This window comes from Vanellus vanellus, assembly GCF_965231255.1.
Source record: "Vanellus vanellus genome assembly, chromosome: 21".
In the NCBI taxonomy this organism is placed as follows: Eukaryota; Metazoa; Chordata; class Aves; order Charadriiformes; family Charadriidae; genus Vanellus; species Vanellus vanellus.
The window spans coordinates 6,856,241-6,927,708 of NC_138926.1; the positions used below are offsets into that span (position 1 = coordinate 6,856,241).

General features: G+C 40.9%; 3 protein-coding genes and 2 long non-coding RNA genes across 5 annotated transcripts in view; 4 read left to right on the forward strand and 1 right to left on the reverse strand.

Annotated features, from left to right (window-relative positions):
* Positions 1-16,331: 16,331 nt before the first annotated feature.
* LOC309680243 lies at positions 16,332-17,785 on the forward strand. Its single transcript, XR_014269913.1, has 3 exons — positions 16,332-16,348; positions 16,846-16,994; positions 17,699-17,785. It is a non-coding gene; the product is annotated as an uncharacterized lncRNA (long non-coding RNA).
* Positions 17,786-21,462: 3,677 nt separating this feature from the next.
* LOC309680277 lies at positions 21,463-22,404 on the forward strand. Its single transcript, XR_014269915.1, has 3 exons — positions 21,463-21,571; positions 21,724-21,824; positions 21,942-22,404. It is a non-coding gene; the product is annotated as an uncharacterized lncRNA (long non-coding RNA).
* A 2,405-nt stretch (positions 22,405-24,809) lies between these two features.
* BTG4 (BTG anti-proliferation factor 4) lies at positions 24,810-26,640 on the reverse strand. Its single transcript, XM_082493838.1, has 4 exons — positions 26,441-26,640; positions 25,723-25,860; positions 25,340-25,535; positions 24,810-25,187 (listed from the first exon to the last, which is right to left on the reverse strand). The coding sequence occupies exons 1-4, from the start codon at positions 26,611-26,613 to the stop codon at positions 25,011-25,013; spliced, it is 684 nt and encodes a 227-aa protein (XP_082349964.1). The 5' UTR covers positions 26,614-26,640; the 3' UTR covers positions 24,810-25,010.
* Positions 26,641-52,402: 25,762 nt separating this feature from the next.
* Positions 52,403-59,196, forward strand: LAYN (layilin). The gene is made up of 6 exons (XM_082493952.1): positions 52,403-53,104; positions 55,368-55,525; positions 55,905-55,943; positions 56,313-56,396; positions 57,174-57,276; positions 57,992-59,196. The coding sequence occupies exons 1-6, from the start codon at positions 52,728-52,730 to the stop codon at positions 58,347-58,349; spliced, it is 1,119 nt and encodes a 372-aa protein (XP_082350078.1). The 5' UTR covers positions 52,403-52,727; the 3' UTR covers positions 58,350-59,196.
* A 6,825-nt stretch (positions 59,197-66,021) lies between these two features.
* SIK2 (salt inducible kinase 2) overlaps positions 66,022-71,468 on the forward strand; it is a gene marked incomplete at its 5' end in the record, with an annotated part of 58,966 nt that continues 53,519 nt past the window's right edge. Inside the window, one exon of the mRNA XM_082493839.1 lies at positions 66,022-66,171. Coding sequence (XP_082349965.1) covers positions 66,022-66,171 — 150 coding nt within the window. The remainder of the gene's footprint in view (positions 66,172-71,468) is intronic.

Sequence of the window (71,468 nt, forward strand, 5' to 3'; positions counted from 1 at the left end):
AAACAATTGATCCAAATGCCTATTTGTGGAGTACAGTTCTAGTGGAGGTACTGGTTGAAACAACAAACCAAAAACCAAGCCAGCCCCCCCCACACCCCAGCTTGCTATACTCACATGTACTTTTCCCATAACAAAACCTAAAGAAAACGTGAGAAAGTTTCTCATTAGCTTGGCACTAGAATAAAGTGGTGTTCAGCTAGATATCAGACTTACTGTGAATAACATGTACTAGATGTTACAACCCTTTTATACAAGGAAGTGTTGAGGTGTTCCTCATTTCTGAAAGATTTCAGCCCCTGTGTTTATTAAACTATAAGAAACATTGAGTGCTGAGAAACTTACAACTTTAAGGGAATGGCCAAAGCGAAAATTAAAACTAAAAAAAACCCTATACAATTCTCAGAAAGGGCTTACGTTCATTCATTTAATTCTGGACCTAAAGACAACAAACCTTTACTATCAGCATCCTCTGAAAGCTCCATAGTTTCTATTCTGCGCTCTAATGATGTTAGCATTTGTTCACATAACCATGTTAAATTTCTGGTTCTACACGTAGGTAAGCGTCATAAGCCTGAAGTGCCCATATTTCCCTACATTCCTTACCCACTTTGTCCCAACACTGGCCTACCCGTGAAGACAAAACTTCCAGTCCTGTGTCCTGAAAAAATGTTTGGTATGGGAGGACTCATGCTAGATCCAGTGACAGAAATAGAGGTTCCGGTGCTCGGGATTACGATCCATCCTCACACTGGGCAAAAGCTGACTGTTGGTGGGACATACGTTAACCCCCTTACTGGCATGCTGACGCCTCTGGAGATAGGGGGTCCTATGACTGAGCCAGAAGGCGGCAAGATTGTTCCAATACTTGGAGTCGGTTTGGATAGTAACACTGGTAGGTGAATGTTCTTTATGATTCAGTAAGTGTGGTATGCAGTGTTCATTTAACCTGCCCCCAACAGATTGATTCAAGGCACAGACCGGAATGAGCCTAAAAAAAGTCTTTATGTTCACCTCACAACTTTGCCTTCTCCTGTCGAGCCAACTGTGGAACAGTTGTGCCACTTAGCTTGTACAGATAGTAATCCTTCTCTGTTCTATAGTTTTATTTTACAATTTATCACTTTAAATGTCAATAGAACTATGTAGCAAAACTGTAAGAGACCTCTGAGGTCATCATTCATTAAATATGACACAAAACACTAAAATTGATTTGACTCTTAAAAATGGTCCAATTGCTCTATTAAAATATTAAAAGCAGCATGAAATGCATTACTTAGGGGCTTGGGGAGGTCGAAGTTCTAGATTTTTTTAAAGTATTTTCACATACCTATATTCCACCTACACATACCTATTCTACCTATGACACAGGTTAGAAGATACACTAGACCCAAAAAAAGGAGGGGGACCTTAATCTTCTTCTAAAGGAGACCCATTTAAAACATTTTGTGAGCCAAATTGTTTTATAAACAACCTCAAACTTCCCCACCCCTGTGTCCCATTAGACCTGTTTCTTCTTCCATTGAAGTAAATCATCATTGTGCCTTTTTCTGAATGGGAAGGACTGGACCATAATGACGAGTTGCCAGTTGATGTTCTGACTCTCATTTCCCATTCCTCGATTGCAGGAGAAGTTATACCTCTAGGCGGGCTGGTGGGTGCTTCTGGAAACCTAATGCTTCTTGGAGATTCCTTCACCGAACCTCTGAGTGGGAAAATCACCCGAGTACGTGGAGCTCACCTCTGGCAAGATGAGGCGCTGCCACACAGTGGAAGTTACCAAGCAGTGTTGGAAGCTGACTGGCTGGTATCACAAACCCACGTAGTGAATGCTCTAAAGCAGTTTAGGGCATCAGTTTTGGAAGATGCCCGTCTAGCAGCAAACAGACTAGCAGCACTAAAGGCTTCAGTAAAAGATATGAAGAAGTCTTTCACCACCGGGTTTTATTATGCAATACATTGCTTGCAAAGCCTGGAGAGAAAGCATGAAATAGCTTCAAGTCTCAAGAGTAATGGCGGTGAACTGGGTAAGTATAAAACAACCAGCCTGTTTTGAGGAGTAAACAGGTGTCATTACATTGAAGACTACAGCAAGGCACCCATTTCGATCACAGGATTTGGCCAAGACATCAGCATTTCAAGCTTCTAGGAAGTTTTTTGTCAAAATAGCCACTCTAGTAAATCTTATGATAAACTCAGCCAGGTATTATTTGGAAGCTGTGGCAAAAATAACAGCATTGTAAGCCTCTGAAAGAGAAAGCAGTGCTTTTCATCAGAAGACTACTGAATGGTTCATATTTCTCATCTTTTTTGAACAAACTAGGTATGATCAAATATCCTGGCACAGAGATGTGGATCCCTGCAGTGTTTGGAATGAAAATCCCAGATCCCAGTGGGTCCGGTTTGATGGTGCCAATTCTGGGAATAGACTGGGACTGGAATACGAGGCAGCCTTGCCCACTCGCAGGAACTATGGAAGAGAGAAACGGAAAAGGTAGAGCAGGAAATTGACTTGGATGATGTAAACAATAAGAGACAAGGAGGTGTTATTTTCAGAGCGAGGAAATCACCCTGCCAAAACACATCAGTTTCTACCTCAACACTAAATGGAAAATACCAATTTTCATAGTGTGTAGAGTCAAAACAAACACCACCAGAATAACAGTGAAGGAGAGCTAGAACTGAGAGTAAATCACGCTGTGGCTTTCAGCCTTTCAAAAAACTACCGTACTCTTTAGGAGAACTATTCTGATGTTCTGTGATAGGGCCGCAAATAGATGCTATCTGAAGGTGATGGTCTGCAGTGCCTTGGTCCAACACTTGGTACATAGCATTTACAGCTCAGGAAAATTCAGTTTGTTTTTCATTAAGCGATTTGAAATCATTGTGAGTTCCTTTTGAACTTTACTAAAAGCTGCTCACCAGGGCTGCAGCTGGAATTTGTGATCCATATTCTAAGCATTATACTTAGTTTTTCTTTATCCACAGGCCTTGTCCCCATCACTATTGGTGCCAGAACTATAAGTCCAATTACGGGTGAAATTGGGCCTGTTATAGGTGCTCATATGGACCCCTGGACGCACAACATCATTCCTACTGTTCAGTCTCTTGGAGCTTTACCAAGAAGAGCTTCAGATCCAGATCTGGTAATTACAGCTCCAGCAAACTCTCTTTACTTACAGGTTTGGTATCTGCGGAAAATTCTTTGCTGATGCTTTTCCACTACTGAGTGGAAATTTCACTTCTTTCTATGCCCCACAAGTAGTATTTTCTTATAGTACAAGGTGAACTGAAATATATGTATGTGTCATTTTACTTACCTCTCCTCTTGTCACTATCTGCTTTTTCTCTCCCTTCTATCTGTATCTTCTGCTGATCTTTGTATCTTCTAACATGTATCCTTCTCCTACCCCGAAATACACATTGCATTCAGACATGAATTATAACATGCACGGACTTTGGACTGCAAAGCATTCATCCCCTGTGGCAGCAAAGTTGGATATATGCTGTCAAAGGCATTGAATGGAGATTTCATCACTAGCTCCAATTAAGTTTATAATCTTCCTTCAGCTTCCTGCAAATCCAAGCTATTATGTCTGTCATTGCTTTACAGCTGGACTTTCTAAACAAGGAAATAAATTCAAGGCATATATATTGGCATTGCAGAAGAAAACAGGAAGAAGGGCTTCTTCAAAAGCTGAACTCTCTATTTCTTCATGTCCTTGATGTTGCAAAAGAGGGAAAGGCACAGAAGGTATGGTGCATTGTTTTTGCAGCTGGCTTCAGGAAAGTTCTTTAAAAATTCTTTAAGGAAGTCTTGTTCACATGTATCAAATTCAAATTTCACTGATGCTGCACCCAGGATGGTGGTGTTCTGAATCCAATCCCCAGTACAGTGCAAACCAAAAATACAAATGGAGATGTTGTTACTCCAGTGCAACCGTTCTCAGCATAAGGGAATGGTGTCAGGTGTCCTAACAGAATAACAAACAGTTCAAATTCAGGATGTGTCTATACACAGCAAGGACAACACAATTTGTAGTGATATCAGAAACAGGGGATTTGCAATCAGTTTCTACCAATCAGAATAATTAAAAGGCTAGGAAAAAGCAATATGCAAAGTAGGCAACCTCTTGCTCTCATCTGTCAGAGGAAAGAGTATCACAACAGGGTGGTATTTCTCAAGTTTGCAACATTATCTAAAACTTCCTCTCCTCTCCCATTTCTTACAGATAAAATGCAAGGAGACAGTGAAAGACATTGAGGAAGTATGTGATTTTCTTAAAGGGTCCTCTCTGCAGGAAGCTGAGAGACGAACCTCAAAATATTTTAGTAGCCGGCTGGCCACCGAACTATCCTTGCTATTCAAAGGTACAATGAGAAAAGAGAGTGGCAGGGTCGTACGTCATTTTGTGTGATGTTTGCTCCCTCTGACAGGTTAGCTCAAGCTTTACAAACTACTTACATCCTCCTGGAGCAAGACAATACAAAGGTAGGATCTGAAAATTGGGATGTTTTAAAGATAAAGAATGTAGGTATGGTGTAGCACATTGAGAAGGCATATTACTTCAGATTTGCTCTGTGAATTTACAGTAGATTAGTTGGATGGGTACTACTGCTAATATTTGCTGTTTATAGCTGACAGAGATGAAAAAGAACAGGAAATACAGGTTCTGTCGGAGATCAGAAAGGCACTGAAGAAGCTGATGGAGTTCATTAAAAAGATGCAACTAGAAGAAGAACGAATATACATGCAACTGATAGAGAGAGAAAAGCACAGGCGGAGCCACGTCTCAAGTACTGAGACAGTAACAAACCTGAAGCTCAGAAAGGTGAGGTCACTGCTGGGTTGGGCTGAACATCTCCAGTCTCGGTTCACAGAACACTCAGGTCTACCTTTGAGAGGCACCCTAAAATGAGAGCTCTGAAGCCAGTATACTGGGATATTTCCAGTTCCATTAACTGCTATTTATAAAGAGTTTCTCCTTTCCCACCTGGCCTTCTCTCAATCCCAATCAGAAAAAAAGAAACAAAAGAAAAAAAAAAAAAAAACAACAACAACCAAAAAAACCCGAAAAGACAGACATCAACAACAACAAAAATAAATGGTGAAAAGCCCAGTCACCTGTCCTGGTTTGAGGACACCCGTCACTCAGATATTTAATAATAGACTTTTGGCAACAGCAATGTCTAATTGAACTGTGTAATTGAAGCTGGATTTCATTAAGGAAATAAATCCATCAGAACTGTAGAACAGTGGTGGCTGAGCTAGGAGTGGACACAGGCTGGACTTCGGAGTTAGAAGACCTGACAAAAATGCTATGCTTTCCTTTAGTTTCCTGCGTGGAGAAGGTTCTCCTTATGTCAGGAGCCGAGCAGTCTCTGAGAGAATAAATGTAACCTACCATATAAAATCACAGCCGCTAAAGCTGGAACAGATCTAGGAGATCAGGAAGTACCACTCTGCCAAAAAGCAGTGCATGCTCCCCGTAGGGCTGAATCCAGGTGCAAATCAGATAGAGAATTTGCATAGCTGATCTCCTCTTCCTACACTCTTCTTTCTTGCAGGGAATGCCAAGAAATGTCTATAGACTTATAAGACTTCCACACAGGCAAATCCATATTCAGCCCTTGAAAACATCATCAGTGATTCTCCAAATAAGCATTACCTAGTACTACAGAGAATTAATCTATTTCTCTCCAAGCAGTAACAGCTGAAGTAAACACAAAGCCTTTTACTGATTGAACAGATATCAAAAAGACTTTATTGAAATATATTGTCAGGAAGCTTTTTTGGGCCCTTCTTTGCATCATCTTCAGTTTCTGTGACAGTTCCTCAAAGGCTACCCAGTTGCTTCTGCTCTAGAGTTGTTACAGTTACACCAGCTTTGTAGCTAGTGACTTGCCAGATTACATGTAAATGAAAGCCAGGATTTGCAGCCCACTTGAAGCAGGCTTATATTATGTATCATTTCTTCCAGGTCATACTTGCCCTAGCCTCTGAGTCTCAGGAACGTATACGGAAACAACAAGCTAGTGTGGAGACTGCATACACCAAACTGGAATATTTGAGGGACTTGTCAAATATCCAAATGCAGCAAGCAAAGGTACTGACTTCAACTTAAGGCAAATAAAAAGCACTCGTGTTACTTTCTAACAAAAGCACAAGCAGTTGCCCTGTTCTGAGAATATCCATCAAAGAATACTGCTGCAAGAAATCAAAGCCCTGTAAAATAACAAAAATCTTAAATGAGAATTGCAAAAGTTGATTTCTAAAGTACACATCAAAGACTTTGGCACTTGGAAATTCAATCAAATTTCACTTCGAAAGGCAGGTTTTAAACAGCAGGTTTAGAAAAAAGTTAGAATAGAATAGAACAGAACAGAACAGAATAGAATAGAATAGTTCACTTGGAAAGGACCTACAATGATCATCTAGTCCAACTGCCAAGTCATCATTTTGTCTGTTTGCAGAGATATTTTAAACAGCTGGACACCTGAAGTTCTGTACTTCCTTGGGAAAAAGCAAGATATTAGACATTTCACAACTTCTGTGAACGTTTTTTCTGGATGCAAAGTGATTTTCAAAAATGCTTGAGTACAGAGGATCACAAGTTCCCCTCTCTTAAAGGGACCTTTCAAATCCCATAACCTATAATGTCTCGAGAACCATAGACCCAAATCCTTTTGACAAGAGAGTCAGTGAATCCTTCCATTAATTCAACAGTCTCAGGATCTGATACTTACTCTTTGTATTAACAGGTTTCCACGTGCCCATTTTGGACTACTTACAATAAGAAGATTAAAATTAATGCACTCCCCTAATCCTCTTCCCCTCTTTTCAGAGTCCTTTCTTTAAAGTTCCCTGGGAGGTTTCTCTGTCCTCTTCTGCTCTTCCATTCGCATGAAAGCATCACTCTTAACTAAATTTCAGTTTATTAGTCCAAATGAGACAGGATTATTAGACCACAATGTTGAACAGAAAGCATTTTATCACGCGTATGCAACTTACAAATGGATTCCAGAGAAACTGAGGGCATTATATAAAAGTAATGCAGTTCAGATCGTATCTTACAACTTTTACATCAGCTTTAAGGAAGTGGAAAAATCTGAGAGTTGGTAGCTGTGGGACCATAAGCATTGCAAAAGGCTTTTAAGCTGCCAAGGCAAAGTGCTGTAGCATCTTAGTGAATAGTCACTGGACAATTTGCATAGGATGGCTATGAACTGACAATATAAGGTTTCCATGAGAAGGCAAAGAATGACAGGATACTTTTTTTCAATGATATTTTTGACAGGCATGAAATGGCCTTTGTCTACTTTGTGCTATTTCAGGCACTTTTCTCTGGGTCACAACAGTGTTTTGAAAACTATCAGACAACCAGATTTTATGGCATTAGTGCGATCTCACAGAGTACGTACGAGGGCATCCAACAAAACCTGATCCCACTGCTCAAGTCTACCGTTCAGATGCTGGAGAAAAATAGCAAAAGTACTGGATCACCTGAGACATCAGGTAAAAGAGAAGATAAAGGTACTGTCAAGTTACCTTATTTTATTCTGGCCTTGAAAACAATATTGTTAGAACCTTTCAACTATTTAAACATCAGAACTGCATTACAATATTTGATAGACAGAATTAAATAGCCTGGGGCTTTTTGAGGCAGTATTGATTTTCATTTCAGTAACAGTATTTCAGCTCATGCAAAGACTATTTCCAGCATAACTAAGGGTGGGATTATCATTATAATATTTCCAGTAGAAGAAGATGGAGGAAATAATCAGTTTTATTTTAACTCCAGTAGACTAGCATTGGTGGTTACTAACAAAAATTAAATGAACCAGAGTAAAGAGATGATCACTTCCAACCTCTTTTCCTCTAGAATAATCCCCTGTAGAATTCCTACATCAACTGCAGGCACCTCTTAGTTTATCTGTCTGTGGTCAAACATTAATTGATGGGTACGCCCTTCATTTTTTCTCCATCTACTCATTTATGCTTGGGACAGATTCTACACTCGAAATGTTTGTCTGGATAAGGAGCAAGAAGATTCTACTGAGTTAAAATTTAACTGCCGTTGAGGTTTATTTGCAGTTAGAAAGGAACAAGTGGTATAAACCAGGTTTCCTTTCTCAATAAGCAATATAAACAGACTGGGTTTTCATATCCAGATCAAGACAACTCTCAAGGAATTATTCATAAAACATGCTTTTTTGTTGAAAATATAAATCTGTTCTGGTAAAACACTCTTTTGTAACAAGAATGGACAGATAAATGACTTTTTGAAAGGAAACTTGGTTTCCTTCCAGCCAGGAACACTGCTACTTTAACTATCAAATACTGTAGAGTTAAAGGAACAAAAATAAAATCCTAAGAAGTATGCTATAGGTTTTGACTGTAACCAAAATATTCGTTCAGCAGCAAATATATTGTCCCACGTGTCTTCTACAGGCTACTCATCAAGGAGCACTTTAAAAGCATCTGCTGCTCATTCAGAGGCATTAAGGGCTGAAGCAAGTCAGGAAACTGCTTTGGCTTCCATAGTATCACCTGCTCTGCCCACTTCCCATTCTGAAAGGATCAGCCGTGTACAACAAGAAATCCAGACTAGGTAAGAAATATTTGTTCTGCCTTGTTTAATTGCCTCTATATTTTCAGTTACAAAAATGCAAATTTGGAAGGTTGTCTCCCCAGAAAGCTTATATTTGGGTGTTGTGTGTGGCTTAACAGAAGATATCTCTTACAGTATACTGCTTGTTCTCCGGGCAATGTATGTACGAATGACACAAGTGCCTCATAGCAATGACTGTATAAGAAGTAATTATCTAGGGTCAGTGCTGTCTCATGCATATCTGGTTGTAGGTTTTTCTTTGAGAAGCACGCTTGTGAACTGGCACATCTGGAACTGTCCTTATTGATGGAAGAAATGAGGACTATCTTTTCCTTTTATGAATCATCCAAGGCTAAGGAAAAGGAACACCATAAAGGAAATTGGGTAAGGTTGCCAGTGTGTCAGCTTAGAGTTCTCAGCTGATGCACAGGAGAGTTTTGCATTTCCTTTTTGAATTCCTTTCAGTTTTCCCACACCACTTCAGAAAAGGAAATTGAAGCAAAAAGGAACTTATTAAAGAAGAAAGAAATCTTCTGTTCTGACTACTGCAAAGCAAAACAGAAACTAAATTAGTTTTCCTTTCTTAATATTAAGGCACAAGAAGCAGTGGCATTATTTTCAGTAACCTGGGTGCTTAATCTCACAGTAAATCAGGCTACTATGTTACTTAAATGAACATGGGCATCTAGTTTCTAGCTGTGTTTTTTAGATCTCGAGGTCAGGAGGACTCAATTCTTGTTCCTTTGATGCTCCTGATCACGAAGATGTTTCAGCTGGGATGTCTATAGTTTCAGGGGATGAAGACCAATAAAGGAACAGAGGCAACTGACCCAAAGGATTCACTTCTGAAAGAACTGTCAGAACATCACCAACACACTGAACAAGCCCTCCGTCAGAAACAATTGGAAGAAACCAAGCATTCAGGTCTCAGCCAAGACTTAACAGTGCCCAAACTGACCCTACATTTTCTGGAAGAAATTCAACATCAGTTGTCAATTTGTCATCTTGACTTAAAAATCCCGGATGCTAACTTCACTGAGCAGCAAGTGAGTTTAAGACACTTTCTTTATGCTACTTCTGCTATTGTCACCTCACAGCTTTGCAAGAATGAATGTAATCTTCATTGTATGATGCAAAGTTACATGCTAGCTTTAGGCAGTACATGGGTGGCTGTATTATCAGAGCAGCTACAGGCATACCTTAAATGTTCCAGGTCTCCCTCTACCGGACTATATGTTTTACTGCCTCAGTACAGGTGGCAAAGCACTTTCTTTATCAGAGGAAAAACAACACTTAAGTTTTAAACTATTATTACACAAGAAAAAATAGTAAGTGAAATTACTACTGTGAATCTTTTTTATTATTATTTATTTTTAAAAGCCTGTTTGCTGCCCATGTTTATTTCTTTTGCTCACGTGCTTAAATGTAGTTTTTCTTTTTTCTTCTCAACCTGTCTTTTGGATTTTGGTGCTTTAATGATCCTCATTCTATCCTCCAGTATCTTAGGATTTTGTTACATAGGATGGATCTACAACTATAATGTGCTGTTTTTCCTCTAGCATATCCTGGATTTTGCTAACCAGTAGTGGTACTGACTCACACTCCCCACCACAGTCATGTAGGAAATAGGACTTTGCTAGTTCTGGTGACCACAGTGCTATCTGTTGGTGTAGAAAATCCCTACCCTTTATTCTCTTTTGCTGAATAGAAACTACATTCTTGGGAAGTCAAGCATTCACCAGACTCTCTAACTCAAATCCTAGAAGTCTCAGCAGTGAAGATAGTAAAGCTGGAAGCTCTGAGCCACGTCTGTCTGTACAGAGTCCTGGATCTCTACTGCAACCTTCAGGTAGAGACATTTAATGCTTTTCATGCCTCACCCTTCCCTGCATGAGCCTCACAGTAATTCACAAAACCTGCAAGAGCACAGACATCCATCCTGACTGACACCCTCAGGATGTGCAGGGCACACAGGCTGGGGCATATGTGCAGGCACATGGCAAAGTGCAGTTACGGTAACCTCCTACACAAGTCAACCTGGCAGATCCCTGCTATTAAGAGCCCTGTTAATTATGGCCACTGCAAACCCAATGCTGGAAGCAAGTTCATTTCTATAAACAAAATTCGTTTGCTCATATGCTTACCTTTTTCAGATTCTGACTTGCCCAGAAGGTGTGACAAGGATCCTAGACAGTTTTGACTACAAAAGCAATGGTGAAAAAGTAGCTCAAGAGGTCGCTCAGACTAGAGAGAAACAGCAAGTAGCAAGGGCAGTGGCTTTTCTCCAGAAGCACCATCAGGAAGGGGATTTGCTTAAAGGTTTAAAGGAAGAGTCAGAAGCTGAGCTGAGAAACATGCAGGCACGATTCAGACTGGAACTTCAAACACAGACAGAAGAAAAGGTACATCAGCTAAAGCATTGGTATTGTCATTTGCTAGCAGATCTCCAGAGGGATGAGACTTTAGTAAAATCTCTGGCCATGTTATATTAGGTTTGGCAATGTTTTATATGGTTCACAACTGTTTGACTTGTGCTGTCAAGGAAAACATTCAGAAGTTCCTTGTTAAATTGGTGGATTCCATTGTTTTCCAGGGTAGTTCATTTTTTCCCCTCTGAATTCCTGTTTTCAGTCCTGCAGCGAGAATTAGAACATTTCCACGCTTTAAGTCTGCTAGTAATCTGTAAGACTTTGTAATGTTTTCTTCCCAGATGCAAGCCAAAGAAATGCAAGTGATCCAGGAGACTGAAGGAGAGAAGTTAGTGAATCTTGTGGCATATTTCATTCTATCTCAGAGACACCTGCGGCAAACAGTCATTATGCTACAAGATTGCTACAAGCTCAAGAAGATTGCCTTGAGGTCCCAAAAGGAGGGCACAGGCCTGGAACAGCTTGTTGTAGAAGTAAAATTCTCTGGCTAGTGTGGTTTGGAATCTTGAACTCCTCCAGTGTGTTATTACAAAACTTTAAAGTTTACAAACTTCTCAGGAATTGTGTCTGTCTATAGCAGTGGGATGGCTACTTTCCGATTACACTATATTATACTGTATATTCTTTTATGCCAAAAAGAACTGAAAATATTTCCGGCTTAGACACTAAAGATCAGACACTTCAGATCAATTTCATAACATAGATTTACTTAAGGCTCCTTTGACAATCTTGAATTTATTTTTGATAGTTGTGTTTTTGTTATTTGGGTATTTATTAATAACAACAACAAAGGATGTACCATTACTTAACTTCCACTACCTTTGATGGCATTTTCAAAAACTCTGACTCTTAAATCCATTCTCAAAGTATTGCATGGAAAGTAAGATAACATGGAATGCATGAACCTTCTTTGGTTATGTTTCACGTGACCATCTTATCTTTCAGGAGTTATCGACTGATGACGACACCAGGGACATTTCACATCTCCTGAAGGACAGCACAGAGTACACATTTTTAGTGCTGGAATTCATACAAAGTGTAAAATTATTACAACTGAGGGAGGTACAGTTTAAGGAAGTAGTCAGAAGCCTAAAAGGTCACCTCCAGGAGAAGGTAAAACTAAAAATATATTACCTAGTAATTTTATTCAGAAAATGGTAAATAATTTGCATTGCTATTGTTACTGTGCAAAGGATTTTGTTCTCCAAGTACAACTCTTTCCAGAGCAGTAGCAGGATCATGTGGTTTGTTGTTTTGTGTTGTTTTTTTTCTTATATACAATTTGCAGTTTATGGATGAAGCTAACATCATAGCCGATGAACTGAAAAAATTCAGAGAGCAGAAAATGAGAAGGCTGGAGGAACAGCTGAAACTCTTCCTGGAAAATAAAAGAACAAAGAAGAATATTTCAAGTAATTTTGATCCATTACAGGTTAGAAAACAGCAAGTCCCAAATGTTTTCTAATTGAACAGGCTGCATCATACACACAATACATAAGATTAATGGTATCATGCTAATGAGACTATAACTGCAGCTATGTTGCGTGGATTATGTCCTGTACTATGAGATTCACAACAGATACATGAAGAAAATGGTTGAATGTAGCAATTAAGAATGCAATCATTTAAGAAGCTGGAAAGGGACAGGAGAAGCACAGCTTTCAAAATTAGGCTATCCCACAAGTGAAAGTACAAGGGAACAAAGAATAGGAGCTTGAGTTTTCTTCTTTACAGAACAATAACACCACCTTGAAAACAGAAGAAACAACAGGAAAAAAAAAAGACCTAATGCAGTCTTTTCAAGAGAATCATCTGGACACCAAAGAATCTTACATATGGCAAATATCAGATGAAAGAGTAAAGCTGGAGGATCATCTGCTCTGTGGAGAACAAGAGAGCACCATTAAGACCGCAGGGTTTGGTTCTACAGCATACACTGAGCAGCATGACAGGGTACTGTGTGACCATAGTTCACACAACCCCCCTGCCATTTTTTGGGTTTGTTGGTGTTTTTTTTTTCCTATTTTGCAATTTTCAGAATTACTGAAAGATTTTGAGGACTGGTACTCCAGAAGTGCCATATCTAGTACAGAGTGCTAATCATTATAGAGTTTGAGAAATTTAACAGCAGAAAGCACGCTAAGCAGCTAGTGTCTGCCCTGAACAAAGGGAAAAAAAATTTCACTCCACAAGGTGACAGTCTGCTGGAGTTCTCTGTATTTGTTGCTTAATATTTTTTCTGACAATTGAGTAACGCAAGGAAGCAGAAGTTTCTCAAATACAGACTCCAAGTTTATGCAAGGGGAGGAGGAAAGAAAAGGTGACATAGAACCAAATATGAAATTTTCATTGTGCTTTTTATAGGTACTTACTTTTACATGTCCTTACTTTTCCTTGTAGAATTCGATGAAAGAATGTAGTGAAACAAAAGCTTTCTTAGGAAAGGATTTTCATCCAGAATTACAGAAGTTGATAATGAGATCAGAAGAAGAAAAAAGAGAAAAAGAGATGCAGCAAAACAACAGTCCTCTATCATCCATCACCAAGTCCTTCTGTGTTCCAGGGATACATTACAAGGCAGATGACCAGCTCCTGCTGTTCTTGACTAAGAGTAGGTCTGGTTTGTCATAGGAAACTCAAGGGACCTATGGTTCCTTTTTGGTACTGATGTCCTGTCTGGGGGCATTAATGCTTCAGAAATGTAATGAACTGGGAAAAGGTGGGATGGAACTCAGACCACAGTTAGAGTACAAGATGAGGAAGAATGATGTGATTCTGAAGAGAAAAAAAAGAGTCAGTCACATTCTCCCAACTAGTCATCAGCAGAACAATTAAACACTCCTAGAAACTGAGCAAACAAGCAGGAAGATGAGCCAGCCATGTGCCCTTGTTGAGAGAACGGCCAACGGAATCCTGGGCTGCATAGGGAAGAGGGTGGCCAGTAGGTCGAGGGAGGTCATTCTCCCCCTCTACTCTGCACTGGGGAGACCACAACTGCAATAGTGTGTCCAGTTCTGGGCTTCCCAGTTCAAAAGAGACAAGGAACTGCTGGAGAGAGTCCAGCATAGGGCAACTAAGATGACTGAGGGATTGGAGCATCTGCCTTATGAGGGAAGGCTGAGAGAGCTGGGACTCTTTAGCCTGGAGAAGAGAAGGCTGAGGGGAGACCTTATTATTGCTTATAAGCATCTAAAGGGTGGGTTGAAGGAGGATGGAGCCAGGCTCTTTTCAATGGTTCCCAGTGACAGGACGAGGGGTAATGGGCACAAGTTAGAACACAGGAAGTTCTGTTCAAATACACGGAAACACTTCTTTACGGTTCGGGTGACAGAGCACTGGCACAGGCTGCCCAGGGAGGTTGGGGGGTCCCCTTCTCTGGAGATTTAAGACCCGCCTGGATGCAGTCCTGAGTAACATGCTCTAGGCAATCCTGCTTTGGCAGGGCAGTTGGACTAGATGATCTCTAGAGGTCCCTTCCAACTCTGAAGATTCCGTGATTCCATGATTTTAGGTTAAAAGTGCATTTTTCAGCTCAGAAAGTAGCAGTTTTCTACCCTTCCAATTAAAGGATATTACAAAAATTCAGATGTAAAACTGGAAACTTACATGGGTGCTTGCCATTTCTAGGACACAAATCAAATTAAATGTCTTACCTAGATGACATTTAGTGCATCTGCAGAGCTGAGCTTATTCCATCCTTAGGGTTAGCAGGTCTGTAAGAGTATTCTTGAAACATCAGCAGCTACTTGATAAGTAGCTGGATTTCCTCTTCTTCGGACTGACAAGATTTTATAGGGATCAGGTGAACGATCACATGTGGTCAATTGCTTAACATTCTGGAGTCTTTTTCAACACCTTCTCGACAAAGTAAACAGCTGTTTATTTACTCATTAGCTTGATGAAGTGGGATAGCACAATCCTGGAATTCAACTAAACACAAGGAAATAATGCAAAAGAAAACTTAATTTGAAACAGTGCTATCTGAAACAGATGAAAAAGAATTCCTTCATGCAACAAAATAGGAATTAAAGAGAGCACACGCCAAGTTCATCAAGCAGTCCAGTTGGCCTTGTTGCTCTTTTATGACGCTGTAAGCAATTCCCAGAGCTTCCTGAACAGCGAACAGTGCAAGACATGCAATTATTAGCATGCAGGAGAAAGATTTCCTTATCTAGCCCCTTGGAGAGATTCCAATACACTTCTGCATTTTTAAACCTCCTCCAAAAATGAGACATTTAGTCAGAAGTACAACTTCTGTTGTACTAACAGTTGATTTTTAAACTGATGTCTTAGGCCCAAATACTACGTAGAAAAGTCAAGGTTAGCTTATGGAACGAGAGGAATGGACACAAACCTCTCTGGAACTGTTTGTAGTCATTAACTAGTATATACTATTCTCACAGATATCAAGGTGCTGAAGCAGGCGGAACACCTGATGGTATCCAGAATCATTCTTCTGAATCCACAGTTCACAACACCTTCTCTGTATGGTAAAAACCTTAAGTCATTTTATTGACTACTGCCCCACCGACAGATCTGCACAAAATGATCTCAGAAGAGGCTTCTTTTTATGCCAACTACCTCCTTTTTGTCTGCTTAACAAAAAAGTACATAAGCCACATGATACCTGCACAAGTAACTTGCCTACAGCTGTGAATTAGCAGTGATGTAGTCCTTATAATAAAGCAAATTCTGGGCTTAGAGCACTTAAACAGGTAAATGTTGTATTCATTAGCTGGAAAACAAAATCCTGTCAATTCTGATGATATATGGAATTTGACGCTTTGATCGGAAGTCACTATTTATAGAGTTAAGGGCAGATAGAATTTTTTTTCTCATCAATAAAAATGCAGCGGTGACAAAGACAACTTTGTCAGGAAAAATTGAGAGGAGTATTCTGTAAACAGTCCAGTCTGTTCTAAGAGACTTCCATGTAATATTTGAGATATATGAAAAAGGAGAAAACTAGTGAATTGAATAATGTAAAGAGTTTTGGAAAGAATGATATTTTCTCTGCAACATTGACATCTTTGCCCAGAATTCAATGTTATGCTCCAAACAGCAGAATTATTCACCTGTTTCATCTTACTTGCCTACATAATTCCAACGTGTTAAATGTTTGCTCCAAAAAATAGGGTAAGAGATGGATTGTTTAGGAAAGTAATATTTCCATATTTGTTTACACAGGTGGTGACAAAACTAAGTGTATAAAGACCTCTTTTCTTCTTGGTCTTCTGAAAGATGTGAACGATGGGCTCCGAAGTCATGCAATGGCAGCTGGCCTACTAGAAACGCAAAGGCTGGACAAAAGTAAATCTCACCTCTGTTCTTTCTTATATGAATGTTAGAATTTCAGCGTAATGTGAAGATTTCTGTTTCAACATTCAGTTAGCTGTTGGTTGTGTTTATTGTAATAAGATTTTGCTGACAAATGTCATAAAGTTACTCTCCTCTTTGGAGGAAGTGCTCTACCAGTGAAGGAGAAAGACTCAGAACACAGAATCACCCCCGACTTCGCTGCTGATGTGCTCTGAGGCACACATAAGTAACATCACTTTTCTAGGCCTTAGTTATTGGAAATTTCAGTAGGAAGAGTGAAGTTTTGGGCATTGCTTAAGGGTATCGAGCGCTTCACAACTTTTAAAAGAATTCATAATCAGAAGGGCTTCATTTTATATTGAACAATAATATTATATCATGAGGTGAGAAATGCAGTGTATTATACACTTCTATTGCAGTGTTACTTCTTGGATGACCAAAAGAAACTAGAGACCAATTAGTCTAATGAAACGCTACTGTTCTTGCAGAAACAGCAAATACTTCTCAGGATATACAGGATGCCTTGATGACTCAAGAAGAAATAACAGTAGTTGATCCTGCAACCCTGTCTACAAGAGAGTTTGTCATATATCAGTATGGCATCTCCATCCTACAGTTTCTCAGATTTCACATTGATGTAAGTTTTTAAGATACTGATACTTAATAATCAGTGCTTCCAAAAGAAGCTAGTTAACAAAAAATTCTTCAGCCAACAGGCTGCAAAGCGTCTACCAATTATAAGGTAAGATCAGGTAGAGGATGACCAGTGTGCAAACATCAGGAATTCTATTTATGTTCTCTCCACAATGGTGTAGGACTGTCTTGAAGTCAAACCTCTGTCCCACAAGATCCACAGTCAGGTCTTATATTTGTTGTGGCAACTTTCTTGAGCACATCACTTAATTCTTGCATTACCTAATCCCTACATACTGCATAATATTGTGATAAAACATATTTCCTTTCTAATATGGAGCAAGGGCTCTCTCATTTTCTTTGTACCGTTCTTAACACACTACGGCTTTAGTATAGGTAAACTCTCCAGGGTCTTTCATAACAGTATCAAATAAATAATAATAAAAATCATGGTGACTAAAGCCAGAGCTCCAGGGCTGGAGTACACTTTCATTTACTTCATTAGAAAACTGGCAAGATGAACTACTATGATTTGTTAGGGTTTTTTTCAAACAGGCTCCATTTTCAAGGGGTATTTGTTAGCTCTGTGTACCCTCTGCAAATCAAAGCTGACATTTAAATGAACTTATATTCCATTAATCCCTCTTATTTTGCAGATCTGATGTGCATACGCACTTTTTACAGAAGCATTTTTCCTTCTCTTTGCAGGGTCCAGAAATTAACCTGTGTGTTGCCTCCAGCATACCTTTTAGTAATGCCACAGGCAATGCCTTCAGAAACTCTTTCTTTTATCAGGTTTGTCAACTTCACATCTAACCAACCTATGCAATACTTTCATATCCATTAAGTTCCAAGACTAGGAAGTAAAATGCAAAAATGTTTCATACTTTTCAAGTCATAGTATGCTTGACGCTTTCTAGGAAAAAATATTGATATAAGAAATCCTCAAATGGTAATGGCATGCTCCAGATATATCAGAACACAAACTTAACAGAGCACTCTAGGATACTGAGTTTAAATACATGTCTAATGTGAGGGTCCTACCCAAAGTATGTCTATTAAATCAGCTCTGATTACTGTTTCTCACGTCCAACTTCTACCACTTCCATTTCTACCAAATTCTCTGTAGGTCAGCTTTATAGAAGCCAGCAGCGTATCAGCATTTTACTTGATGTAATTAAATTACAGAATCTGGATATTTAGTATTATTTATTTCTAAAACTCTGATGTTGAGAGAGAAGTTTTCTAAGATTCGTGTTATATAGATCTAAAACTGACTCAAAACAGAGAATGCAAGAGAGCTTTAGATTCACATCATAGAGTATTAGGTGAAGTCTTATGACAATGGTGCTGTCTTGTGTATCTCAATATTACCCAGCACTCTAATGTGAATCTTTTAATTTCCCTAACATTGAGGCAAATCATCAGAAGAGTTGCATCAGCTGAGCTGACTACTGCTGTGCCCTTGTCTCAGCTCTAGATATTCTTTCTTTCTTTCTCAGAATTCAAAGAACAAACTATTCGTTCTAAGGGATTGCCTGAGTTCTGTAGGAAGTTTCCTTCTCCTCCTCGTGCACTGCTTAGCTCATATCACTGCTGCTGACTTCAACCACGATGCCAATCCACTCTTTCTGAAGCTTTTTTATCAGGTAGATCAATAAGTTCCAACTGTAATTACATTATAGCAATGATCGTAAAAAAAAAAAATAATCCATTTTAAGAGGGGAGGGTTTAACACCTTTGTACAACTTCCTATAATAAAAATCAAAAGAAGAGATGAAATAAGATAGTTAACCATTACCCAAACTGCCACAGTGGCTTTTCACAGAAAGATTAATATTCAACATTCAAAGACCACTGCTTCACCTCGGGTGAAGGCAGCGAGACAGCAGAAAAATCCACTGTATCATGTCTTAACATCCTGCCTGCATACAAACAACACTAACTCAGAAATACCTGTTTGTTATACTGACAGCTAAGGAGAGAAAACCAGACAACTACATTGTAAGCATCAGCTGGCCAGTATATGAGAGAATCAAGCAGAGAATGCTCTTTCATAATTGTAGTCCTGACTCAAAGAACATAGTTATACCAGACGTGGATTTATTGAGAACAAAAAATGGAACTGCAGTGTTCTTCCCATAACACCCTGAAACGATGCGATCCTTTCCATTCAACCTTCAATAAAGTGCACTTTTGTATTGCAGGAGATGCCCATTATCATCCCATTTTCCCCAAAGGTATTCCTAATGTACACACAGTGATTTTAGTCCTCTACTGAAATCTACCCCTTATGAACGATACGGGCTGCCAGCATTGTCTAGAAACCAACGTAACACAGATATACCAAACAGGATTCCCCTCTGCATGGCACCATGTTCTCACCCTAATCCTGTTTTTAACAGCTGCATACTAACCACATTATGCAGTATATTTGTAGTCTGTGTCAAATCCCCATGAAACAAATGAAGGTTTTTTCAGATGAAAGAGGTTTCCAGAAGGGAAAATCTGTTTTGATACCCTACTGTTGTTTGATCCAACTTCCCCCCCTCCCCAGCCCTTATTAATATCTCTATTCAGCGGTTAGCTGTAGGGAATTGTGTCCAACTGCTTCCAGGTTTTCAAAACATTTTTTTTTTCTAGGCTCTAAAGGCTTGTCTTAGTGAAACATTCTCTCTCAGACTCCAGCTGTCAGCAGTTCTTCAGGGTGATAAATCTTATGGGATAAGCCAGATGTTACTAAAGGAAGAACCATTCTTCAAGGAAGAAATAAACCTCATCTCCCAACTTTTTGAGGTGAAAGTGAAAAGCCTCACAGATATGGAAGCCTTTGAGAAGGTAATAAAGATCCTGAGACCCGGTCTGGTTGAAAGCTCACCATCCCTATTTTCTTACAAAATGGCAATTTAAACTGGCATATAGATACCTGCCTCTCAAAATCGTTGCTTGGTAAGGTCAGGCTCCTGTGGGATGTCAGTAGAAGCTCTATACATCATTTAAACTCTTGAGCTTACAGGAACTCCTACTGTACTGGAAAGGCACAACGCTGGCTTTCTGCAAAGAGATGTTCATAAGCCATGTAGCCAAAAACCTGTTCAGCCATTCCTTGAGTACTCAGATCTAGGATTAACCATACCATCTGCACAATGATGGTAAAACTATTGTGACTGAAACTAGAGCTGGTGAAGAGAAGGGCCGTTTGTACCATCAGAAACATGTGTATGCTTAAATATCCTCAGGGATTTGGATAAGCACAATCAGTTTGAGCTATTTGCATATAAGCCACCCCAGGTGGGATCCAGAAGGGAGACTGCTGCTATCTAAGGGGACCTCAACAAGGTGGAGAAATGGGCTGACAGCAGTCTCAAAGTTCAACAAGGGGAAGTACGAAGTCCTGCACCTGAGAAGGAACAACCCCGTGTATCAATAAATGCCAGAGGCCAGCCAGCTGGAAAGCAGATTTGCAGGAAAGGATCTGAGGGTCTGGTGGACGCAAAGTTGAGTGTGAGCCAACAATGGGCCCTTGCTGAAAACGTGACTAGTGGTATCCTGGGCTGCATTAGGCAAACTACCCCCAGTGAGGTGATCCTTCTTTTTTTGACTTTACTCAGCACTGGTGAAGTCGCACCTAGAGTACTGTGTCCAGCGCTGGGCTCCCTAGTACAAAAGAAAAATGGACATACTGGAGGGAGTCCAACAAAGTGCCACAAAGATCATTAAGGGACTAGAGCATCTTCCCTATGAGGAAAGGCTGAGAGAGCTGGGATTGTTTAAACTCGAGAAAACTCAGGGGGAATCCTATCAATGTATACAAAAATCTGCAGGGCGAGTGTAAAGAAGATGGAGCTATGCTCTTTTCAGTAGTCCCCACTGACAGGACAAGAGGCAATGGACACAAACTGAAACACAGGACATTCAGTCTGAATGCTCTTTTTTTACTGTGTGGGTGAGTACACACTGGACCAGGTTGCCGAGCCGCACTCCACAGAGACATTCAAAAGCCATCTGGACATGGTCCTGGGCAACAGACTTTAGGCAGGTCTGCTTAAGCAGGAGGGTTGGACAAAATAACCTCCAGAAGTGTCTCCACCCTCAACCGTTCTGTGGGAGAGCGTAGCCCATTTTAACTGCAGTGCTAAGAAACATTTTGCTTGCTTTAGTATTTTAAGAGCACACGTCCTGAAGAGACAAGTGTGCAAGGGTTGAAGTGAGGTCCCATATCTTCAGCTGTAGATATCCAAATTAACTGAGTTCAAATGTAAGAGCTACACAAGCAGCTGTCATTTTCATCTGAAAAAAAAACTCATATCAGGAAAAACTATTTTGTTTCATGCAAATAATTAAGCATAAAAGAGCAGTACCACAAAAAATATAGTTAAAGAGTCCATAAAAAGGCTTTTAAAATTCATGCTTATCTGCTTTCTCCACTTCGGTGCTTATTGCATAACACATGAAGAACAATCTCTTGCTCCAGATGAAATTTGAGGAACCACTAAATGACAAGTTGCTTTTGAAGAAAAAAAAACGTTTCCTTCATGCCTCGAGCAGCCATGAAAAGGGCAGCTTTGGATGGAGGACATGGTAAGAATGATTTCACAAGAGGTATTATTAACTGTTCTATCAGACAGCAACAACTGAACAATTGGGTGGGGGGGGGTGTGATACAAAGCAAGTCATGAATTATGACCTCACTTTATACTACAAAGCCAATGTCCGTAACCTTCTCTATCTAGGCATGTTGTATAAAGGACAGATCAGACTTGATGCCAGGTTACGTCACAGAAAGACTGATTCCTTCTCTGTACGCTACCATCACTTTCTCAGTAACAAAGAAGTTAAGTTCCAGTGAATTTTATCTTTCTGGTTTGCTCTGGTGAAAAGTTTACAGATATAACTTTTAACAGTGGCATTTCTACTGTCTGATTTTAAGCATTCCTTTCCATTTTCTTAGCTTTGAAGAAGAAACCTGCGCTTGCCTGTCCCCTTCAGAACTTGAGGATAGAGTGGATGTATTAACTGAAGAGCTAGTGGATATCATTGAGGATGAACACCAGTTTGTAAACAGTAAAGGCAATGAAGACCTGCTTTTTCACTACCTTGAAATAATTAGTTTGGAGAAAGACTGTTTGGTAAAACAAATAGATGCATTAGAAGATAAAATAGCCCTAGGCAGAAAATTGTAAATGGTACTCAGAAGAAGACTTGGTGGTTTGGTTCTAACTTGGTCCTCTGCATTTGCCCTGAGGCTTTAAGGCAAAGCAAATCTTGTACTTTTGTTTTTATTGTAGTGTATTTTTCCCATTCATACTAAAGGCTCATTAAATTAGGAGTGAAAGCAATGCAGTAATTTAAGTCACAAGACTTTAGCCTAAGTGACTGACATTTCTGGCTATATCCAAGTGGTGAAGAGACAAACATTGTTGCAAAAGCTCAGGCTCAGAGTTTCCAGGAACAGAAGCAAAATAGATTATTTTTTTTTTTTTTTAAACTAACGTATCACTCCATTACATGTTCGGAAGCCTCTGCAGACATCAGCTGATAGTTATGCTTTTCTCCTGACTTTGAGACAGTGAAAGCCGTAGATATAGTGAACCCAAGTAACTGTATCTACACAATTACACATTAAGAACAAGAGGTATTATCTCCACCACTGAAAGCAACTTGCCCAGCCCAGACAACCTTTATTTGTTCTGAAGTCACCATATTTCAGCTGCTCTGTAGTACCGCCTACACAGTTATGCAGGTCCTGCACTGGCAAAGACTTGCCCTGCTCTTAAGCCAAGATAGACAATCTTTCCTCCTCCCAAAATCAAGAGCCAAACACTGAAACACACAAAACATTATTCACTCGTCAATGAAATCTCACATCTTCTCTGCGCACCACAACCTCTGGTTTAGGTAAAAAGCAAATAGGAAAAGAGCAGAGTCACTTAAGAACCTTCCTTCCCTGCCAGTACAAGAATTCACTGAGGCACAGGACAACATTCAGATTATTTCATGAGTTGCTGAATACCCTCAACGCTCATGTTGCTACCTCATTATATATGAAACATTCAACACTGAGAAGTGGTTGGATTATTATAACTTCACAAATTATGTATTCATTCCATTCTCTCAGAACTGCCAAATCAATTGTTCACACCTTCACCCCATACACACGTGCTTATTTTGATCTTGCTAGGAAAAAAAACTACTACCAATTACAAGAAAGGGATTAAGCTGCTAGAGTGCAAGTCCTATTATCAAAGCTGCAAGAATTAGTTGGAAACACTGCTTCTGACTTACAGTAATGAAGAAGCCTCTCCTCATATCTTACTTAGTCAGTTTAATCACAACCCCACAGATTGCAATATTCACATATAAAAAACAGACTTTAAAATGGAGCCTTCTAACAAGGAAGTTATCTCTAGTTATAGGAAATGTAGGATTTTTACATTTTCCATGTGATCTACCAAACCCTGTTAATACCAACTTCATTGCAAAATTCCTGTGCAAAAGTACATGTTACTGGTGTGGGTTTGTTCTGAAGAAATAGGGACCAAGTCACTGTGAAGCCTTACCGAGACATAACTGTGAGAATAGTTGACTACAGCCCTTGGCCTCCTTCCAATTATTCCCATCCACATCATATTCGAAAGATAAGCTAGGGTACAGTTTATTAAGCAACTATAGGTTGACACAGCAAGTGTTAGCTAAAATCTCACATTAGGTGTGAAAAGCTAAAATCTATACTACAGATTTAATTCTTTTTCTGTGGATTCACTTTTACAAGTAGGCCACCAGTCTTGGACAGGCACCTAGTTGTTCGCTTTTACAGGACAAACAGCTCTTCAAGGCTATTTATTAGCAGTTTTTTCCCCCCATCATTGCTTATTAGGTAATAATAGTAGGACTGCAACAAGCAGAAGTGGCAGCAGTAAGTGATAGCCATAGGCATTTTACATGAGCTATTAAGTTTTGATGAACTTGTTTGTTTAGCATTTTGATGAGATTAACCAGCAAGACAGAAGCTATTGACATCACTTCTGTAACCCTTATGCCCCACAGTTTAATAAGCAGGCTATGATGGAGTAGGTGACGCATAGTCAGTAGGAAGATAGACTGAAAGTCAACAGAACAAAGTTATGTTGATTCTGATTGTTTGAGACCACATTTTTGACTCAGTACTGGAAATAATATCCCAGAGCAGTTTTGAAGCCCAGTAGTATTCCAGTGAGTCCATTTCCACCAAAAGAGGAGTCTCCATCTGTCTGAAGTTCTGGGCTAGCTGGAAGACAGTTTGACTGAAGTTGCCCAGAGCTATGAGAAAACCTTCCTATGGGCCACAGTATTGCAAACTGCTAGGCTAGACATCCTTAGAGATAATAGTTCCATCATTCTACAGGGTGATGTGTTATCTTACAGCTGTAGAAAACTACACTACCACATATTCACCCCTCTCCTGCCCATGAGGCTGTGTTCTTCTGACAGGTTGACTATATTCTAGAGGCAAAAGTCTATCTGAAGCCCCAAGGCAGTCTTTCACAGCTGCATATACTAAAGCTTCACTCAAGGGGGAGCATGGAGGCGATTGTGCTCATCATGTGTTTTGATCACAATGCAGCTGCCCTTGCTACCTTAGCCAGAAAGAAGCAGGCTATCACTCAAAGCAACTTGGAGGATGTTTTTATCTTCCTTGACTGGCTTGTGTTTTCACCAAAAAGCTTTTAACTCCCTTCAGGGCACCGATAGCAGATCAGACAGCTTTTAAAAAAAAAAAAAAACATGAGTAGATTTATTGATATATGCATTTGCTTTTTAACTTACAAGTAGAGTCGCACATTAATTTTCAATCTTATGTTAACATTAATAAAACATTTAAAAGGTTATATAATAAAACCCCAAAGTTTCAGATGTACAAAGACAGACATAGGGATTAGACAATAAGCACTCTCTGGTTTTATGAAACTTCGTAGTGCCAGCCTTCATCTCATCCCATAGCTCAGTGTTTCAACAGCCTATAACAGGTGCAGCCACAGATCTACCGCTTGGTATTGATCCAGTGGTATCTATCAACACGCGGTCCTGTGAAAGCAGCTATTGGCCTGTAGACTTTGTAACCCCTGTGCTGGGCATAGTATGAGCCATCAGTCATATAGGTCTTCCTATGAAGATACTGAGACCAGGGTTGTATGGGTGCCTTGCAGTAGTCATTGAACTAAACAGCAAGAAATAAGATAACATTAAAATGTGTTTGGGAAAGAGGGGAGATAAGTCCGGCCATCAGGTGTTTTGCATTCCTTCATGAGGGAACCCAGAGAGCAAATGATAGCTCTTACCAAAAGTCACATGCCATTTCCACATGCTTACCTGGTAGACACTGTTGGGATTGCTGACAGTAGGGATAGCTTTCGGCTCCTTGTTGAAGCTCTCCTCATCTGAAGAGGTGCCAGAATGATAGTCTAGTGCTGCTCTGTCAACAGCATAGCTGATCTGCTGAGGAAGCTCTGGGTTCTCAACTCCTTCAAAGTGTGCAATTGTGAAGGGCCGGTTCTTCTCACCATACCTGAAAGTGACTGCATTTGTATAATGCAGCTATGCACTAGCAGTATGGACATCTGTTCGTAGTTAGCTGATGCTAGTATGCATACCCTTGCACACCCTCAGACAAAGAGTCTCTAGTAACAGGCTTGGAGTTGATCAAGTTTGTACAGGGGGGCACTTGACATGTTAGTCACAGCTTCTCAACTCACCTGCAGCATACCTCAAATGGATCAACCCATAGTGTCATCTCTTTTGGCAAACCAAGCTTATTAAAGTCCACATTACTCTCCACACAAGCTTGCTCCAGCAGTGGATCTCTTGTCTGATGTTTGTTTATCCTTATACATCTAGGTAAGAATAGAGTGCAGGTGGATTTAAGATTTCACTGCAAGTTTTGCTCCTAAAGAAGTACACTCAAGTTCACTATTTATTTTCTCAACACATTTAGCCTGTTGATGCAAGTTCTCACTTATAGCCCCAACCAGCAAGTTAGCCTAACCAGCTGGTTTATAAACCCAAGCAAGCTTTTTGTTGTTGTTTTAAACACATAATGCAGCAACTCGCTTAATGGGCAATTCTTAAGGGAATTAAAAGCAATTACAACAATTCCACATGTAAATTCTGCATTCAAGAAGTCAGAGGGCTACTTAGGACATCTTGCACATATAGTCTTAAAATTCCCACCTCAGCTCTCTAGTCATACCTACACAGCCAGATGCTATGAAACCATTTTCAAAATACATGCATCTCTACCAGTTAATAACACTTCTTTCCTTAAGGGAAACTTAAGGGATAGCTAAGTAGTTCTTTCAATTGTGTCATTTGTTTCCAATTTAAGGGCTCCAGGCAGTGAAAGGGTACTCACTGCATCTTGAGTGTCATGCAAAGGCTCCATTCCCCCTCCCTTTTTACTGAGGGTCCTCTTACCTGAAGGCTTGTCCTCTGGATGGGTTGTCCAAGTACCAGTGATTCTTATACTTCTCAAACAGTATTGTTGTCAGCTTAGCTGCAAATTTCTCAATTTTATGCTTGCTCAGCTTGTCTTCTCTTTTCACTAGCCTTGTGATGAAGAAGACTGTGGCAGCAATTTCATCTTTCATCTTAAATTGAAGCACACAGAGTGCTTTAGCTGTTGAATAGTCATCAGTAGTGATGAGACACTACACTAGAGAGATTTAATAACATTAAGGTACTATCAGGTTCCAAGAACAGATACTGCAAAACCTGCATAAGCCAAGACAGATAGAGCCTGGATAAGCCAAATTACCAAACAACTGATAAGTTCAGTTCTGGGTAGTGAAACCAATTTAATGCATTTCAAGAAGACGCTCAGACCAAGCAAATTATTAGAGTATGAAAAAAAGAGTTTGAGACAGAACTCCTTATCATTTACATATTACTGTCAACAAGCACCAGTTCTTAGAATTACATAGTTCTTCCACATAAAATGAAGACCACAAATATTACCTTCTCAGACCAGAGTTGTTGAAAACCTGAGAGATGCTTTACAAACAGCTTCAAATAGTCACCACAGAACCAGATCTAATGCTACAAGAACCTCTAGCACTTACACAAGGATTTAAAAAAAAAAAAAAAAAAAAAAACCAACATCCTCCCCCACTCTTCTATTATAGCTTGCTTAGGGTTTATATAGAACACTTAATCATGGGGCTCTTAGGAATGTAACAATATTCAGGTGTGCACCATTAGACTAACTAACATGCTGCTGGTTTCTAAGCCATTTCCAATCTACTTTGGTTTCTTCCATCAGCTCCTTCTTTTAGGGTATATTTAATTGATTCAGAACTGTATTCTGTTGTGTCCATCACTTTGTCTGTAAACATCTGTGAAATATTTAAGTGAAATATTCACCATGAGAAAAATTAGTACCAAGCTTATTAATTAATTATTAAAATTGCACTTGACTGTTCTAGCAGACTTTACACAATACAGTTATTTTCCTTATGAAGCCCTCACATTTGGTATTCTTTATTTTGAAAATTGCATGACTCTGTATTCCTCATAAGATTAATCTTCCTAGTGAACTATATAAATGTTCACATTATTAGTATAGCTTTATTTTATTTTTGAGGCATTTCATGCAGAGCGTGAACGGCTTTGTTAAAGAGTTCATATACAAGCATTTTCTCAAATGTGAGTGCCTCATTGTTTAAAACTTCAGGCAATAATTAGCTGGGGCACATTCAGAGAACAGCTGATGTGTTCTTTTTTCCCTTTGCTGTCTCAGGAAGTTGTGCCACCAGCGTCAGATATCAGGACCTGTCAAAACAGAAGAACAAATTAAGGTAAAAAGAGCTGAGTATTTAAACTGGTTCTTAATTTGTCTGTAGATGTTGCAGCCAAGCAATTCAAGTGCTTACATTTCAGTCTCGTGTATAGATTGTGATACAAGACAGGGGATAAGAAAAATAAAGCATGAAGGCACAAATTTACAGAACTACACATCTTTGCAGAAGTGTACCCTATACCATGAATTTCTGGCTATTTCTAGATTTCTTTTCTACTCCACTTACACAATTAATTCCTTGCTTTTCACAGTTTCTTTCCGCATCACCAAAAAAAAAAAAAAAAAAAAGACTTACCAAGGCATTTAGTAGAAACTCTGTTTTTAAGGAATGAGTAATAAATGACAAAAAAAAAAAAAAGAGATGTCTTCTCTTCCTTCTTCTCACATATCAAAATACTTCCGAAACTAATGGGGACTTTTCAATAAGCACTCAAATGGAAAAGAAATCAAAATCTGAGATAGATAATGAATCTTCAGAAAAAGCATTCAGCAGTGCCAGAAGTTGAGCTTTAAAATAGTACACCAGTGATTTGACCACAAAAGTATCCTTACCATGTGCTCTGCACTGCATTGCTTGTGCATGGATTTTGTGCACAAGGATTTTGTTCCATACACAAGCCATGAGTCATTCCATACCTTTCACATATAACATAAGAGAGCAATGGTAGCCTGTTCTATGCTTTCTAGAGAGTGATGTAGGACCACAGAAAACCACTGCTATGCATTGTCAGGAAGAATTTCCACACAACATTTTTTAGGAGTTGGTTAGCCTCTTTCTATGCAGTTCGTGAAGATTTTTACTCGCTGCTGACTGTCTGAATCCAGTACACCAAAATCAGCTCTGGGCAGCAGAGGACCATTCTTGAACAGGCGAACTGGATTTTCATGCCTGAGGCCTGAATTTTATTCCAGAGATTAAACTTGCTTTAAAAATGTCAGGTAATTGATGGACCTTTTTCTGATCCGAATGGATTCCCTTGTAAACACTGAAGACTATGTCTCTAGCCACATCATTTTTTCCTTGTTTTTAAATGTCTGTTGCATGGCAACATGTCAAAAGAACAAAAAAAAAGTCCCAAGTGACTTGAAACTTTTGATCATATAGATTTTGCTACAGAGTGTTTCTGAATTGTATAAGAAATGGGCGTTACAAAAAAAGGGCTTTTGTTTCTCATTTTAAGAGTGAATCCATTAGCGAAGGGGGTTAGACTAACAGATACAGCTAGATACAGATCTCATCTAAGTAGGTCTTCACAGACTCGTTCTTGACTCACTGTATGCCTTATGATGGATTGTCAGCTCTCTGAACAGCACCGGAACAATCTTCAATCCTGAGAGGCAATGTCTTGTAACATGCTAACCCTGCAGGATTTATTCTTAGCTCTGCCAGAGCTATACATTCCTGAAAAGCATTCCAGCATTCTCATCTAGCCAACCCTGAGGTCCCCATATATTATTTCCCCAAGAGATGAAACTTGCTTCATGAAGTATCTTAAATGTCTAAGAATTTTATACTGGAATTATAAACAAATATCCCAAGGCTTTGCAGAGGAAAAAGCTAGGATACATGTAAATTATGAGGCAAATGCAATGAACTGATCCCTTTTCTTGTGTCTTTATTTCCAAGAAAATGCAGCTGGGAGCAACTACCACAGATCTGTTTTTTTTTAACTCTTCTGATAAAATCGGTGTCCAGGAAAATATCAAATGAGAGCAAGATTTGCCACCTAAAAATGATGGAGAATGCATATACTCACAGTTTTTGAAGTTTTCAATAACAGTTTAGCCCACTCAGGGTTACATGCACAATCGCAGACATACAGATTGTGAATCCTCTAGGGATGACGCTATCTTTCTTGCCAAAGCTTAGGAAGTTGCTGTTTAGTTTGGCTTCTTTGCCTTCATCTAATTTTTTCACAGTATCATATTATAATCTAATAAAAGATATGACTTCTTCCTATAAACCTTGGTTATCTTTTATTCTTGAACTATCAAGGCTAAAATAACATTCCTACTGCAAAACAGTGTCCTGGAGTCCATATGGAGTCCTTAATTTCCATGTGGGATCTGACTCTGACACAGTTCAGTCTCAGGAATTATCCTCAACAAATGCCAAGCTGGTTTGGATCAGTGGGACACATCAGTTGATGGGACTTCTTCAACTTGTCCAGACAAGCCTTGTGAGTTAGAAAATTCTGTGACAAAAGAGTGAAGTGAGTAGATTCCACAAAGGACAATCAAAGAGAAGTTTGAATCCCTACAACACCTCCTTTTGTTGAGTTACTTGTTCCCATAGTTAACATATTAACTGCAAGTCAGCAGTAAACAAACTCTTCACCTGAGAAACCAGATTACAGCAGTGCAAATCAGTCATGCAATGAGGTGCTATTTCTTGGATGTTAGGAGGCAAAACCCAGGCCAAACTGCACATATTTATAGCAACATACACAGGAAAATGTAAGCAATGTTCTTGGCAATTCATCCACATGGCTCTAATTATTAAGGTTGTCGTTGATACAGAAGTAAGGTTCTGAGAACATTTTGTCTTCGTATTTTTAATACCAACATGCAGGAGTTCAAAAGTGTTTCTGTTAATGGCACAGAAACCAGACTAAGAGCGAGTATTTCTGACTTACCATTTCAGTGACAAGAAAATCTGGCTCTTTTAATTAGGTAGATTCATTGAACTCAAATCCTTCATTATACAGTCAGTTGTCACCGACTTGAAGAAAATGTAGCCCTGGGTACTCTGTTTGGATAATAAGCATCTAAGAAACAAAATGCCACAACCAAAATTTGAACAGTCCATACCAATGTGAGCTCTGTTATGTAACAGTCAACAAATTGTGCTCCCACTTCTTCCCAGTTGCATCCAAACAGAAACTGTTAGCATCCCAGCAGGTTTTGCAAAACCATGATGAATAGCCAAGTGTTCTGACTGACATCATGCATGAGATAAATGAGTAAACATTTGCAGCTTTTGTTAAATGGTGATGTTGTTTCTTATTCCTTATTAGCTAGAGAAAAAAAAACCAAACCGCTAAAAACCACCATGTTGCAGTGCCTGGACATTCATGGGGCTGATCCAGAGCTCGCTGAAATCCATGGAAATCTGTCCAAAGACTTCAGTGGGATTCAGATCAGGCCCCTAACTCAGCACAAGCATTCTTAGCCCGATTAAATTATGGGTCTCCTGGGTCACCAGGCAAGCCTAGGCATGAACTACAAAGGGAAAGAGTCAGACACAGTTTCTCTAGTAACTGCAGGTCAAACCAAGAGCAAACACTGGTTCCCTAAGCACACTACTGGCAAGAGTCACCCCAGCAGAATTTTTTGCAGTTTTCTTGGTTTAAAGGATTGAGTACATGGAACTAACAAAACAAAGTGCAGCTTGCTAGTAGTAATCTTCCTTCTACAAGCCCTTTGATTTTTGTGGATGATGGATGACAGACAATTTCTCCAGGTAAGCAGCTGAAGTTCGTAACTATTGATATAAAAATCAATAAGCCTGAGTTATTTCCATATGGGAAAACATCCTAGGTGACAATCTTCTTAGAGAAGAGCACTTTGCATTTGCTTTGTCAGACTATATACTGTCCTTGATCGCATTCAGAGGTATCATATAAGAGCAACATACAAAAAATGGTAGTGCTGCCTGAACACAGCACCAATTCAATCGACTATGCCATTTTGTCAGAGGGCAGAAGAAACCTTGTATCTGGATGCTAAAAACTTGGACCTTTATTTAAATCATGCATTCTCTATGCAAAGAATTATTTTTGACTGAACCAAGATAGAAATTGATTCCAATCAAAGCCACAAACTAAAATTTTTATATGTTGATTGCTCACAATTTTTTCCCTTTCAGCTTATATAAGTAGACAATTTCTGGGCCTGATGAAAAATCTTAATAAAAGGCATTTCAGAAGTGAACCATGTTCCGATTAAGGTTTTCATCTTTACTTGATTACTTAGTTACTCAATAGGCATTCTGTAAAAACCTAAGTGATAGGTACTTACAAATATTTTTTCTCATTAAAGATTTTACCATAAATACTGTATTTTATTACACAAAGCACACATGACAGTATGACCATGCTAATTACACTGACCAGGAAGAGCCTCCAGCCCAAGGAAAACACTCACTGGTGTAAAAGGTCTTTGAAGCAAGGTCTGTGAGGACACCCATATTATGCAGGTAAGCAGGCAAACCACGATGGTATGACAAAACAGTGTCATACAGGGCAGATGCAGGAGATAAGTTGTAACTGCTAAGGACATATATTCCACAACTATAGAAGATGTTCTGGCTCTCAACTCCATCTGTGACAGTTGATTTCAGGACCTGCTTTTACCCTCATTCTCTGACCTGTCATCTTCCTTCGCAGAAGAGAAAAACTTTGCCATTCATGGGGCTTCTAATACCTTTTATTCAATTCATATTACAATATAGGAATTGGGAAAAGCTTAAATTTACTTGAAGAGGATCTTAAGTGTTTGAGTACCACATAGTGCTAGAATTTAATTTGTCTTCCAACTTAAGCAATAAAATAAACTATAAAATAAAAAGACAGGCGCTGGTCTACCATGTTCTAAAATTAAATAGCAAAGGAAAGACTGCAAAGCTATCTGGGCTTATTTTATGCAGTTTAAAGCTATTGCAGTAGCCTTGTAAATTTTTCTGCTAATGTAATCAAGTGTTGATTACTTTCATCAGTTCGTTCTTTCTCCCCATGTGCATGCCATGATTTTCAGAAATTACAAGAGACCTGAGCCATCCTGCTGGACACAGTTTACATGGACCTTATAGAGGTATGCAGTTCACAGAGGGTGGGATGCCCAGAAATTTCTAAAGGACACAACCTTCAAAAGCCTCTCAGGTCAATTAGATACCCCAAATCACTAGACAGTCTTGAAAGTCTTATTCTTACAGTGCTCATGGATCACTTCACCAGCTAAGAATCACATCTTCCCACTGTTGCTAACATGGCAGGGAGGAGCATGTTGTCTTTCTCTTGCCATTCTTCCTCCCACACAAAAAGGGGACAATGCAGGGCATAAAACGTCCTTTCACCTGCTCTGCCTCAATTACCAATCTGGCTAACATGGAGCAAAGAACAGCCTAAAGTGCGGACCATCAGCATTGTACCAATCCATACAGGCTTATCTATCTGCCTTCTGCACCTCCAAACATAAGTGGCAGCAGGATGGGGTTGTGTTGGTGCTGATTGTGAGGAAAAGAGCAGTGAGCTGACCAGGTCAAGAGCAAGCACACACAAATGGCTGGCTAGGCCCCCAAGAAATAGGTACAGAGGTGTTGCGGGTCACCGATGGGTGAAGATGTGCAGCATGTGCCTCCCACTGCAGCGCAGTGCCAGGAGCACAAGACATTCCTTCTTTTGGGCTGCTAGTCTGTCTTTTTTGCAGCCTCCTCCTAAGGCAGCTAGACTCCTGGCATGAATAAAACCAGGCTGAAGCCCCAGTATCCAGCTATCAGCCTAGAAGCGTGTGCCTAAAGTGCCACACGTGACTTAGTCTCACTAAGCCTGGATCACCTTCGGCATCTGTGACACAACCTGTAGCCATTTGTCCACAGGACCAGGGCGGAAACTCCGTGTGTGCTCCATATTGACTTTGCCCATAGAAACCTCTTTTGAAACAAAGCTTCCTATGGCAAGAGCCATCTGCACGTTTCAAAGCAACAGTCCGGTCTCCATGCACAAGCCGCAGCTGAGTGACCATGACGACAGAGCGTACACAAAGGTTACAGGCATGGGGCTGACCCACAGCCCAGACTGGGGACACTCCAGCCCAGGAGTCCCAGGGGAAGAGATGGGACACCCAGGGGCCACCTAAGGAACGGTGCCCAGAGGCAAGTCTGCCAGTGAAAGACTGCTGAGTGCTCAGGGAATAGCTTGCTGTGCCAGCCATGGAAAAGGGAAGGAAATGAAGAGTGAAGAAGCCAGCTATTTTTCCCTTTCCATTACATCTTTTTAAGCATTTTATTATAAATTCAGTCTTTTTTAGGATTATTACAAGGTAAGCTTCTTGAGGGTAAGTCCTGGATTCTTTTTATGCATTTTAACAATAAGGCATTCATGGGTGAAAGCTAGCAAAATTGTTTCATTTCCAGACAAACTTACCCTGTAACCTCACAGACTCTGTCTCAGTCCTGATTTGGAAATGGCCTGATAAATGTATATAAAATATTTTTATCACATTATTAATTGCATACACATATACTAGACACAAAGCATAATTGATTACAACTACTTACACACATTCAGTTCTTTTCTGCAGAACACATTCGCTAATTTCTTTAGCTACCACAAATTAGTGTAAAAGGTTTGAGCAGCCTGACATCTGACTACCAGCACTATCTGTGTTCCTACACTTTTCTGGAAGAAAAAGGCTTTCTGAAGTTCAGGGAACTAGTGGAATTCTATCACTCTTACAGCTGCTGGAGTTACATGCAGTTTCTTCCGAAAACCTTTAAATGGAAATTGCACAAAGTGGGTGCTGTTAGGACATTAACTCGAATGCCCCAACTAGACAACAAGGATAAGTAGGATCACTGTGACATAAGCACTAACAGCTGACATGCTCTAAACCAGGTAGAATGTTAGTCATGATGAACATTTAGTCTTGGCCCAAATTTGCAGCTGCATTTGCACATCCAGCTCTGAACACAGCTACCACTTATTCTGCATTCATGCAGCAAGGACTACATGCCAAGGCTTTTCTCTTTTCCCATTTCCATTGTGGTACATTATAATCATTTAAATTTTAGTACTTCATTGCTTTGTCTTTGCACTGCTGAAATGACCTTTATGATGACTCCACTGCAGGTTTTAATTATCAAGAACAATTAATTTGTGATATAAAGACTTTGGATTTAGTAGACTAACACTAAGGGTGATATGAGCAATGTTTTCCATTATTGTCAATTGCTTGTTGTTATAAGAGCATTTGAGATAGAGTACGTTAATACAATTCTTGGAAGTGCTTTCTTTTTGTCTAGGTCTGAATGCCATGACACCATCACAAGAGTAGTGCCTGGTTTGTAGGCAGTGTAGTTAGCTGATTGTGTTCACTGCTTCACAATCACTAACTTCACTGCCATCAAAACAAGGCACAGGAGTCCCTGCTACAACCTCAGTACAGAAAACTGCACTACAAAACTTCCTTACAACATCCTTATTCCTAGTGCAAAAATATTAATAATATTTGTTCATTTACAGCTTTATTTCCAGAAGTTCAGCTGTCCAACAGAAGAGTATGGTATATGTTGGCAATAGCAAGTGAAATCTTAGATTTCTTGACATTGTGCTAAAATCCTTAGGAACTTGCCTGGAGCAAGAATGCTGTCTGTTGTGTTTAAATTGTTTAGCCACATGAAGACTTATTGTATACTTAATTGTTTATGCACCAAGATTGGACCAAGAATTTTTTTGGTTATACCCTTCAGTTTATCTGTCAGGTGTTAGGAAAATAATTTTCATTTAGCTTTCATGTCTTATTTAACAAACTACTCATTGAAGGGGGTTTTGAGCAATGATTAAATATTATACTCACCATATGCTAGAAATGGTTTTTACTCTGACCACTTTGCTTAACATTCAAGAATTTTAATAATGGAGAAAATACTTCATAGCACTAGAACCTGCTCTGTTTTTTTTTTTTAACAAAACCCCAGTCTGCATCAAAGTAGGAGTTGAAAGGGAACTGTCTCTTACATCAGCCTAGTTACTAGGCAGTGTAGTTAGCTGATTGCCAAAAGTAACAATCACTAGCCACACAGCCAGGTAAAAAGGTTTGGAAGATATCTCAATGGAAATCAGATGCAGAGGAATTTCAACAACAGAAGGCAGAAGCAGAAGCATCTAATAGACAGGCAAGACAGTGAAATAAAACAAGCGAAACATACCGGATTGCCTGTCACACGTGCAAGAGACATCAGTGCATTTGTCAAGCCAGTTTAACTGTACCTTACTGTGTGATACACTCCATTCACAACTGTTTTGCACACAGGACACTAAAAAACATGAGAACAAATTGAAAGGCTTTTTCTTCCCAAAATTTGTAGACATCAGCTCCAGTTCTGATTGTGCTGATCTCAGCCTTACACTTGTCTAAGGCCACTGTTTTCACATTTACCTCCATTTACTCTTGCTGAGTAAATAAAATAGTGGCCTGTGGTGGCAGCTACTTCCTGTTCATAGAGAGGCTCAAAGCTAGACCTGAGTGAAAATGGCCTAAAGACACTTGAAATGAGGTGTACAATGTGGCCATCTTTCTGGTCTTCCGTGTTTACTGGGACAGGCAGTGAGTCCCTTACCATGCAGCTGGGTCCAGGCTCCCTAGGCATGTCTGTGCTGCTGTGTCCCCTCTGAGATGGCTCCACACTTTCACTACAGTCCTCCTTCCTGGCATGCAGATGGCAGGGAAAAGGGAAGGGTCCTAGCAGAGCAGTCACAGGTACCTACCATAGCAGGTGGCAGTGACAGGCATGGGCAGCAGCAGGGTCCTGCCGTCCTCTTGCTTCCTCATGGCCACAAGCCAGGAGCAGACTGGCTGAGCTGGGCAGGTCCACCTCATGGAGAAAGGACACCAGGATGCAGTCCCATGCCATGCAATGGGAACAGAGCCAGGACAGCACCCAATGGCACCTGATGGGCCCCTTGTCTTCGCTGGCTCAAGCTCAGCCGACATGGGCTTTGCCCGCACCTTCTGGAACTCAGCCATGCTCCCACCACCATTCGAGTCCCGTATAGGCCCTGCCACCCTGCAACGTGAGGGGACCCTGCCTGGGAAGGGACACCACCCTATTGCGAGACCCTGCCCTGTGAGGGGACCATGGCCCATGAGGGGACCCTGCCCCATGAGGAGACCCTGCCCACAGGCCTACGCTGTCTCTGGGGCCACACACCTCTCTGCAGCATCCTGCACCTTCCCTGGGGCCTCATGCTCCCCCTGGGGCCCCCTTCCAGAGTCTCACACCTCTCCTGGGGTCTCCACACCTTTTGCCTGAGCCCTGCACCCTCTCTAGACCCCCCACACCTCTCCAGGGCCTCATGTCCTCCCTGCACTTACCCCCCTGCCACCTTCCCAGGTGCCCTTAATGTGAGTTTTCTTTCCAGAGAGAAGTACTACTCTCCAGGGCCCACAACTTTCTAGAAGTAAGTATGAAATACTGTGTGCCTCCAGCTTGCTAAATCCTTGTTGCTTAGGTTTCTGGGAGGAACTAATTCCCAGTAATGAACAATGATTCATGCCAATGAGCTGGATGACAGAAGAGCCACAGCCCCTAGTGTGCACGACTGAGATATTTCAATGGATACTGTCTTGGGATCCAGACACTGGGATCACTAACTTTCTGAATTGACCCAAAGTAGACTATGGTTCAATTGCCCCCTGTGAAGGACAGTGGTAGTAGGACCACTTGGTCATTGCCTCTCATTTGTCTTATTTAGAAAGTGAGAAAAGCAGTGAGAAAGAGAGACTCTCGGAAGCTCAAAGCATGGAGAAAACTAAAATAAAAGAAAAATATCTTCAGCAGGTAAGAACCACTGATCCCGACTCTTTTACTTCATAAATATTTCCATTCACTGTATGTCATTTGGTGGAATACTGCAACTTTGGAAATGACACTATAAACAGTAATGAAAATCACCTGGACATGGCCCACTGTGTGGTCTCCATAATGCAGCCCATTTCTTGATGGTTAGCGTAAACTTATTCCTAATTGGGTCATGCTGGCTTGGGGCAGGGCTGAAAAGTAGTAGGCTGTGTACTTATTTTCTTCATAGTAAGAATATAATGTTTGTTCTGATTTTGTATGCAAAAGTAGCCACCTGAGAGCGCCCAGATTAAAAAATGGATCATTTTGTGGGGAAAAATCCCACCAGTGCTGCATGCACTTTCACACACAAAATCCTGGCATAGAGACACTGAAGCACAGCTCAAAGCATAAGTTTATTTCTTAGTTGTCTTAGTTATTAGTAGATCTTCTCCATTAGCTTGTGCCCAGAACCAGCTAGTGCCAAGAGTTCATTGAGTGAGAGATGCAGGGAACTTGGTAGTGGGTGGTTATTAAATCAGTTTCCATAGAAATGCTTCTGCCTTAGCTTGTCACTCAGGGACAGGTTTAGGTGATATTTTTAGAGAGGTATAATTCAAGAACTGCTAGACCAAGCCATTTCAAATTTTGTAGAAACTGCTTAGCTGCAGAAGAAACTGTAGATTTTAGCAAACAACATCAAAACCGAGCTTATAGATGATGCTGTCTTTCCAAAGGAAGGTATGACTGGGATATTGTAGCGCCTTTCAGGCTGGATCCTTCTGGACTGCACAGAGCCTTCTGACTTAGTGGAGTTTTACAAAAGCTAACATCAATCTAGCAGCTGCCCACTCAGCACTTTAGTTAATGGTTCCTGTAGTCTGTAATTGGTGGATAGGATCAATAAAATTTGGTATGCTATGAGGTATATGTACTCATGATTACGCAGTGACTCAAGCATTAAATTAGCCGTGAATGTGACATGGTATGCAGATCACTGAGGGCCACCTCCTGCAAAACAGTGGGTTTGGACCAAGTACATAGAGCTTGGGGTTTCTCCTACTATGCCGAGAAAAAGAAGATGCAGACAACAGTAGTGCTTGCCATTGAGACACTGATATAAACTTTTACTGAAGCCCCTATTAATTTACCTGGTAAATTAGTGTTCCACATATATACCATGAATACAATTCACACAAGTAATGGAAACTAAGACAACTAGTATTAAATATTGTAATATGATTTTCAGCCTGACTCTGTAATTATACTTTTTTTTTTTTCTCATTTTAGTAAAACGTTCCAAATTTTTACTGAAAAGCCTCTAGCCTCTATTTGGGAAGCAGGCCAGATGCGAGCAATCTGCAAGAGGTGCAGAAAGGTGCTGAGGTCTGCAAGTCTTTCCTGCAAGTCAGCAATCCTCCTTTCCAATTAATAATTCCAAAATGCATCTCATCCATTATCATGAATTAGCCTTCTTTCTGAATTCTGGCTAAAGCTAGCAGCAGTTTCCTAAATCTTCCGTTCACTTTTTTAAAATTCAGTAACAATAACGGATAGCAAGGTTTTGCAGCTTTGGGCATCTGGCAGCCATAAAGATGACTGATTAATTTCAATGAGTAAACTACTTCATACAACTACAGGACATGCTATAAGCCTCACATAAGTATAAGAAAATTAAAATTAATGCACTGAATGAAATAGGAATAATGTTCACGTTATTATCAGTCATAGGTGTCATCTCCTGTTCAAATCCAGATTTCAGACTTGATTTAGACCTTCTGTTCCTGCAGCACATCCCCTGGGAGAGCAAAACCTGGAAGCTCTGTTGTGTAGATCTGGGAAGTGAATGTTGTTTCCACAGCAGGACAGGGACAGGGTTTTTTAGAAAGAAAGTTTAGCCGCACTAACACTGCTATTTCAGAAACTGACAGTGTTTATTAGATTTTTTTAATTAATTTTTAATTAAACATTTATTAGAAATGCTTATTTTAATTAGTTAGCTAATTTCATATGAAATAGCAGTGAGGCACATGGCAGAAAAATCTGTTGTCTTCTGGATGTTTATTTCACTGGACTATTCCGTAATTCATCAAGTCCCACAGGCTTTACAGGATATTTTATGATTAACAAAGAAATCTCAAAATTATAAACACTGCAAATCTGAGTAATCAGTTTAATGCATCTAAAAGAGGAATGCAAGACTTGTCTGAATAAATCTTTGTATTGCTCGACATTTTTCCGATCTGGCCACTTTTTTCTCTTGATCTTGGTCTTATTTGGCTATCTTTAGTTAGTAAGTTCTAAGGTTCCATCACTGAGCCTGATCTGTGGACTGCCTTCCTCACTAGAACTTGTACTGCCACTTCACCACCAACTTGCCCGATGATCTGGCTCTTGGTTGAACCTGGTTCCCACTCCCAAGCATGCGCTGCTTGCCTTACTTCGGTATTGTGGTTACATTAACTCCCCACACTCTTGAATAGAAATACTGCTTCCTATTGTGATCTAAGATGTGGCTCAGCTTTGTTTTTCTTTTTATCAACTTCCCTTTTGTGAAAGAGGAGTAACAGTAAAGGAAAAGAATTCAAATTCTGTAATATTGAGTGGGTGTTATTTTTCAATATCAGGACTCCCAAACATCTAGAGCTTGGGCTTTGTCTTTCATGTTGTCATTTACATTAATCTCTTGGGGAAAAAGAAGTTGACAATTTTTTTTATTAGGCTTAAAGCTGATTAAAACTTGGAAAGGGTTGTTGAAGAAACCACTTGAAATTATGAAGATTGCTTAATTTCTAAAATTAACTTGCACGGAAGAAATAGTCATCAGACAAAAGAATTCGCTGCACTAAAAAACAGGAGTTTTCCCCATCAATTTTACATCATCTTTTCTTAACCACTTCTGGATGGAAAAGAACAAATTAGAAGCTTTTTTACTTTTCTTTTTTTATTGGTCATATGCTGAGATGTGCTCCTTTCTGGTATTAGTTGAGGGTTTTTCCCAAAATACTTCCTGGAATGTCTGTTTCATAACAAATTGCTAGGAATTTGTGAAAACAATTTAATATGCTTTTACTCAGCTTAAACAATGATGTCTCACTGTAGCTGGAAGCTATTCATTTCCATAAGGCAAAAACATACAGATGTGCTCAGACGTCTGAGAATCACAGTACTAAAAAATTCTCAGTAGGAATTTATTCTCCCTAGGAAATTATGTTTTCTTCCAACTGTATAAAGTGAGGAGCTTTAACAAGTTCTAGGATGTGTACTTCTCTTCTTGTAGAGAGAAGAACCTGAACCATTGGTTGAAAAGAGTCATTAAATGTTCCAAAGTTCAAAACTGGACTAAATTCTATCACCTTTGAAATCATCACAGTTTTAAATCACTTCTACAGCGTAGCAGAGACTGGCTTAATCCAAAGATGCATACTGAAGGCAAAAGCTACCTCTGGTTGCACCTCTCAGATAAAAAGGTTTTTGTAATGAGTCATCATGGATATGTGAGTCTTGAACTACCCCAATTTTATAATCTCAAGACACTGCAAAATAGTATTTGCTAACTTTAGTATGTATATTCATCTTGACATTTGGAATGATTCCTTCTGCTTTGAAGAAAGAAGGATTATTTCAAACCTCATGTAAACCTAGCAAGAGAAGGTTGCTCTCCCAAGTGGTGTGTTTGCTAGACCTCTGGAAGAAAGAGAAATCAAAGTACTTTATCCAGTAACCTCTTATGCCTGTTTCTGTTGTATGTTCACTCTAGTCCTCAGCTTCAACGAGGAATTTAAAGTTTACAATCAAGTCAAGTATTACATGCGTTTAATTCAGTTTTCTACATTTATTGTGGTAAATAAATTTCTTTTCAGGCCAGGAGAAGAGAAGAAATACTAGCTTTCCTGAGGAAACAGAGAGAAGAAAGGATTGCAGTAAGTCCGATTCCTTTTTACTATGGATGCATCTCAAGGTTTGTGCATGCTTACAATACAGACAGCAGTCAAAGGACCATAGTCCAGTGTATGAGAGTTCATGGGGTGTTGCAAACCATACCATGGAACCAGTCTTGCATAGCAAAAGCACCTCAGTTTGACCTGAGTAAGCATGCAGAAAAGTTGGCATTATTAAACAAATTCCCAAAGCAAAGAGGATCCTGTAGGCTGTGTGATTGTGAAAGTCTCAGGCCAGACAGTAGGAAGCAATAGGCATAGAAGCTAAATGAAGTTCAAGCGAGCTAAATATGATTATTGGACCATTTCCAGTCTGAAAACCACAAGGAGTTGAGTGATATTATAAATACCTCAAAGTGTTTGAAGTTATGACTGACTGTTTCTTGATGCTACATTTTCTTTTTATGTGGGTATATCTATAATTTAGCCAGCTACAACACGCTGGCCTTGATTACTTTCTCCAGGACAACAGCATAGAAGAGTCATTGAGAATGGATTGCGTGTCTTCTTGCAAACTCTCTCAAAAGGATGACTTAGTACATCAAAATTTGCACAGAAAATGTGGAGGTGCTTGTGGGAGGAGCAGACAGGAACTGAAGCAGACCTGACTGGTGGAGGCAGATGGAGAATGGGGCAAATACAAGACAGTGTGGAATCCTGAAAACTGGAAGAACTTGGGACTGAGAAGGGAAATACAGCAGAAGGAGTGACTACAGTGCTGTCAGAACAGCGGGGAGGGCTGTGGCAGCACTGTGCTGAAGGCCCTGGGTTCTATAAAGAAACACATAACGAAAGGACCTCAGTTATTTAAATTAAACCAATTTTAATACAACTATGTGTAAGTGCCTAAATTTCTCAGTTTAATATGCCAAAGAAATCTTTACAGCCTGTCTGTTGTTAGTTGCTTTGATTTTTTTCATTGTTGTCTCCAGGGTTTTTTCCACCGAAACACTAAAACTCAGTTTATAACAAAGTTATTAAACTGGCTGCAGGTTTCACATGCTCTGCTCCCTGAAAAGTTCTCATAAACTAAATTTGAGCAATAAAAGGAAGAACTCCATTTAGGGATTTTTGTTATTATCAGTAGTGAACTCTAGATTTACTGATTTATAATGGTTTTGCTTGCCTGGACGGATGTTTATCAGGAGAAGAAAATTCAAGAATAAGAGGTCTGTATTATATTAAGGCACTCCTTGTGATCTCAGTTGTAATTCACAAGACACAAAGCAGAGATAGATGAGTTTTTACTCCATATAAGGTTAAACATCTGTCCTTCTGAAGAACTACATATCCTAATTAATACAATTTCATTACTCAATGGTAGAGAGTAGAACTGAAATTTTAAAGCTGATAAGTGTAGTGATTTGAGAAATAACTTGGAAAATGAGATTTCAAAAGATACTTTCAGAAATGATGTATTCATTTTAGACATAAAAGCCTCCTTTTTTCTTCCTCCTTATTTAAGCTTTTAAGTTGGTTCATATTAAGTACTTCCTCTTCTCAAAGTTCATTAAAGTAATGCATCAAGTAGGTCTGCTTTGTCCAAATTCTATGCATTAAAGCTAGGCCTGGAACAAAACATGAGTCTCCTTCCTTCTGACACAGTAACTCCTATGAGTTTTATACTCTGAACTACTCAGGTACCATATTAGCACATTAAAAACCCCCAAACTATTTACTATTACTAGTGTAGTCTTTTGTTTCAGTGTTGGTATAAAGCTGTCCCCCAGGACAAACAGTAAGATTAGAATGAACTAGTGATAATTAATGTCTTTCTCTCTTTTTAGAAAGAGCTGATTTCTCATCCACATAAACCAAAGATCAAAACTGATCAAATAAGGTAAAGAAAATACTTAAAATAAGTTTGGGTTGGGTTTTTTTTCCTCTTTCTAAATAGTCAGGCCCTATTTTGGGGGGAAAGACGTTCTGTTTGTTGTTGTCAGTTTTGGTTGGGTTTTTGTTGTTATTTTGACAAGAACTATTCAGTTTTATCCTATATTAATATCTATTATTATGAAATTTAGACATTAAAAGGCTGAAAATCTGCTGCTATTTGTCTGTACTTTACTCCTTTACTTTCTATGTATGTTCCTTTTATTTCCATATCGAGGTTATGGGAAGGAAGTGGAAACTTAGACATTTTTGTAAAGTTATGAACACTTTAATTTGCTACTCTGGTTGGAACTCAGAAAGTCAGGAAAAAGACCAGTTGTCAAAGTGTTCCCATATTTCTGAAAGGGCCAGGAAATATCAGAAAGCCTGTTCCTTTCCAACATGTGTCTCGGCTGAATGAGGGCAGAAGCACCAGTGTGACCTTGTCAGTAGTATCACACTGTATGGATGCTTTCTTTGGTTATATTTTCCAAATTTTAAGAAGTTTCCATGTTTATTGCGCTGCTGTAGATCCAAAAATAGATTACCAAAATAGCATATTACATCATCATGTCATGTTGCGTGAGATGACTCATTCAAATTCTTTGGAAAGTCAGCCTTACAAATACTGACGCACAAAGCCAGAGTGAGGGTTTGATCCTGAAAATTATTCTGCCTGGATGCACTGCAGCATGCTTGTGGAGCCCTGTTGAAATTGTGTCTGTCATCACACACATGTCTGTAAGATATTGCGGGTAGACTAAGCCTTTAGGAATACCTGAAGACTTTGGAAATATGTGGGACGAAATGACCTGAAGTAGACTTCTCTTAAGTTTAGGCCAGTGACATAGGTGCAATGGTTACTGAACCAGGCGGTGAAGGACTCCTTAATTTGTAACAAACATCAGGCCTGAAAGTGCTGACAATCTGGTTATGTTATGTCAGACAGTTTCCTTCCTGCCATTTGGCTGTGGCCTCCTGAATGATGCAAATGCTGTTATTTTCCAGTGTCAGTAAGTATCTATTAAAATAAACAGCTCTCAGGTAGGGACTGTGCAAGCAGAAACACAGCTGTAAGGTCATCCACTCTTACTGTCAGTCTGGGATTAGAAGAATTGGAAAACCACCCCGCCAGAACTACAACAGCATGTGTTGGCTACGTGCTGTGCTGCACTTGTTTTCCCTTTATGGCGTCTTTGCCAAAGGGGTTCTCCCTTTATTTAGATTAAAAGGCAGTTTATTTAACCGGCCTTGTCTATGTAAGTCATTTCTCAATTCAGGAGAGACAGGATTATTATTTTTAACTAGTGTGTAGCTGATTCTTTTCACATTTACTGCTAATACTTTCTGCTCTGTACTGGGAAGTTGAGGCAGTCGCTTTTGCCCTTAAAGTACATCAGCACTGCCCTGTCTATCCCAAAATCTTAATCTCCTTTCCCAAACACAGTTGTGTCAGTCAGATGGGAGCAGTCCTAAAGATGTGTTTGGGCCATGGGCTAAGCTACAGCATGAAGAGTTAAAGAGAACAGCTACACTTCCTAGGAAGTTGTTCTTTATTCCTAAAAAACTCCTCATCTTTGAAAATGCTGACAAGGTACCTCACAGCCCTTGATGAAGCAATTTCTTCCTTTTAATGAATGCCATTTAAAATATTTAAGGGAGGCCGTTTTTCCCACACCGCCACCAGTTTAAGCAAGTTGGTATCATTGAATATCCACAACTTAAAGACTGAGCAATGAATCTGCAGCTTACATCTTTCTTCCAACTTAACATATGGATATGAAAGCTGAGAAATTACTGACAACAATTCATTATGAAAGCAAATAGCTCAAGAAAGTACTGGGCATTAGGTGGAATTAATTTCTAGTATGACTATTACCTCTGAAGTTAGCTATAAAAGAAAAACAGAAGTATCTGGAACAAGTGGAAAGGCTGAAGGTATAATGCCTGCTGAGGTGAGCAGCTGCAGGAGTAGGAAGAACCTGCAGAATCCTTCCTTCCATCATCAGATACTTACAGAAGGAAAGCTTAAGCTGTCTTGAAGCTGTGCCAAGGACAACTGGTGGAGCTCTTTACCTGAAATAATAATTGCATGGGGAGAGTTAAGGTTCATGCTTTATGTAGCAGCTTATGGCCTGTGAAGAAAACTGTAGTCCAGTTTATTAAACTATTACATTTTGTCTTTTAAACATTTTAAACAGAAAAATATGCATCGCTGTATTTACTGAAGCAAACTCACCCAGAGCACAGGGTATTGATTACTGCTGTATTTAATTAGAACAATTGTATTTTTGTAATGGTCTGTTAGCACTTGTTACTAGGAAATATGATCATTCCAATTTTACTAATGTCTCATAAAATATTTATAGTCTGTATTGACCAAGATGATTCCTGTTTCCAGTGGCAAGTCAGATGAACAGCTGAGAAAATATTTCATATTTTGAGAAGAGCTACAATTGTCAAAATATTTTCCATGGACAGAATACACTCTCTTCCTAAATCTTTTTTTCCTTTAGTAGGTCCTCTTTTTACTTGTTGCTCATCTTTTTCCTGATTTCAGCAAACTCATGATTGTGTATGTATTTTCATAGGCCTTCAATTTCCAAGTGTTTAAAAATAGAAATAATGATTTCTTCCTTACCAGTATTCAGGGGAAATGGCTTAAATTGTTCAGTGCTTTGGGTTTTTTAGCCTTGTTTAACTAGCAGCTTGGGGGGTTTGTAATGAATTTGTCTTGCTTTACATCTACAAATTGATACAGATCTACCAATGTAAAGTTGTGTGTACTGATAAAAAGAAAAAAAAAACATTTCCTTAGAGAAAGGCATTAAGCTAGTATAAAGCAATTCTATACTGATACATAATTACTTCCCTATTGTTAATTATATTGGAATAGCTTTCCAAAAAATCTGCCAATAAACTACGTACCTTTAGCAATGTAATTACATGAATGCAACATGTGCTTGTTGAAAGGATTTAATCCAACTACCTTGTGCCTGAGCGTAGAACTTACTAAGAGGTTTGGAATATGAATCCTGTGCAGCACTTCACCTGATGAAATGTGACTTTTCTGTTAGGTTGTATGTTGCCTTTGAAGTTTTTCTCAGTGAACATTTCTGTAAGTTCTGATACTTATATGGGCATTCTGTTGTGTAGATTCTCTGAACTAGTGTTCTGTGATTTTTGCTTTCTACACATAGATCGACATTTACAAGGCACCTGTGTGTTTAGATACACATATAAGTACCTGACATGATGACACAGACTAGGCTAACTCTGCACCCTGGCAGCTGTTTCACACTGACTCTTATCTGTAGAACTGGCCAAAAAGTCAAAACGCACATCATTTTCAGGACATCAGTGTGCCTGTAACCGGATGATGTTTCATGTAGACTAGCTGCAGCTGTCCCATCAACAATTTACTTTATCTGATATAGTCCTGTTATTTCCAGCAGGCAGGAGATATCTGAAGCTGACCTGACGGATCAAGAAGCAGTAAAGGCCCTTAAATAGTTCAGCTACATTGTCTGATGGAGAGAATACAGTGTTTCTTTTCCCCAGAAAGGAATATCCTGCTATCAGAACCATTCTGCTTTGGACTTCAAGCCGTCTACATTCCCCATTTGACTACATATCTAGTTGCTCCTACTGACACATGGCATGAATGTGACAAAGGCTGTGGATAGGCTTGCAGCAATTTGTCAACTTATCCATAAATTTCTTGGTTTTGCTAAAATTGAAACAAATGCTTAATTCAGAAACATTTTAAATTATTTAATTTATTTACTTAATAAACTGTTAGTTCCTAATGTGTTGTTGTTGATCTTAGAAACACTAAGATTTTCATTGTCCTCTTACTTTCCTGTTGTCTTGGCACTACAGCAGTGAACAACATATGCCAATAGCTGCTTATCGAACCTCAAAATCACTCTGAATTCTATTCTTTCTTGGCATCTTACACCAACGTACTGCGAGACAAACTGGAGGGCTCAGGTTAGTGTCTTCTCAGTGCGCAGGATGTCAAAATGCTTGCTTCATTTATGGGTTTTTTTGAAGTTGTCAGCATGAAATAAAAAGTCTAGAAAGTCTGAAGTCTAAAAGCCTTTTTTGTCTAGAGAAAAGAAGATCGAGGGGGGATCTTATTAATGCTTACAAATACTTAAAGAGAGGGTGCCAGGGGGATGGGAACAGTCTTTTTTCAGTGGTGCTCAGTGATAGGACAAGAGGTAACAGGCACAAACTTGAGCATAGGAAGTTCCATCTTAACATGAGGAGGAACTTCTTTACTGTGAGGGTGGCAGAGCACTGGCACAGGCTGCCCAGAGAGGTTGTGGAGTCTCTCACGCTGGAGACATTCAAAACCCGCCTGCACACCGTCCTGTGCCACTGCTGTAGGTGACCCTGCTCTGGCAGGGGGGTTGGACTAGATGATCTCCAGAGGTCCCTTCCAACCCTGACCATTCTGTGATTCTGTGAAAAGGGCAATAAGGTGCAACAGTGCCAATGAAGCATTTGGTATGCTAGGAATTCTAGAACTGGAAAGACATATGCTTACATCTTTCTACAAGAAGGTAGACTATACATTTTCTTTGTGTTTGTGCCAGATATCATCTATCGATATAATTTGCTTCAGGAAAACACATTTTCTGTTCCGGTGCTCTCATGTGCTCTCTCATACACGTGCACCCGGCTACCTCAATTAAAGTACCAGTTTTGCTTGGCTAACATTGACAGAAACCTTTATCATCAAAGTAAGCTTTTGAAATATTAATGCTAAAATATTTGGGAGCCAAAATATGTACCTGGGCAGTTGTAGACTTGTATTCTGTGCACATCTGTGGTCCTGGGATTTTTTACTTGCAGGGTTTGAAATCTGAACTTACTAGACAGCTTTCAAATGGCACACTTCTATGATCTGAAGGGGCTGTTAAATTGAATATATGTATTTCATGTGTGCTAAATTTACCAAAATTATAAATGTAGAGGAACTGCTTTGCCTATGTTAGGAAATTTCTTTACAAAAGTAGAAACAACGTCAAATGAAAGAGTCTGGGGCTAGTAATATTGAGGTTGCACAATAAAGACACTAAGTTTTGTTATCAAGTGTTATCAAGTTATACATAGTGTTTGAATGCTTGGAGTTGACCTTTGTTTCAAATAGATCAACAAAGGCTTTTGTCAGCTACTGCTATTTTCCTGTTGCAGTTAGCAAAATCTTCGCTAATCACTTTGCTGCTGTCGTGTGACAGTGTATTCCTCAGTTGTGCTTTTGATTCGCAAGTGGCAGAATATTTATTCACCAGTAATTCAGGAAAGCATGTTGAGAATGCTGCCATGGATATACTCTTTTTTTTTTTTCCTTCTGAGCCATTACAGACATGCTTTCCAATGGATTTAGAATACAAACATATTGAAAAAAGGATAGTCTGCTAAAATGATTAAGGGGGGGCATTAAGCTGTATTACAAAAATACCTACAGAAGGTGAGGTTTTGTTTAATTTCTAGAGACACTGTAATTATTTCGGTTACTCTGGTCTGCAAAACAAAAGAAAACAACAACAACAAAAAAAAGAAACCCAAACCAACCTTCCAAAACAGGATTTCCTTTCTCAGAAGTTCTCCAAAGAACAATTGTGGAGCTTCAAGATAATGAAAACTGGCTTAATAAAGTCTTGCCTTCAGTCTTATAACAGGCTAGCCAGTTCAGAGCTTGGTTCTTCCCTGTATTTGAGGCATTTCCAGTTATATCACCCAACAGTTTGGAAGTAGTTAAATGTGTATGTCACTTTCACAGACATACTTCACTTTGAGTTGTTTAGTCTTCTAAAATACACAAAATTAAATGCAAAACCATCTCACTAAAATATTAGTCTGCATTCAAGTTCATGAAACCAGTTAAATTGCTCATATCTGTAAAGTTGCTCAAGTGCCCAGTCATTTACTAAATCCAAACCTTGATCACCAAGGACTTAGGAAATATAAAGGTTTAGTTCTAGAACACCATTGATGTGTGTGTTTCACAGATATGACACATGCTGCAAAGCCATAGCCTTAGTTTAGCTCCAACAACTAACTCTGGGATTCCTGACTTCTGGTGACCTGGAGTGGAATCTCTTCATGATATTTTAAAGGATCTTTCTCTATTTAAGATCCTGATTTCAGAAATAGTTTTGCCAACTGGAGTCCCAAGAGTTGGTCTAGGGTTGAAGTCTCATAAAATCATTAATCTCCTATTTTAAAACATCGAGCCCAGCTAGTATCTGTCTGAGCAGAAACTGTAGCTCTTAAAGCTCCTGTATTTGTTTATTTTGGTGCTGTGCCCCTTTCTGCAACCTGCGAAAAGCTCTGAGAGGCTAAAGCCACTAAAATCTTAGGTGGAGAGCGAGTGATCCCGGAAACAGGTGCAAACCAGCTTCCCAGCCATCAGGAAGCAGGCTCAGCATCTATTAACGTTTGAAACTAAGTTACCGTGTTCTGGTTTCAGTCTCGAAGCGGTTTCTCAGAGGAAGCTGCACATCAGCGTGGGGAGGGTCAGCCTGTGGTTTCAGGGGCTGCAGGTGTGTTTTCTATCACTCGTACGCTGCGGTGGATGGAGGTGTCTCCCGTGCCCGCGCCTTGTTTATGCGTGGGCCAGGGCAGTTATAAAGCTGAGCGGGGGGAGCGCGCAGGAGCGGTGGGCGGCCCGCAGCGTGGACAGGGCGGGCTGCTGAGCGGGGCTGGCGGGGAGAGGGGCGGGCGGAGCTCGAGCCCCGCAGCGGAAGAGGCAGACACCCCCGGAGTCAGAGATGCGCAGCGAGGGAGGCGGGTCCCGTCGGCGGGCCTTGGCTGGGGGTCTTGCCGCCCGGGGGCTGAGCCGGGCCCGGCCCGGCCCGCTGGCCCGGAGCCCGGGGCGGGAGGAGCCCCCGGCTCCTCCCCGCTGCCTCCCCTCCCGCCGGCGGCCGGGCCGCGGGCCACTCGCATGGGGCCGGGCGGTGCAGCGCGCCGGGCGCCGCGCGCAGGCCGAGGGAGCCGGGCAGGATGCTGTTGGCCGCGGCCCTGTGCGCCGCCGCGCTGGGCTGGGCTGCGGGGGCTCGGCTGCTCAGCGGTAAGGCGGGCCGGGCCGGGGCGGGGTGGCGGTCCCTCCGCTTGCCCGGCGCCGCGGAGCGCGGGGCGGCGGCCGCGGGGCTCGCAGCGCGGTCCAGAGCCGTCCCGCGGCGGGCGTGCCAGCTCCGCCGGCCGCTTCTCCCCCTTCCCCCCCGCGCCGGAGGGGTTCGGCTGCTGGGACAGCCGCTGCGACACAGGCGAGGGTGTGTGCGGAGCGAGTGCTTTGTCCCGGGATTCTCCCCTTCGGGCTCCCCGGCCGGAGCCAGCCCTGCCCGGGGGGGGAGCAGCCCCCGCCTGCGGTGGGAGCACCCCTGCGATCCCGGTGACGGAGAGGGCGCGCCGATAGCCCGGGTTCGTTTGCCTCTTCCCGTGAGAAAGCCTTCTGCTCTCCCTGCTGCCTTTCTGCCTCGGTTCTAGGAATTTTAAACGCTGTCCTGGCTAATAGAACCGCTCTTGTCAGCGGTAATTACCAGCCTGGCGGAGTTTCCAGGCAATACTAGGTTGTCTTGCTCTTCATCTACAAAGTCTCTTTTGCTTATCAGTCTGTCCTCCTGGGTTTGTGCAAAGGAATCTCGCCTATTTAGTCGCCTTTTGTAGGAATAGATATGTGTCAGCTCAAGGTTGGACCAGTAGTATTTTTGGATGTTGTAACCAAACTAGGTAGTCTAGTCTGATTTTTGGGCACAGAATAGCCGGTCTGGGAGAAGTTTCTGCCTGGCTTGATAGGTTGATAAATTCAGCAGAAGGCCTCAACTTTGTTACTCTTGAAATGTTCATGTTGTTGCAACATAAGGCAAATAGTCTTATTATGCCTATAAATACTTTTTTAATCCTGCCGTGCTCTTGTCTGCAGTAGGACTTCTGTGGGAGTGAGTTAGAGGGCTCAGCTGGCAGCTGTGGGGCTGGAGGAGTATTTCTTTTCATGAATTTTTTACTTCTCAGTATAACTGGCTCATCCGGAGTCTTGCATTACCAAGGCTCACTGAAGTCAGCAGGCTTTGCGGCAGATCCCATGTAGGCAATGATGAGATAAGGGGAGAATACAAGGAACCCCTTCAGCAGTGGTTAGAACTACATATACAATTGTTCTGTTACCTAAACTGTATTTGGGAACCTAACCAGCAGTGAAGTCTAGACAGTAATCAACTGCAATAAATTTTTCCTTAGCTGAAAGCAATGGCAAGTTTGGCTGTCAAGATGGAGGTTTTCTGCCAGTTAATGGGGAAAAAAACCCTGATATTTGTGTATCGGAAAAGAACCCGAGTGCAGTTCGTGACACTACTTCTAGACAGTTGCTGAAGTTTTTTAATAACAATGTGCTGTCTGTGTTTTTCTTATGTCTTTCACAATAGCAGCGGACATATACCCCAGAAGAGGTAAGGTTTTTTGGCCTTTTCACCAAGCCTACATGAGTGTTACGTTACCAAGAGAAACACAGGTTATGCCTAGAGATGCATTTTTAAATACTGCCTTTGCAGTACAGCTGGTTTTAATTTCTGTGTAAAATGTTAGCAGACTCTGATTCTGTGTACTTAACTGTTCAAAAATCCAAGGCGTTTAAATCCCTGCTCTTAGAGTGGCCGTGCAGGAACACACAAGGGTAAAGAAAATCCAGCATATATCCCATAGAGAGGTTTATAATGACCTGTCCTCATGTCCCATTTGTTCTGAGCACATTGCAAATGTTGCTAAATGGTTTTCTTCTGTAGGTTAACAGATTGTGTCTGTGCTGTGTTTGGAAAGAAATATTTACCGAGTGAAACAAAACTGTTTGTTTCCACAGTCTAAATATTGGGACTCTTCTGCTGAGAAATATACAAATGCATGATTTTAGATTATGTATCTTTTCACTTTGATCTTTACTTTCCTTGTAGTCAAAATAAGCCATGCTGCTGCATGCATGAGAAAGTCCTTGGCTTATGATAGTCTGAAAACAGACATTGTTTACTTCCTGGGCAGTCAGTGACATTACAGTGCAGAGCAGCGCTTACAGTTGGACTGTGTGAACATGTTGTGGTACACTACAGTATATACTGCAGAAAACTCTTGCATATACCCCAGAAGATAAATGATTGTTATCTCTGCTTGTGTAAGTGTATCTCTAATTTTACCCATTTAAATTCCTTTAGAAGAAGAAGGGAGGGGAAAAAAAAAAGCTTACTTGAACCCTTGTAAAGGAGCTCCCTTTTAAAAGGTTGCACATGTTAGCTTGCTCTCTGGCACACCACTGCTTCTTTGTAAGGAGTTCCTATGGTCTTCCAACTGCTGAACATTCATGAGGGAGCTTAGCTGTGCAGGACATGAAAGAACAGCGCTGTGCAGTTCAACCTAAATTCTTAGATGCGGTAAGAAAAGTTTGGAGATGTCATTTGCAAGTTCAGTAATACAAGAGGCTTTTTACTTGTGTTGTATTTTCCATATAAACTATCGTACAGCGCGAAACTCGAGCAAATGGCAGTATTAGCATTCCCTTTTGGTACTAACAGACATGGTTTCTTCCTGTGTAACAAGTTTCTTCCCATTTCTGCAGGACAGACAGTTTGCCGGGGTGGAACACAGCGACCATGCTACAAAATAGTTTATTTTCATGATGCTTCACGCAGGATCAGCTATGAAGAAGCACACCTTGCCTGCAGAGCTGATGGCGGACATTTAGTCAGTATTGAAACAGAAGCAGAGCAAAGACTGATTGAAAAATTTATTGAGAGTCTCTTAGCTTCTGATGGAGATTTTTGGATAGGGCTTAGGAGGAAAAAGGAGGAGGTAGACAATAGTACAGAGTGTCAGAACCTCTACTCCTGGTCAGATGGCAGCTCATCCAAGTTTCGGTAGGTACTTGTGAGTGAGATTGGGAAGCAACCTGGCCAGGGACTGTCACCTCCTCACAGCAATTGGAGAGGATTCTTTCAAAAGAATCAAGCAGTGTCATCCCAGCTGTCATCTGTGTTCCTTCTGCAGTCACTGAAGAGTGGTAGTATCTCCAGAGAGTCATTTGTCCCATCCAGATGTAAGGGGTAGACAAATTACCCTCTAGAGACCCTGCTCTCTCTGTTGCTCTATATAAGACACCTAGAGTGTCGAGCTTGGGCTAGATTGATAATTTTTGATTGCTAAAAGGGGGTGCAAGAACAAGCCATCTGGTCTTAAAAATCTCTGAGCATGTACAAAATACGTGCTTTGATCTGAAGGTTCCTGCACTTCAGATCCCCTGAAGTTTTGTCCCTGATGTCCTGAGCAATGGGCCCTTCTTCTACTTGCTGAGGGAACAGCGTTTTTTTTCCTGTGAGACAGTAAAATTAGAGACTTGCAGTATTTATTGTAGGCGTGAACAATTAAAATTTTCACAACAGTTATTAGATTTCTACCTCTTGTCTTAAGGCAAGTGGAACCACAGCATTTGCTGTCATTAAAATATAAAGGCAGCAACATTTACAACAAATACAAGTTTGCTAGGGTTGTTTTCACTACTTTCACTTTTCTGTTCAGCATAGAATCAAAATGTGTTTAGACTCAAAAGTTCTGTGAAATTATTATTGGATTTCAGTCAGGAGTCACAGTTTTCTAGACAAAAGATATTCTTAGATCCAGGCCTACAAGGTCTGCCTTTCTGTGGTATAAAAGTAGAAAATCTGCTCTAAACATTGCCAGGTTAATGAAAGCCTTAGCAGTGAGGTGCTAGCTCTGCAGTGAACTTCAGGTTCAAGAGAGCTTTGCCTTGTAGATATTTACTATTGAACCTGTGATTTAAGTCATTTAAAAAAAATCAAAATATACAACGTTCACTCATCCTGAACTTCTTGCTGCGTTTACAGTGATTGAACTGTGAATTTCATGAAATAACCCAAATGTTCTTAAATACTGTATGACAACACATCATATGTATGACAAGACTGCCTTTGCATTCTTCTTATTGGACATGTGTAAAAATACCTTGTTATTGTGGATTTTATGCATTGGGAACCCATAAGAAATTTTAGTTGCCCTGTGCTGGAATCAATAAAACACAACTGCTTTGAGTCCTGTTCAATATTTTAAAGTTTCCGCTGTGGTTTGGATATTGGGGGTACGTGCTACAAAGTTAGAACCAGATCTGCTGCTGCTATGAAACAGACATCGGTTTATTGCCTTTCATTGGTGAGACACAGCTTATTTATGCTAAATGATAAAGCCAAGGAAAAGATAAAGGGGGGCGGGGAGGGACAGACACTAGTAGAGGAAGGAAGTGAGGGAGGAATACAGCATTGTAATGACTGAAAAATTACTGCTTTAACATGTGTGGGTTTTCCCATGTTGAATACCCTGATATATCTGGAATTCTTTATATTGTATGGATCAGCTTTCAGAAAGTGCCTGACATGCAGAGTATTGCTTGTTCCAAAATTAATGTATATTGAACACTTTTCAAAATCAGGACACGGTCTTAGAAGTGGCTCTCTGAGAAGCATCAGATGCCTCTTCAGTAATGATTGTATTACAGAGTGTTAAAGAGTAAAGCATACTTCTTTTGTGTCACTTGTTTTTCAGTGGTGAGGTTTGTTATTACAAAAAAGAAATTATCCGCAAGACAGGGCTTTTTTCATGGTAGTGTTTTTCTAGACAGAGAAAAACAGATCCTGGTTTATGTTTTTCATTTTCATATTAAATAGGTGTCAGAATTTTGCAGGCATTGGGTACTGAGGCCAGAGAGCAAAAATAATTTTGCTAGATGCTTTTGCACGGGTCTAAAATTATGTGGAGAAAGTCCAAGTTCTCCTGAGCTTTTACTTAGCCTCACAGAAGAGTTTCAGGCAGTGAGGTACTCAGTCCTTCACTCCCTAATACTTGTTGAACACCTTGCTTGCTGAGTTTTCTCTGAAAATTAAGAATTCCAAAACCAGAAGATGTGCTGCAAGTAATAGTATTGCTATTGTTCTTACTTTTTACACAGTGGAGGCAGGTGTGAGGGTGGGGTATGCTGAGCTGTAATCAGTTGTAATTGTCTTTAATTCTGCCCTTGGTGGTGCTATCTATGCTGTATTCCCATCCGAGCTTCTGCAGTACCATGGAAAGTGATGTCAAATCTTTCATGACATGTTTGTTGTATTGTCTCAGGAACTGGTATGTAGATGAGCCATCCTGTGGGAGTGAAATATGTGTTGTGATGTACCACCAGCCATCTGCCCCATCAGGTGTTGGAGGTCCTTACATGTTTCAATGGAATGATGACAGATGCAACATGAAAAATAACTTCATTTGCAAATATTCTCTTGGTAATGAGTTATTATGTAGCTTTAAAAACCAACCTTATATCTCCTTCTGGGGACTGGGAAAAGGAAATTGCAGTAACAGATAGGGAATCCCTTTCTTATCTTCACTGGAAGGATCTGATGGGAGACAGATATCTTTAAATTTATGCAAGTTGTGGGGAAAACAATCGCAGGATCTAATATCTGTAGTTACTTGCCTTGTGGCTTATGCTTTCTCAGAGGATTTTTATAAAGTACTTGAGATCTCAAATGGGGCCTGAGGGAGAGAGAACGCTGAAGAAGGGTGCTTATGTTATTAGACTATATTCAGTACACTTGGCCTCCCTACTAAGGCTTATGAGGAAATTTTGCATATTGTCTTTTTTTTTTTTTTTTTTTTTAGAGAAGCCAACGAATGCTCCAATAGAGAATTCTCAAAGAGGTAAGTTACAGATATTTGTTTGGGACCTATTTTACTTACATGCTAACTTTCAGTAGAAATACTCTCTGTTAACGTTCATTGTCAAGGACGCTCGCATACTGAACGCTCACTGAGCAAGAAGCTTCCCTGCAGTCTGCACTTTTCTCATGCTATTCTGTAATCCATTCTGCAGGAACACCGTCCTGCTGTTGTTGATACAGTATGTGGGACTGCTGGTCGTACTGCAGAAATTTAAGCAAAAGAGTACCAGTACACCTTACACACCTTTGCAGCTGGCAGTCTCTTCAATATCCTCTCACCCTCACTTTTTATGATTCTTAAACTCTTTCAAATAATATCTGCAATATTAATTAAGCTGCTTCTTTCCAGATGTTGAAACAGAGCCCTTGAACCCAGTATTCCCAGGAGAACACCGTAAGAAAGATGCTAATGTAACAGTTGTAGATGCCAAAGGTATGTTATGCATTCAACAGCTGGCCTGTTCTCTAACTATGCAGGCACACATTTCTCACATGTGACTGCAAACAGTCCACCTTTCAGTTTGAACTGTTTGACTCTAAATATAGAAGACTGAATTTAGACAACTGCAGCTGGAAAAAAAAAAAAAAAAACAAAAAAACAACAACAACAAAAAAAACTTCCTTCATCTTTTCCAGTACAAACCTAAACTGATTGCTTTGGCTACCAAAATCTTCTAAATCTAAAGCTGTGCAAAGTCTCTTGGGTCTGAAAAGGGTATTTATTAAATGACTTTTTAATGTCTAGATTGTTAATGTTTTGTTAGTAAGTCTATTATTAACTATGAAAAGCTTTCAGTTTCTTCTGATGACACTGACTGCCCCCTCCCCCCCCCTTCCAAATTAACAGATCATAAAAGACATTTTGCTCTCTGAAATCTTTTGGCTGGGGATTCCTAAGCTTTTAAAAGATAGCAGGTCTCGTTAACTTGTACTATTGTTGCCTTCTTACAGTTAGGCAGCCAGGCTTGTTGGTTCCTCGTCTTGAAGATTTGAGCTTATTTTACTTTAACCTACTTACCTAGATGATCGGTCTCTGTTAGACTTGCTGCCTTTGAGAAGAAGTAGGTACTGCTAGATGATGAACAAGACTAGGCAGCCACTGAGGTGTGATGATGCTGCCTTTTGCAACTGTTAGTTTTTCTGTGAGGTTCTGTGCGTGTCAAATGCAATTGGAAGTGAATAAAAGCTGCAATCTCATTTTTACCCCTAGAACCTGTTCAGAGTCTTGCCTACATCCTCATTCCCAGCATTCCTGTGCTGCTTCTGATGATGATCGTTACAACCATCTTCTGGTTTTGGCTTTTTCTGAAGAGGTATGTGACACTTTTGTGTAACGAGTGAACCTGTGATATCTTGTCCTGGCAATCATTTCACATCTAGCATCAGGATCCGGTAACATGCTCTGGAGAGCACTGCTTGCAGCCAAATGAATGTTTAAAATTTGGCGTGGATGCTCCAGGCTGAGTTACTTGCGAAGTAAAATTTTAAGTAAATCACATGATGCCATTTTTAGTATGTTCACAAACATACAGTAGTTAGGGGATAGTGTAAAACAAGGTGATGATTTTGAAGTGTTAGCACTCAAGTTTTCTTACTAAAGAAAAGATTTGAATTATCAGAAGATCCTCTTCAAAAGAGAAAAACATTAAATAGAAACAAAAGGATATACATTTGGAGCAAGTAACACCAATTTCCTCTCCTTGCTTTCCCTGTGTGCACAGTACTTCTGATAGGGATGCTGGCTGTGGTTTTGGGAGTGTCAGTGTTGAGTTTTGCTGCATCAGCATCTCAGCCAGCAGCAGGGTGCAGGGGTACCTCAGCAGTCCTGCCATGGGACTACCCCAGGTGTGCAGCCTGCTGTCACACACTTGGAGCAGCAAGTAATAACAAATGTCATCCCGAGTCCAGCCTCTGAGTGTCAGCTTTGCTCCAGGGTCATCATTAAATTACTGTGAGAGGTGTATTGTTTTGTGTTTGCTGCTGTAAAAAAAACATATTATGACTTGTCTTCTTTCCTCCATCCCTAAGGAGACAGGAGCAAAGAGGTTCAAGCCCAAAGGAGGAAGATGCATGGCTGTCTAATCCCAGGAGGAACAGTCCAAATCTGGATATTTACAAAGTAATCAAGAAGCAATCAGAAGCAGATCTGGCTGGAACCAGGCCTCACACTAAGAATTCTTCCTTCCGTACACAGGAAGATAAGGTGCTTGACAGCCTCTCCAGGGATTATGATGATGCAGCAATGAATACATCAACAAGTGGCTTTGTGACATTGGCCAGTACTGAAAGTGGCTTTGTGACCAATGATATTTATGAGCTGTGTGGAGATCGTGTGGGGAGGAGCAAGGAATCAGCCTGGGTGGAGAATGAGATTTATGGATATTAAAGAAATTGACCAAAAAAGCCTGGAATATGGATGACAAAGTGAATACTGATGCAAGTTAACCTGCCCTCCCTATGCAGTTGTTTTAATAATAGTATCTGTGATGTTTATCCTGGTTTTGCATTGTCCCTATATTCTTCTCTTTTTTGAAAGAATATGGGTTTTTAAAGATCCAAACTGAAAAGAATGTATATATTTTGCTTTGCATTGAGCCCCCTTTTGCAGCAGGAATGGCTTGTTAATAGTCTTGATTCTTTTTTGTACTCCAAAGATATGTCTTTGAAACTAAAGGACAGTCCAAAATCCCTATTTATTTAATAACTGACCTACTTATCTTCAAAGGTGCTGAAAGTCAGAAGTCAATCACTGATCACACTTGGTTTCTCACGGGTGTCCCCAGGAAAGCTGCCATGGTTGTAGGTTGTTCATTGTTTCCATGTCAGCCCATATCCCAGCTGTGTTAGCTTCCATCACCATCTGCCTGTGACACTGACAGACCCTTCGCAAGCATGGTTTCTGCTTCTTTCCCTCCCTCCTAGTTCTTGCTGCCAGGGCAGTGTACGTGAGTCACAGCACTTAACTGTGTGTTACTTATGCCATTAGGTTGGGGTTTAAAGGATCCCAGTAAGTGCTTTGGTGTCATAAGGCTAACTGTGTTTCTTCAGTTATCTGCTGGCAAAAGGAATTGTAAAGCAAGGAACAAGGGACTTAAGCAATGCTAAAGGAAGAGAATGGGGTACTCCAAAGCATTCTGATTGGTCTCGGGAATTACAGCAGCCTAGTTAGCTGTGCAGAGATGTGCTAATTTGGCCTAAATGACAAATGGAGTATCAATTCCTTTCTTGTAGAACGAATAGCCAGTTGCAGTTTTATTCTAGATTTTTACCCCCTTGGGCCTGTGATGTGTAGTGAATTCCATGAAGACTGACATACTGATGTTAATCTCCATACAGATAGAATTTATGGAGAGGTAGGTAGAACGGAAGGAGTTGGATTAAACCCAGCATTTCAACAGGTAAATGGAAATGTTGTGCTAATCAGTTATAATGAATTATTTGTTGTCTATGTACAGGGATGTCACATATTCCAGTACATAGGTTAAATAAGTATTAAGGTGAGTTCATGGAATTTCCTCTCTGACAGTGTGAGGGAATGATATCTTATTTTACCATAGTTTTTAAGGCGTCGTTTTGAAGCCAATATTAGTACCTCCCATTCTCCTACTCCTCTGAAGGTGCAGAAATTAATGGCAGCAGGGCATAGCAACTGCCACACAACTGAATGTAAATGCAGGCGAAATTAGAATTTTCCTACTAGGTATGGGGAACAAGCAAGAATATGAAGCAACACCATTTACCCTTGAAAGGATTCATGGTCTGTAGTTCACTGCTTGACTTCTAAGAAAAAACAACAAGAGATGGTCCTTTGCATTATGGGTTTGTTTTTTTTTTCAGATCATCTCTGTTTCTATGTTGTTTGCAGCACACTTAATCAAGTTGTTAAGGAGCTAGGAGAAATCAAGAGTATGCATTTGCCATGGAAGCGGTATGAAGGACCTGTCTAAATGTCTGCAGAAGCTGGAGTTTTATCCTCTTTGAGGATAGCCAGAGCAGGCTAACAGGATATTTGAAGAGTTGCACTGAGTTTAATTTCTCTTTTATTGAACGGAGAATGTATAGTTATTTTAGCCAACTGTGCATAATTATGAGATTCCTGGTGTAGGAAGGTAAAAATGGCTGTGATGAACTGTTCCAAGATAAACTGAATTAAACACTTCAAGAGATCACTTGCATCACAAGAATAAGGAATGTGTTTTGGAAAAGAGAGAAGGGTGGTCCCAAGCATCCTTCTTCACAGCGCTGTCTCTTCTGCGTGGGAGGAGATGTTGTTTATCACTGAAAATGCAGAAAGGCAGCTAAATGAAAAGTTGAGTGCCCAGCATTTTCTTTAAACTGTGCTTGCCTAGCTGTGGTTTGGTGAAGAGATACCTAGAGTTATCCACAGCAAGTTGAATACCACACAACTTTACTTGGAATCAAGAAGGTACAGAATTTGCCCATAAGCATGGATTCTTAAGCAATGAGTTGTCTTTGATTTTGAACTCATCTCATGGGACAAATTTTCATCTTCTGTGCATTCCACAGAGGACGTTCCAGCTTCTCCCATATAAGCTTGTAATTTTCTATGCCATGTAGTACAGAGAGCATCACTATATATGTTTGCTGAGAAGAAACACAGCAAAGGAGACTTCGGAGCAGTGCTGACATCCTGGGATAGTGGATAACTTGGTTTTTGCTAGGGCTTTCTGATACATGTCTTGTTCATGAGACACGATCAGATCAATGTTTGTCTCACAGTTATAAGGACTCAGTGACCTTCATAGGAGCTTGGAGCTAACTCCTGTGGCAAGGTCTCTGCACTGTTGCATTTGTCGGTGCAGCTAAGTGTAACGGGCATTTGGATGACAACTGAGATTCATATTGATTTGAATATGCTCAGGGCAAAATCCCATGTGCTGCTGGATATGGGCTTGCTTTAGCTGAAATCCATTGTGAAAGTTACTTTGCAGGAAGTTGGAGGTACTTGCAATTGCCACGGCTTTAAGAAAAGAGTAGGAAGGGAATTCGTATTTACCAAATAAGCACATGATCTGGTTACATAAAGGACTACTTTCTGCAAAATGCTTGATGTTAGTACTGAGATGTACAAAACTGAAAATATGTTTACAAATATAAGATTCCCCCCACTGAAATGAACAGGCACCATTCCTGCACTCCCCAACTGTTTCAGGCTGTAGATGGACCACACAGCATAGTTTTGCACTTTTTGCTTTTTTAACGATGTTTGTCCCTACCTGAACACATTGGTGCTAAATGGACATGTGGAGTCTGAGGCACAAGTTCTGCAGCAAGTGGTAGATTTTAAGGCAAAGTCAGTGGCCATGAAGTACTGACAGCAGCAGCATGGCCTCTGGAATTTTGTCAGTACAGAGCTAGTCTGAGTTGCTTACGTGAATTGAGTCCAGCTGTTAATACTGAAGTCACGAATATGCTTAGAGGTTTGCATTCAGAGCTGTACAGCTTCTTGCTAGCGATCTTTGTATGTTTGTAGCTGTGTATATGTGAACAACACTGCAAAGTTAAGCCATTAAGATTTATCTGTCCTGTCTGATGTGTTATCTCAGCTGTTTCATACATTGGTTTATGTATTCTCAAGGCAAATACGTTCAGCTTTGAGAAAAGCAGCACATTTTGCTTTGTCTGCATTTACTCTGTTTTCAATTATTCCAGTAATGGAGCAGCTCCTTAAAACTGGAGGTTTATTTGATTGTATCCCATTGGACTGAGAAAGAAGTGGGAGTGCCACGTAAAGAACCAAGTACATTGAATGTTGGGAAGCTGGACATTGGCACTGAAGAAAAGAAAATATTTAGGAGATTATCATGTGTTTGGGGCTATTTGGATGCAGCTCTGTATTCTGTCTCAGTCTGATCTTAACTAGTGAGTGTCTCAGTCCCATGTGAAAAACAGAAATAACAGCATTTCACAAGCTTCTGGGGATGCTTGGAATCTAAAAAATGAGTGACTCTGAAGTGATTTTGAGTCTACAATAATGAGGCCTTGTAATTGATAAAATTTTAATTTTCTGTGCGGCAATTTTCAAGCATGTCTAGACAAAGTCATTATGAATAAGAATTTGATTAAATATATGGTTTGTTTGAGCAGTTCTGGTATCTGGCCCTGTGTATAATGAGTAATCTTCTTTACTTTGTTGGATCATGTTCAACCTTTCAACAAAGCTTTTGTCCATAGATCTCAGTCAAGCACAGGACTTCTAAACACAGGAGTACTTACTGCAATAAGACAAGAGCTGCTGGTCACTGCAGTCAGTCCTCAGTGTTACGATTTAAACAGCCAAGGGAATCTTTAAAGCTTTATAGCCCTGTCTAGGCTTCTTCAATCCTTAGTTCAGAGTTACTTAGTGGTCTTAAGCAATCTTGAAGTTTGCCATGTAAGTCCCAGTCATTTCTCAGCTAAACACCCCTATTTAATAGCCTGCAGTATTGTGGCAAGGAAAGATTGCTGTTCATCTCCTTTCGCTGGTTGAATGTTTTCATTAAGAGTATTTCCTTTTAGAATGCCTTGTGTATGCTGTGATGGACAGAAATGTGATCTGGTAGTGAAGCCAGTCTTCTGCTGGATGAATTTTGCCTGAAGGCATACAAGATGTCATGCAGAGCTAAAAGAAAGTTGCAGGTTGAGGCAATCTTGTCACTGTGAAATGCTTACTGAAGCCAGAACTCTTCAGAATACATTGTTAAAAGCACAAAGAATTATGTCTGCTTTGTCTGGTTTTACACTAGGAAATTCCAGGGATTTGCTAAACTCCAGGTTTTGGATCCATCTGGTTTTTGGGTTTGTTTTTCTTCTTCAGTCAGAGACCAGGTAATGGAGGGAGAATGACCAAGCAAATAAAGCATGCCAAGCAAGCAGGAACAAAAATATTACTCACCTATTGCTCTGCAGGTGAGTATTTCCAGCTCTGGGAGAGCAACATTTTGCTGCTAAACAGGTCTGTCTATGAAGCATCAGAAATGACTCGCTCTTAACTGGGTTCTCAATTGCATGGAAATAATAAAATAGGAAAAGGATGCAAAGCCAATTTGCATAAGCCACCAGGAAACAAGGGTGTGCCAAAGCCTTTGGCAGAAGGTGTTTTATGTGGGACTGAAACAACAACAGAAATGAGTGTACGACGTGGCCATGAGTGTGCTCTGCCAATGTAAATATGCAAGAAGATGTTTCCAGATCCGTGTGCTATTGCTGTCTATTGCAAACATGGAAATATTTCAGTCAGTTGCCACAGCTGCTTCTCTCACTTTCTGAATGCTATAGGTGAGGTTGATGTGTACGATGGCTCTGTTCTGTCTGCAGTATCAGAGTGTCTGCCAATCTCGTACTGTTCTTCCAGCAGACACTGGTGCAAGATGACACCCTGAAAGACATAATGCCCTAAAAAAAAAAAAAAAAAAAAAAAAAAATCTTCTGCCGGCTTTGAAAGTGACACCCAGTTAGCAACCACTTCTGAAAAGCAAAATCCTGGCATAGGAGAGTGGTCATTGCTGGGTGCTTGCAATGCCCAGGGTTTCTAATGCAGTAATTAGTCATCTTTAATCAAGCAATTGTGTGTCTATCCACTTTTACTCTTATATCCTTGGTCTCTTTTCTTTTTTTTTTTTTCTTTGGCAGGCACTAAGCATCTTTTAGGCATTGAAAAACAGGAAATTAGAGGGAAAAGTTCAAGCCAGATGTTGGAGCTTAGTTGTGTAAACATTTAAAGCCATATTTTGGCAACTAAGTGTATGCCTTGGTCTTTTGAGCTGATGGCTTATTGAACTCAGGCAAAGTCAGCTGCGTGTGCTCAGCATCTCTGGAAGTTATTAGAAGGCGAGGTAATTTTATAATCTCTTTGACGTCTCCGTTTAGTGGAGCATCAGCTTGTAGTAGTCTGTAGGTTGACATTGACCACAAGAGGGCATGTGTGTTCTACAGTTTGTGTCATTCAGCTGATGGCTCACGCACCTATCAATCATTTAAAAGGGTGGTTGTCTGACTAACTCGAGTCATCAGTTAGTCATTGCCAGAACTTCTTAAGGGGATAAATAGAACAGTAACAGCATGGTTATTATCCATAGCAGACTAAGGCAGCAGCGTCATCTCAAAATGTCTTTCCTTAGAGGAATCTCATGAACTGCAAGTGCAGTGAAGCACAAGCATTAACTTTTCATGGAGGTCTTCAGTTCCCTTTTCAGAACAGTCATTGCTGTTTGACAGGTAAAAAATTTAACCAACTTTCCACAAGTATAAGGCAGCTTTATGTTTAAGACATGTATACAAAGGGAAAGCAAGAGACAGAAGTTTACTTCTTGCGGTCTTCCACACAGTTTTTGTGGCCACACTCTGTTTAGAGCTGTGTTTGTATCCACTGCAGTCTGTGTTCATAAAAGGTCTGTGACTATTGCTGAACGTGCAGATGATTCAACAGACACGTGTGGTTTTGTACCATCAGCTTTTGGACATGCCTTGTTTAAGTCAGTGGAACTGAGCAAAGCTTCCAGGGGTGATTCCTGGTATCCAAATGTCAGAAGGTACCAGTCTTCCAGTGTGAGATGAGACAGGGGAGAGGAGGCGATCAGAGAGGAGCAGGCATGAACTGAGAGAAGAAAGATGGCTGTAGAGTTGAAATAAGCGTGGCATTTTTTAAATGAAAGCAAGCTGATGTGTAAGCGCAAACATAAAGCAGACTAGGTGGACTTAGTACTGGAAAGGAAATTAAGCATAAAAGGCCTTAACTTTTTTCATACTTCCATTGTAAACTCTGCAGGGCCTCTAACCATTTTACACCAAAGGATCTAACAAAGCTTCCAAATCTGTCTTTCCAGGTGTGTAGGGAATAGAATAGAATAGAATAGAATAGAATAGAATAGAATAGAATAGAATAGAATAGAATAGAATAGAATAGAATAATATGGTTCAGCTGGAAGGGATCTACAACAATCGCCTTGTCCAACTGCCTGACTACTTCAGGGATAAAAGAGAATGTTAAGGGTAACGTCTAAATGCCTCTTAGACAGGCCTGGGGCATCGACCACCTCTCTAGGAAGCCCATTTGAATGTTTGACCATCCTCTCGGTAAAGAAATGCTTCTTCATGTCTAGTCTGAACCTCCCCTGGCACAGCTTTGAACCATTGCCATGTATCCTGTCACCAGATCCCAGGGAGAAGAGCTCAGCACCTCCCTCTCCACATCCCCTCCTCAGGAAGCTGTAGAGACCCATGGGGTTCCCCCTCAGCCTCCTTCTCTCCAAACTAGATGAACCTGAAGACCTCAGCCACTCCTTGTAGGACATTCACTCCAACCCTTTCACCAGCTTTATTGCCTTCCTCTGGATGCATTCAGGGACCTTCACATCCTCCTTAAATGGTGGGGCCAGACCTGCACATGGTATTGAAGGTGAGTATTGCATAAGGGTGGTCGGGATTTTGGAGGCTGACGTACTGAGAACAGGCATCTTTCTGATGCGGAATGTCTTGGCCCACTGGAAAGGCTGCTCACTGCTAGGGAGAGGGTATTTCTGTCAGGAAAATATGCAGAGTACAACCAGAGACTCTGAGCCCGGGACTGCGGAGGTGCTTTTTGGGGGCTGGAGAGACACCTGGGGGTCCCTCGTTGCTTCCCTCCTCCTGCTCAGGAGCAGCTCCCGGTGGCCCCAGCCCCTCTCCCACAGCCACGCTGCGCGCGCAGGGGCGAGGGGCGACGGAGCGGGAGGGGGAGCTTTTCCCCGGCCGCGGTGCGGAGGCGGAGCTGGGGAGGACATCCCCGCAACGACGCGGAGGGGCCCAGAGCAGCGCACGCCGGCCCGGGTTCGGCCCGGATCGGATCGGATCGGTCGTGCCGCGGGGGCCGCCGGGGAGCGGAGAGGCGGGAACCCGGAGCGGCTGCCTCGCCGCGGTGGCTGCGGTTACCATGGCGAGGCCCCGCCCCCGCTGACGCGCGCTGTGACGCGCGGTTGGTGGAGGAGGGCGGAGGGGGCGGGGCGGCGCGGCTCCAGGGCGCCGCAGACACAGTCGAGCCGCCGCCGGAGCCGTCGCTGCCGCCGCCCCCCGCGCCCAGCATGGTAATGGCCGAGCCCCGGCGGCCCCCCCCGCTGCTGCCCCGCGGGCTCGCGCCTGTCCGCGTCGGCTTCTACGACATCGAAGGCACGCTGGGCAAAGGCAACTTCGCCGTGGTCAAGCTGGCGCGGCACCGCATCACGCGCAGCGAGGTGAGGCGCGGCGCAGCGAAGGGGGCCGCGGTCGCCCCCTGCCCCGGCCTAGCCCAGCCGCGCCGCCGGGCCCCTCTCGCCGGCCTTGGGCCTCGCCCGGCCGGGCGCTGGGCGGCAGGGCTCGGGAGCTCTCGGGGTCTGGAGGTGTTCGCGGGGCGGGGGGGCGGCGGCCGTAGGGCTGCTGCAGGCTTTGGGGGGAGCTGGCCGTCGGGGCTCCCGTCAGCGGGGCGGGGGGGGGGGGGGTCGGCTGGCGCTGGGGTTACCGGGCCCCACTCTAGGCTGTGGAGCCGGAGGGCGGGCAGTTGGTCTCGGGGCTCTACTGGGGAGCTGGGGGGTTCCTGGGGGGTGGCCTGGGTCGCTCGGTGGGGGCGTGCAGCAGCACCCTTGCAGGCTGCTTGCTCCTTTTGTCCCCTCCGGCTCTGGAGCCTCCTGCTGTAGGGGAGGCGGGGGATATTTTATTTACTTGAGGTGTTCGGCTGCGGGTAGGCTTTGAAGAAGGAGCCCTAGCCGCCGTTCTTGTTGGTTTTCTCGCTTCCATCTTCCTGGCAAGGGCAGTGCTGATGCCTCCTGGTCAGGCTGTAGCGGGCTGCCCCTGTGGCTCAGGCCACGGCCGGCGTGTTGCTGTCACCGTGAGGATGCTTGGGTTGGGAGGGTGCAGGGGGCGGGCAGCTGTTGGCTTAGTTCGTGAGTGCAGCCATCATATAGTGATAACTTTCTGTTAATAGGGAAGGTTCAAATCTTGTGTTGTGCCTTCTTTAATGCCCTGAATATTTTATGGTTTCCTGACCTGGCCAATACTTGCAGATGAGCAGTCCTTCTACTTCGGTAATCTGTTTTAGCAAGGGAACTTCAGTGTGCGTCTCCTGAATTCTTCAATACATCATTCTGCTAGGTAACCAAATTCAACCATTTTTAGTCTCTTTGTTTAACTGCCCCCTATTCCCCCATGTATGTTACCCGGTGATTACTAGCCTGTAAATTGTTAATATCTTATACTTTACCTAAAACAAAACCAATTGTAAGTCTGTGTGGCTAAAATGTAGTCATGTTAACTTTTTAAAAACAGGTATCTGGTGAGAATAATGGCTTTGAAAGATCAGCTTGCTCTTATATTTTCTTCTTAGGTAGTTTTAGGCACTGCACCTAGAGGTAAGATTTCCGTAAGGCTCCGTTATGGTTGCTTTCATTGTTTACTGAAGAAGAGCATACTGTGCTGCTCTGTATCAGACAAAATAAATAAAATACCATCTGTAGTACAAGGTAAAAAACTGAAAAAACCTACAATTATTCAGTTACTGTGGTCTTGTGTGGTAAAATCATTCCTTACAGGAATGTAAAATGCCCTTAGTTTGGACAACAGTTAAGGAAAACAAACCGGCAGTTCTAACATTGTTCTGGCTGTGCAGTGATAGATGAGCTTTGCATCCTAAATATTGAAAGAAACTTCTCTTGTTGTCTTATTTCTCAGGTTTCATAATAAACTTAATTACTTCTAAATCCTTACTTGCTATTACTGAAGAGCCAAGCAAGGACCTTGCAATGTTAGTGTTCTGTTCCTAAGTTTGATGCCATATGCCAAACTTCTGAACGCTTCTCTTGAGTACAGTCAGTTGTCGTTTACTTCTTAGTTCTCATTCCTTTGGCAGACTTTGTGATGGGGATGAAAACTTTTATCTTTATTTTCATTTGTCATTTTAGAAAGTGTATTTGTTTATTATTGTTCAAAATAACAAAGGTTACAGAAAATGTAAGAGCTTAACCCCAAGTTGGGTGTGATTTTTCCATCTATGTCTTAAGAAATTGCTGAATCTGACTGTATTCTAATATAGTCTTGAATCTTTTCAACCAGCTTTCCTTTTCTGAGGAGCCTTGTGTCCAGTCTGAAGCCTTTTTATCTTCTGTGTGATTTTTACAGCAGATCTGCCTGTGTTGGAGACTTGTCTCATGGTCTTTCATTTTTCAGTACAGCTACACTGACTTTCTGCAGGAAGAGACGCAAGACCGTTTATCTGGAACTTAATTGCTGAGTTAGTTGCTGGAAGTATTTACGTGGTCTTTGACGAAGAGGAACCTTATTAAGATCACTTCTCGTGGTGTCAGGGGAAATTAATTCTAGCCAGATACTACTTTGAATAAGCATTTCAAGTTTGGACCACCTCACTTGATCTAGTGTTAGTTCACTATGCACATAAAGTGGAAGTCCTGCTTGTTAATGTTTCTAGATGTAAGGTCGTATACATTTTATTTATGTTGCTTAAATTTCTTGAGTTGCTAATTTCTCACATTCATCTGTGCCTTTATTAAACTTCCCGTGGAAGAATATTCAGTGTATTAGGTTCTTAGGAAAGGCTGCACCTGTGTACCATCGGGACTGTACTGCAGGAATATCTGCACTGTGTTGCTGTTGAGACTTGCGCAGAAAGCGCTTTTAAAAAGGACTATTTCATTGTCTTTCTCCTGAATCTCCCTATTTGAACCCTTTAGGTTCAGAACCAGTATGTTGTTGGGCTTTTTTAGCATCGGTACTTTGAAATTGTATTTTATATGACACTTGCCTATAAAAATATTTGCCTGCTTTATTACATAATACTGACTAGCTAATAACTGTCAAATAAAAAAAGGGTCAGATCTTACTACCTTGAAACGTCAGCACTTATAGATTATGTACAGAATCCAACCTTCTTAAGGAAAACCTACATATCAGACTATAAAATTGTAATTGGAACTGAAAATAGTAAATATAGTTGCCATAAATTGTTAGCAAAGTATAGGTGAAAATAAAATGAAATCAGGCATGAAGCAGAAGATCCGCATAAGGCAAGGTAGTAGATGGTGTATGCAAACAAACTCAGAAATCATAACTTGAATCCTATATTAATGCCACGCTAAAATTGCATGACAAAACAGTCAATGAGGAGGAAGTTTGGAGTGAGTCTAGAGGGCCACAAAGATGCTCTGAGGGCTGGAGCCCCCGTGCTGCAAGGACAGGCTGAGCGAGTTGAGGTTCAGCCTGGAGAAGAGAAGCCCCTTCCAGGCCCTAAAGAGGTTCCAGGAGAGCTGGGGAGGGAGTCTTGACCAGGGAAGGAAGCAATGGGACGAGGGGGAATGGTTTTACACTGGAAGAGGGGAGATTTAGATGAGATATCAGGAAGAAATTCTTTACTGTGAGGGTGGTAAGATACTGGCACAGGTTGCCCAGAGAAGTTGGGGATGCCTCATCCCTGGAGAGGTATTCAAAGCCAGGTTGGACAGGGCTTTGAGCAACCTGGTCTAGTGGGAGGTGTCCCTGCCCAGGGCAGGGGGGCTGGAACGAGATGATCTTTAAGGTCCCTTCCAACTCTAACTATTCTATGATTATGAGTGTGAAAGTTAAGAAAAATGGGCGGGTTGATATGTATTTGTGGTAATGGAGATAGTGCATGAATGACCCTCGCTAATGACAGTCCACAGAGGGTGATCCAGAGCGGGGGCTACATGGTTTAACGTGACCTTTGCTTTGCTTGTTGTTTGTGTGTTGTTTGCCATTTAAGTTGATGACATGTGCTTTCCTGCCATGCTAATTTATCCTGTTGCTGAGAAATCCTGTGATCTCAGGGTAACTTTTGTTAATGAGGCATACACAAATAAGCAGAATTTTTCCTCAGAAGAGGAGGCTAAGAAAAGAGAACAAAAGTAATTGGAAGCATAAATCTCAAGATGGATGTTTGTGTCTAGTGAAATATGATGACATATGAAACAGTAATGAAAAGGTCTCAGCATAGATGAAGGTACTACTTGGAAAAAAGTAATGCACTTTAAGGATGAAGGAAAGCCTTTGTGAATAGGCTGTATGTGAGAGAGTCATGTTCCCCACCCACCCCCAAAACTCTGTAACTAATATCCCCTAAGGTTTAGTCATCTGCGGAAGAATACTAGCCATTGCTCCTCAGCTGAAAATGGAACCCTGCTGACTACTATGTCCTTATGGTTCACAGTTATGCTTTTAGCTGTCTGGTATGTTACAGTTGCTTTGCACTTTTCTCTGAAAATTACCAGCTCCTGATACGAGACGTTATACCAGTTTACATGCAAGTGTCTGATTGAACATGCTTAGGTACGTGCAAAGATAGAAGCAGAGACAGCAGCTCCTTGTGCTACGTAGCACACAGTTCGAGTTAGTGGAGTAATTCAGTGGGAAAATGACACTATTGCCAAAAAAAATCCCCCAAATGCAGGGTGCTCATTTAACTGTTTGCGGCTGTAGGCTCTCTAGATCTGTTGCAAGTGGGAGAGGAGGAACACATCTGGAGGCAGAGAGTGGAAGCTCACAGGTAGATCAGGTTGAGCATAATGTGCTGCACCCTAAGGGAGGTTAATGCTTTTATAAATCTGTGACATCTAAACACTTTGCTGTTGCAAATTGGAGTTGCTCTAGATTGCAGAAAGTCGTGTTTGTTAATTTTCATGCAGTTTATCTATTTTGGGGATCTATTGGATTAACAAACTGAATTTCTGTGAGCTGCATGGAACCTTAATTCTTGCACTGATGTGGACAAACCTCTTTTTGTATGTTAACATGTTAGGCCATTTTGGGGGTCTGTGTTGTGGTTTGGGTTTTGTGGGTTTTTTTGAAAGACTAGTCAGAGAATTAAATGAATAATACAAAAACCAATGAAAATTGGAAGCTGGAGTAGCTGAAGAGTAGAAGAGTTTTCCACTTTTGACAAGCATTTCACCTTCACTGCTTGACAGTTTCGATTCCCAGATGTCAGATGAGGACTGAGCAAACTCCAGTTCTCTCTAGGCCTTTAGTAAGAGAGGGAAGGAAATGTGTGCTATTCCTAATATCTTTTAATTTAACCAAATCATGCAAGTTGCAAAGATATTTTGGAATATAAGTCTTTAAGCAGCAAAAACTGGTTATAGGGGAAGGAAGATAAGGGAAGGAAAAGGATTCCCTTTTTTTTATTTTTGTAATTTGAAGTATGTACTAATGCTATATATTGATGTTTGGTTGGGATTTTTTGGTTTATTGTCTTTTATCTTCCGTAGAAGTGATAACTATTAAATAAATAAAAAAGCCAAAACTAGAGTTGCAAAATTTGTGTAATTGTCCTTAATTTGACATGTGTCAAATTAGAGTCAGTTTGCTTGTGCTGTCGCAATGATTGACCATACTAGAGAAATGAGAATTCATTTCTGTGTGCAGTCAGTCTCTCTGCACTGTCTTCAAAAGATTGAAGCGATGTTCCAACATCTCTGCAAGATGCTAGTAGTTGTTAGCAACCTGTATATTCAGGAACAAAACACACTTTTCA

Bases quoted from the DNA above. Each gene is read 5' to 3' on its own strand.
- BTG4 (XM_082493838.1), bottom strand. From the start codon at position 26,613: ATGAAAGATGAAATTGCTGCCACAGTCTTCTTCATCACAAGGCTAGTG. The intron at 25,861-26,440 runs GTAAGAGGACCC...ATTCTTACCTAG, and splicing joins TCCAGAGGACAAGCCTTCAG to ATGTATAAGGATAAACAAAC. The intron at 25,536-25,722 runs GTGAGTTGAGAA...AGTCACTTTCAG, and splicing joins CCATTTGAGGTATGCTGCAG to GTATGGTGAGAAGAACCGGC.
- LAYN (XM_082493952.1), top strand. From the start codon at position 52,728: ATGGCAGTATTAGCATTCCCTTTTGGTACTAACAGACATGGTTTCTTC. The intron at 53,105-55,367 runs GTAGGTACTTGT...GTATTGTCTCAG, and splicing joins GGCAGCTCATCCAAGTTTCG to GAACTGGTATGTAGATGAGC. The intron at 57,277-57,991 runs GTATGTGACACT...TCCATCCCTAAG, and splicing joins TTTTGGCTTTTTCTGAAGAG to GAGACAGGAGCAAAGAGGTT.